This window comes from Stegodyphus dumicola, chromosome 8 (assembly GCF_044657685.1).
Source record: "Stegodyphus dumicola isolate Sdum_Otavi_A_Nest chromosome 8, ASM4465768v1".
Classification (NCBI taxonomy): Eukaryota; Metazoa; Arthropoda; class Arachnida; order Araneae; family Eresidae; genus Stegodyphus; species Stegodyphus dumicola.
This window is the reverse complement of record NC_140775.1, coordinates 134247200-134319288: the sequence shown is the minus strand read 5'-3', so window position 1 is coordinate 134319288 and position 72089 is coordinate 134247200. Positions and strand designations below refer to the sequence as shown.

General features: G+C 33.9%; 1 non-coding gene across 1 annotated transcript; it reads right to left on the bottom strand.

The window, feature by feature from the left end:
* Nucleotides 1-29548: 29548 nt before the first annotated feature.
* Nucleotides 29549-29621, bottom strand: TRNAM-CAU (transfer RNA methionine (anticodon CAU)). The gene has a single exon. It is a non-coding gene; the product is annotated as a tRNA-Met (tRNA).
* Between the last annotated feature and the right edge of the window lie 42468 nt (nt 29622-72089).

The following is a 72089-nucleotide window of genomic DNA, read 5'->3' as shown; positions in this document are numbered from 1 at the left end:
AAATGAGAATATTTGTGTAAGAAACGCCATATTTCTCTTGAAACACAAAAGGGAAGTACATTAATTTAAATTTTAAAACTAAGTAAAACTCGACCTTAAATTGAGACGAATTACTAAATGGTTTGCAGACATTTACAAGAGATGATGATTCGGAAGAATTTCTTTTAGAGTGCATACACTAACCTAATTGTCTTAAATATAAACAGACACATGGCGCTAATTATTGAGCAAATTTGAAAAAAAAGGGGCAAATGATAAGATAAAATACTTGAGGCGTAATAGTCTTTAAAAGATTCTAGAAAACTAAAATTCAAATCTTTAGTTACAGGTAAACTCCGACGAATCTTGAAAACGTACAAAAAATCTAAACAAAAAAAGAGATTCACAATGAAATATTTTAGTAATTTAAGATTTTAAAAAAGACATGCTTAATCCAACTTCAGTTTTACCTCAAATTTAAACTACGGAATTTGTCTTCTAATTACTATATTTCTGTTCAATGAAATCTTAGCTCCGTCTTAATGTTTCTAAAATCATCTTAAAATTACCTGAATTGAAGACTTTAACATTCTACATAATCTGGACCTTAATATTCTACATAACATCTTAACATTTTATATAATTCTAATAATTCTACATGCAGCACTCGGCAAGTTTAGGTGAACTATAAAATATATTATAATGTACTGTAGGTAATATAACGTAACATGAGAATCTATATTTCTGTGCAAGATTCCGTAACATTAAAAATAAGAAACATTTCCGCTTCAGGTATAAAAACATATCGAAGATGATAATATTGGCAATATAAAAAGATATCTACGAGGGTTTTACAAGTTAAGTTACAGAGACTGTAATCCCACTGCTCATTGCATCCCCATGTTCTGTTCACTGCTTAGATTGAATTGACGACTATAACTCAGAATCTTGTTTAGAAGCAGTTCGGTGTTTTGTTTTATATAAATTGAAAATGTCTACTCGCAATAAGAAAGTAAAATATATTCATTAATCATTTAAGAACGATATTCAACTCCTAACACACTAAGTAAAACTGGCTAACTCTATCTTAATCTTCAAGCAAACGTCCGCACATAAATATTCTATCTAAATTTTTCAAATTATAATTTGAGTCAGAAATTTATTGTTTTTCAATTAGATAAATTTCCATTTTTATTATTGCTAATTTACGTTTGCAGACGGTTCTTCAAAGTCCATCGTTCTCCTTTCTTTTATTCTGTTAAGAATAAACATTTCCACCTATGTTATTTCTTAAGAGATGCACTGAGACTAGCTGCTGTGACTGTTATTGATCACCACGTGGCTATAAACCAACTTTTGTCGATAATATACGTATATCTTCTTGAAATTTATAATCATTCACAACAGCGAACTTTGAAATGAAATATTCTCTAGAATTTATCTCATTTCTAGTCATGAACGGAATAACTGTCTTAACGAATAGTATATTTTTCTCGGTTATAGAAAAGGTTTTGAAATCTCCTAGACCTCTCCATCTATTACTGGATGCACAGGATTTAAAACAAATTTTCAGGCTTTAAATCCTGCGAGCCCGCGATGCAAAATATTTAGCTTTAAAGGATCCAGCGGTCTTTACCGTAAGTATACGATGAACTGAATCTCGATACTCTAAAGCTAGTTACGAATTAAATAAATTCCTACGTTAATCAATGTTAACAGCTAAATAATTCTTCGTTTTGCGTTAATTAATTCTAAAAGCTATCTAAACTCCAACTTATCGTATTTAACTACTGGTGTAAATCAGTGACAGACGTCTAAATGAATGTATTATAATAATCGTCTGAACTTCATTGCAAGTTGGAAATATATACATGAAGGTCTCGTATTCAGAAAACGAATTAGTATACTTAGCTATAGGAAGAGTTTATCGTCTTCGCAGTACATAACTTAGGGCTTAAGTTCTGAAATTAAATGCAATAGTGCCCTACCAAAGGCTGTCCTGAGTAGGGCACAAAAATAAATAAATAAAATAACATGAGAAAAAGATAATAAATAATGGAAAGTTTTTAATGAGAAATGGTTACAAGTTTTTTTTTTAATTGAAAATTTTAAATCCTTGTGCACAACATAGTATTATACAAGGCTTACAGAGGTAAGTAAAAAAACAAACAAATACAACAACACAACACAAAATAAATAAACTTAAAAATTCACAGATGATACGTAAGAGATAAATTTACAGAAGAAAGAGAAAGCCATTTTATGTTGAACAAATACGTGAAGGGGGGGAATGTAATATTCACAGAGTTTAACCTAGAAATGAGTTCCTTTCGTCCTTCTTTGAGCTTTGAACAATAGAACAACAAATGTTCGACATTTTGCACTCCCCCGAAACTGCATGAACACAAGCCTGTACTAGATAATCTAAATCTCTTCAGATATGAATTGAATTTACCATGTCCAGTTAGAAATTGAGTAACTTCAAAATTGCAGAAAAAGTGTTTATTATTCAGTCTGTGAGGAATGGAATGAAAATATAGTTTAGTCAAAGAGGCAGTAGTAGAATTCCTGTATAGTTCATTCTACTCGAGTATGCATCATCCCTACTTTTGTTCTTATAAAATGACATGGGAAGTATCACTGGGGTAATTACTTGAATATGTGTAGCTTGTTTTGTCAACCAATCAGCCCTTTCAATTCCTAAATTGCCAGTGTGGCCACGTACATGAAAAAAGATAACATCAACACCTTTATTATTAAGGTCTTTAAGAAGAGCATGGGAAGTGACAATTAATTTATTATATGAGAAGATATTCCTAAGAGAATATAAGGATGAAAGAGAATCAATGCAAATAAGAAATTTAGCACTTAGCGAGCAGTTGTTAGATATCCACTTAATTGACTCACTAATGCACAGTAATTAGGCTTGGAAAACACTGCATTCATTGGGAATTCTAAAGAGTTTGTATTGTAGTTCAGAACCATGATGGAAAACGACATAAGCTAACCCAACTCGATTATTAATTTTACTGCCATCTGTATAACACACAACAGGGAAATTATCATCACCAGAATTGGCATAAACGATAGTTCGAATTGGCAAACGATTGGCAGGATGAGGAAGATCTTCAAACAACACCTTGGTATCGAACATAAATTTGCTGATAGTATCTTTAAACTTTTTGTCATTCAAAACATGAAGGTCAATCGCAGGAAATTCTGAAATTTCGAAAGAGGCTTCATAGCTAATTGTTCTGTAGCCGCGCACAACTCTTAGTAAAATTCTTCTTTGAATTCTGCGAAGTATACGGGAATTAATCTTCTTTTCTAAAGCTGTTCCCCACACTCTAGCAAATAAAGGGGACAATACCCTGCTTATAAATCATATCAATAACATTAGATTTTATACCAAAAGTATTGCAAGAGACACGATTAAGTCCTCTAAGTATATTTTCACACTTATTGGATAAATACATAATATGATTTTTCCAACAAAACTTATGATCAAGAATAACGCCTAAATATTTAATTTCATCCACCGTTTCGAGTAAGGTATTATCCACGTACAGTTGTTGGTTTGTATAGCTGACATGCTTTCTTTTAATTATCATAATTTTAGATTTATTAGGATTGAATTCCAATTTCTGTTCTTTGAACCAATTGTAAATAATATTAAGGGTGTTCTGAGCCGTATTAAAGAGAGTAATGGGACACTTCTCTTGAAAGCAAATTAGTAGATCATCAGCAAAAGCAATTGTTTTACAACTCGAACAATGTGAGAGTCTATTGAGTAGATCATTCATAATTAAATTCCACAATAAAGGTCCGGAAACCGAGCCTTGAACGCAACCTCTTTCCAAAATGCGGGAGGAAGAAACGTGGCCAAGGGAGAGCAATGCAGATCTGTCATGCAGAAAATCTTTAATAAGGTGGTAAATATTACACGGAATACCAGCTTTCCTTAAAAAAACAAGTATCCCAGGCCACCAGGCGGGGTCGAAAGCACCTTTGATAGCAAGAAACACTAAAACTGTGTGTAAATTTCTCTTCCTTTGTCCACCATATCTTTTAAGTACAAAAGAGCATCTTCACAACTCTTATGAGGGGTAAAACCAAACTGTGCTTTATTAGCAGTTTTTTATTATGCAAGAACCAGGTAATTCTATTACCAAACAGCTTTTCTAGGCATTTTCCTAAACTGGGAAGAAGACTAATGCATCTCAAGCTATCTAAATGCGGGATACGAGGACCACTATTCTTAGAGATTAAAACGACATTCGCTGTTTTCCAGCAACGAGGAAATGAACCAAGCCTCAGACAAGTATTGAAGATTTTGAAGAATAAATTTGGAAACATTCTATGAACTTGCTTCAAAATTTCGTTTGAAATAGAATCAAGACCAGGAGCTTTATTGCATTTAAGGTTTTCTATAACACTATTAATTTCTGACATAGTAAATGGAGGATCTGGATTAGCAACATAATTTAACGAAGCTTCAGCCCTAATAATTCTATGAAACGAATTATCTGTGCTAAAATGGTCCGTGGGAAAGCTTCTGTTAAGAACCTCATTAGCAGTTTTTTTCAGGCGACTTTGCACAATTACCAGATGGGAGATAAATTCCACTGACTTCAATTCCTTTCATAAAATTTTTCTTTATGCCATTTGTATATATATTTTTTCCAAACATTCCTTTCATTTATACTCATCAGGAATTATCTCCAAGACTTAAGCTTTGCATCCTGAAGCTTTAAGCTGTAACTATGCCTTAAGTGAAGATATTTTTGTTTATATAACTCTCTAAGCGTAGGGTTACGATTTCGTTGAAACCTACGTCTAGCAGCGTTAACCTGCTTTCTCATAATTCGATTTCAGTAGTCCACCAAGGTAGCTTATGAACCCTTGACTTTTTTAGAGGCATGGAAGCCTTGGATGCGTTATAGAGAATCGAGACAAAATTTTCTAGTCGAGAGTTTAATGCATGCTTATCCGTACAGCACTCAATAAACTGCGAAAACTTATCAATCGACTATTTACATGTATTGTAAAAAATATTCCAGTTAGCTTTCTTTACACTGAAGACAATTTTGCTGTTTTTTCTATCATAGAGAGTGTTATTAGAAGCTACAGATAGTTCAAACTCAATCGTACATGGATCAGAAAGGGATTCATAATCTGGTTGACACCAACACAAAATATCTGCAAGAAGATCAGATCCCACAACTGTAATGTCAATATAGCTTGAACCTTGAGTACTACAGAAAGTAGGACCACAGTCTTCGTTTAGAACGAACAAATTATTCATACTTAAAAATTCACAAAGTTTAACCCCTAGAGAATCTGAAACTGGACTATGCCAAATTTCAGATTTGCTGTTGGCATCCATAGCCCAAATCAATCTATTACAATTTTTTGAAGCTAATGCTACATTAATTTTATGCAAATCCAAGTTGATATTTCTATTAGGTTCAAAATAATAGGAAAAAAAGATAAAATCATGAGTATTAAGAGTAGTATGAAGAAACACCATATTATAATCAAGATTATTAATACCAAGCAGAGTAGACAGCTTTTGATTCCGTACAATAATAGCAGCTTTAATGGTATCACAATTAGCATCAAAGTAAACCCGGTAAGAGGAAGGCAAGTTGGGAAGAGAGCATTTATAAGAGTGAGGCTCCTGAAAAAGAGCGATATCAATGTTAGAATTTTCCATATTTAAAACAAGCTGCTGAGCAGCCATTTTCGAACGATGAAGATTAAGTTGAATAATTTTAAGTTACAAGTTGAATTATAATATTACAAAAATTTTAAAAAGTTACAAAACTACACAAAGTGAGTAAGGTAATAAAAATATTAAAAAATTATTATCAAAACCAAATGAAATAATAAAACAAGTTACTAAGACGTGGTAGTAAAAATAGAGAAATATATTATAAGTTGTTTCTCCCGATTTCCTAGCATGCCTTCGTGGTGTAGTGGTTCTGCACGCTGGGCCGGTATTCCAGAGGTCCGTGGTTCGATTCCCGGCAAAAGTGTTTGCTCATTTTTCATTTCTCTGGCTTTCCCAATTAATCTAATGTCTCTATAATATAAGTTAAGAACAGATAGAAAGCCATCTTATTAAAGGGGCTTGGGCGGTTTGGCTGGAATCATGATTTTAATTTAAAATTCAGAAATACCGGAACCGAATTCCTAATTTTCTTATGCACAGACTTAAAATATTAACATTCAAATTAGAAGAAAATTAGGTGAGAAGCTTGTTTACTCATAACTTATTATGAATCATTCACAACTCAAGTATTTAATTATAAATACTTCATCAAAGTATTTTAGTGTTAAAACTTCTGTTATGCAAGCAATAATTACAATGTATGCATACTTTCATATTTCAACAAGAACACTATCCTAATAGAAATATTTGCTGTCTCAAATCTTACAAATCCTGATTTATTTTTAACATCAAACAAAAATCTCTAATATGAGGGGAAAATAGAATGGCAAATTCCAATTAAGTTTCTAGTAAAATTTAAGCTTTATTTGAATACTAATACATGTGCGAAGGTACCGGTGTACAGACGCGAAGTGGAAAATGCTTACTTAAGTCAACTAAGATCTGAAATTCTCAACAGAGTCACGTTACCTCACAACTCCTGAAATTTATTATTATTTTTACTTAGCAAAGGCTAAACATCCCGCCCTGGTATTCTATGGAATTGTTAAAAACAGATCAACTCATTCATCAGAACCTCAGCAACCAAACGGGGAGCGTCCTCTCGGATGCTAAGAATATTGTACCAGATAGTACTTGTAATAATGCCCTTGCATGTGGCCTCTATATGGGTTTCTCGTATCACAAAAGGTATGCGCCTGCAGCTCGTATTTGCACAATGAGCAACTCTCGAGCATCAGTCGGGAATACAGAACCTCTCCTATCAATGCACTAAACGTCCTAGCTGGTCTTTCCCTATTCATCTCTTTATACAAAGGGAAAATGCCATAGCCCACACATTTAGACAGCAGAATAATACATCTCTGTAGGACAGAGAATTCCTCAGCACTGACTATGAATGCAATAGCACAACAGAGCTCTGCCATCCAACAGAATTCGATCTTGATACAAATCTACAATCTCCATCAACTTTCGACTCGTATGTTGTATATACTAATGGATCAAAAGGGTATTGTACAGGCTGTGACTTCTATGTGACAGTGTATTTGTCTGGGCCGACAGTGTATTTGTCTGGGCACGAAAACTAACTTCTGCTAATACAGTGTTCCAAGCTGAGCTTCAGCACTTAAAGTAGCAGTTCACTACAGCATTCTAGTTTATCACGAACTAACTATATTTTCTTACTCAACGTCAAGTCTCTGTATGTGGTTCGAAAAATAGGAACACCGTAGTCAAGAAGATTCAGAGAATGCTGCTCTCGTTGCCGACAAATATCAGACCAAAGTTCAAATGGTTCTGTGGACACGCTGGATTACAAAGGAAAAGCAGACGAAACTGCGAAATTGGCAGCCAAAGACAAACTTACGCGGATACTATGCACACCATGGCTAAAGTCGGACATGAAACAGACGTCTAGGGCTCTTTTGATGGAGCAGAGGCAAAAGCCCTGTGATAAAGACGACACTGGGAAGAGAGAATATGATTACCCTCCCAAGATCAGAGATAAACTACGCAGTGGTACTTCTGAGTCGACACAATTCCTGACGGAACGTGGCCCATACATGAGTTTTTATTTCACCTCGGGTTTCGAAACAATGTGCATTGCATATGTGGAGGGGTTGGAGACCCTGACCATTATACTTTTGACTATCCAGAAACAAGTGCTTGTCATCTCAGCATTTCATCGACTGAAAACAAATATGTATGGGCAGATAACATCTGCTGCAACACATACGCTGTCAGACGTATCCAAAATTGTACTTAAATAGCTCTTGAAATCACCAATCGACTAAACTAGATGACATCCTGCTGTAGCTTAGGGCAATAACAAGAAATGCCGTACATTTGAAAAATGCATAACATGCATATTTGTTTCAAGATAGTGGAATATCAGAAAAAAAAACTAGAATAATGGCAGAGTTTAAACAGGCTAATAAGCATCATCTCCACGTGGACCAGCTGGTTTGTCGTTGGAGTAAAGTAAAGTGCCCATTTTATTGAGTCGAAAATAGAACAAAAATGCTGTAGGAAGTATTTGACGTTTCCTAAAATCAGACTACTAGATAATATTTCGTCGGTAAAACCGCGAAAACAGTCTAAGTCGGAAAACCCGTAAAACACAAAAACAGACTCGGAGAAAACCGAAGAAATATAGGAAGGAAGCAAAACGCAAGATATAAGCATAATCTTCACAATAAGAGCCCAAGTGACCTAAACGTGAAATGAATTTAGAAAGTGAAATCCAAAGAAACGTAGAACAGCGATTTTGATTTCGAGATTGTGGTAGAAGTAAGCTTCGTAGCGTTCCAGATTTATGGTCAAAAATAGAGAATATTCTCCGAATTAAAGATATAAAATAGATAATTAAAGATATAAAGATTTAAATAAAGTATAATTTCTAATTACTCAGGATGTCATTAATATTAGAAAACAAGAGTATTCTGAATTTCCGCAGATACCTTGATGCATAATTTTTATATTAAGCTGTTCCTAAAAATATTCCAGTGGAACTCAATAGAATTTTAAAAGTACCTGGAAATGCGAAATTCATGAATTTTGATTTTTAAATTATTAAAAGAACTAAAATTTGAGGGCTGAAGGAAAATGTGGGGGCTTACTTAAATGCACAAGATAATTTAAATTCATTGCTCTTTATAATCATGAAGAAATGTAAACAGAATTGCAGATTTTTATGTGCGAAACGGTGAGAGAATTGCACTACGTGAATATTTCTTCAAACAAAACTGGGGATTTGTACTATACAAAAACTCTGATTGTCAAATTAGCTGGTCTCACGCGAACAAAAAGTTCTAAAACATTCTGTCATTGTTTTTTTATCAGGTGGCTTTGAAGGAAAAATATTCACCGTCTTTTTGGATATTTAAGATGAAAACAGAGTCCAAGGAGATATCGTCAGCAGGAGTTTTTTTGTTTATGATTACCTCATAGCTGAATGGATAAAAAGAAATAAAACTGTGCATAGAAAAGTATCACTTATATACTACTCTGTTATTGTCATTGATAAATAAACATTAACATTGACAATGTCATAAATAAACCTTTGCGTTCTGTGGGATCATTTTCTATGTTTTAAAATTATTAAGAAACATTTACTGTACACAGCTAAGGCGGTTTTAGTGCTGTATCCTCTACCTAGCGCAGTTTTCATTAAATAATCTTAAGTTAAAATAACTATGAAATCTTTACTTAATAAGTAAGTTTGTTTGAATAGAGGATTGATAGACTATAGTCAGAAACAAAATAAAATTAATAGTTTTCACAGGCAATTAAAATTTAAGATGTCGAAAATTTCTTACTAAGACTTATTTATCAGTCATAAATATCTTCAGGTTTACCTATTAGGCGATAACTTCCCAAGACGGAACGTAAAATGTCTGAGAGAAAAAAAACTGTGTGACTGAGACTTTGGCTCAAGTACAAGCCATAGGTAAGTTATAAGCCATAGGTGAATTCTCTCTAGTTAATATATAAATTGTCTCGCATTCGATTGCCACTTCATTGTGCAAAAGACAATAAAATTTATTCTGACGCTGTCCCTGTTTTGGTCATGAAAATTCGTACCAACTGTAATTGATTCCTACAAAACTGAAGTTTAGCTTTAGAAATTGATTTTCTCATAAAATCCACAAACTTTTGCTCTGTTGAAAGAAGGAATAGTTTTACAATGCTTTTCTTATGCAAGTCGCATATATAATGAAATTTTGCATCAATGTGTTTTGTAGGCGAAATATACCTTTCAGATTCTAGAAGTTTGATTGTTGAATGATTATCTTCAAAACTTTTTATCCGTGGAGTTTGGAGTAGATTAAAATCTTCTGATAGTTTTGAAAGCTACAGTAATACTTGCGTAGTGTGTGTATGTGCAACATAGTTAGTTTGTGCTGAGAATAAAGAGACACACGTTTTTCGTGAAAACTGCGAAATATAACTGCTGCCTAATAAAATTACACTTTCTGATGCACAGATTTTCTGTCTTCAGTGTTTTGTTCTCAATTAGCCTCAGAGTAAACTGGAAAATTAGGTTCTTCACTCTACGAAATAGGTAGAGATAAATGTTTTGTTGTGTTCAAGTATCTAATGATCCTTTTTGCTACATTCTAGTCCATCCAACGTGGATTATTGCATCTTACGCTAAGTATGCGAGTTGAAGCTGTGAAATCTGGTAATATGATAGACGATACATATAAAAGACTTCCGAAAATGGCGAAATGTATCATTTAAAAATATAATTTTTTTTTCCTTAAACGATTACAATAATTTGTTTCGATTGGTGTATTAGCAGGTTTTGCACCTTCAAGTTGAAATGACTTGACAAATTGGCATATTTTATTTTACTGAGATAACAGATAACTTCCATCAACGTTTCGATTTATTTTAATGCCTAAGTAATATTTATCTTCAACAAGATGTGCTATTTGGTGGCGTTCCTTTAAATCGTTTATAAATTGAAAAATTAGTCCTTCTTCTTTAGAACTTAGAATATTATCAACATGCACAGTACATTAATTCTTTTATAACGATCCTCTTTTATAAAATAGATACGGATGTGCTTTGATTGAATCCAATAATTTTAGTGTATTTTCAGTTTCTGCATTCCAGCATTTAGCTGCTTGTTTAGGATCATAAATCTACTTATCAGATTTACAATCTTTATTTCCATCTTCTGAAATATTTATCTTTCTTCTTGTTTCACGTATAATTTTTCATTTAACTTGCCATGCAGAAATACAGCTTTAACACCTACTTGAACTAAGTCCTGCATTATTATACATTACCCATGCTAAGAAACTCTGCGTTTTTCTACTGGTAAAAATGTTTCATCATAATAATTGCCGTATTATTGCATAAATCTTGTCTACTAATATTGCTTTGTATTTCATCTTCTTATCAGTTCCATCGTATTTGGTTTAATACACCCATTTGCTGCCTACTGCATACTTTTCTGGAGATGAATCTGTAAATTTATAAGGTATTTTCTTCCTCCTTCTAGATTGCTTTCGTGGTGTAACGGTTAGCACACTCGGCGCGTTTTCGAGAGGTCCAGGGCTCGAGTCTCGGCGAGAGCATTGCTAATTTTTCTGTCTCTTGCTTAAAAACAAAATAACCTAATGACTTTACAAATTGACCAGTTTCGTTCCCTTTTAGCTAGTTTATTTTTTTTCACCACTTTGATACAAGCCTTTTGTTCTCGTTTCGGTAAGATGAGAATGTTTTCAAAGATATCTGGATCTTTATTACAAGATAATGTAGATCCGTCGTCTTCTGCTTTATAGCAGAATCTCGTCAGTAGAACACCTTTAGTTGTTCTTCTACAAGCTCTTCTTTCCACATGTTCTTCTTTATATTTGATTAATTCTTCAGATCCATTTGTATCTTCTGTAAAAGTTTCCCCAAGAGATGTTTCTTTATTATTTTCTTTATCACTCTTTGAGATATCAAAATAAATTAATTTTTAATATTAATAATACTCTAGTCTACACGTTTGCAGATGTAGGCCCGTTTTCGTAAAATTTAGCAGTTCTACTTCAATTGGGTTGTCTGAAACGCCATTCAATATTTTTTTGTTCTTAAAAGGTCCTTTATTTATATAAAAAACAATGATTAATCAATAGCATATTGCCCTTTTTGTTCGATAACTTCTTGCTTTTTTAATGTGCTTCGTAGTTCCTCATTTAAAAAAGAACTTTATCAGCGAGACGCTGATCAAGGTGTTGATTTACGGCCTAATTTGAATTGAATGTTATACTACGAAAGAAATTTTGAAGAGAGAGAAACAAGTAAAAGTCTGAGGGTACCTTCGGAAATTAAATTATTTTCATAATGTTCCTCTCTCGATTTTCAGATGACAAAATTAGTAAAAAATAAGAAAAGGAAACACGGTTGCAGTTCGGATCTTATGAATTCTTATTGTGCTGTACATACTTTTTGTATTGTATTGTATTTATTTTTTAAATTTACTGTATTTACTCTAAAAATCTGCCCCCTGTAATAAAACACACTCTTAATTTAAAAAACAAAATTCAGAAATAAAGTTATATTCGAATATCTGATGATAGTATTGTTCTGATTAGAATTTAACTCTGATTTGAATAAAGATACAATGCCTATGAAATGCGATTTTTTACCACAGTACAGAAACAATCAATGATACTTTGTTGCCTATTAGTTTTCAAGCATACCATAGATCAATACAGTAAACGTAATCCAAAGCTGAAAATACACATCTAAACATGGCTAAAATAATCAGATGAAGTTGTGCAGTAAATATGTAACGACAAACGTACACCAAGGAAAGAAGGGCTTTCATTCAAGTAAAGGCGATAGCTTATTTTGCATATCAAATTTATCGTATATTCTTGCTTAAATGCGTTTGTGACTACTAATTGTGTTTTTGATATCCATTTCGTGTATATTGTTGTTAATGTTTTAGTTCTAAATCGATTGACGTTTGCATTGTAAGACTAGCTGAAAAGTAAAAATGTCCTTCTACCAATCTCGATGACAGCATTTGTTTCTAAGTTGGCAACATTAGCGAACCAGAAACATTCTATAAAATTCTGGAAAGCGCATTTTCAAAGCCCTGGGAGCGGTTTTTTCTTGAAAATTCAGAGGTCCTTAACCTTTTAGTTTATCTATTCCTCGAAGTGCTGTGGCTTTCACTGAAATCATGAGTTCAGAGCTTGCAACTGTTTTTCTGACAGAATGATTTCCTAAACGGCGATTGTTTTTCACAATGACTGTTCTGCCAGTGACTTTTGCGATTCTCGATACTCCTCGTGTGTTAAGATGAATTTATCTTACTCTTCATTCTCCTTCTTGGCCTATTTCTTAGCCTACGACATATTTTATTTCAATAAAGTTTCAATTTCTTGATGCCCCTCTAGCATAGTCATTATGAAGATTTCTAGAAACATTTAGAATGCAATAATACATTTTTTTCGCTTGCATGTCACTTGCAGGCAAGAGTGGGTATTATTAAAGTTATTTATTCCATCTAGTGTCAAGTTTCACATGACAAGAATAAAAGTCTGCTCCGGTTTTCATGCGTTTAACTTAGCTGTAATGCGAACGAGTGAATAAAAGTGCTGGTGCTTGGTCCCCTATTCCTATATCCGTAAATAAGAGGGCTACATGGTTGCTTTGGGTGTATAGAGGCTTGATCCTAGGTGAACGCGCTGGCTTGAGAGTTTTCGTGATTTCCTCCATGTGTAAAATAAATAGGAGCCAGTTTTCATTAGAGAATCCTCCACGAACGCACCCCTTCCTATACACAGGTAACCTCTCGTATTCTTTGCCGTAATTAAATAAGCTAACTGGATTATTACTGATTTGTTCACGAACACGTTTCCTTCTTTGTGTTAGCCGTCGAATACTTTTCCTCAATCAATTTTAAAATAAACCAGTTGATGATAAATAGGAATCCGATCACAAATAGATAGACAGTCACAGAAGGTACTGACTTTTACGTTAACTTATTTTACATACAAGTTGACAGATTGACGTGCTCCCGAAAACTGAAAAATTATAGCACAATAATGAGTGAAAAAAGATACTGAATTAATTCATCTCAAAATAAAAACTTTGCATCTGCTTTATCTCGGCTAATTTCATACGTCAATCAAAGGAGACATGAATTCCAGAAAATTCCAGAAGAGGTCTGCCATCACGAAGAGAAAAATTAATTTTCATTTATCTTGCATTTGGGAAAATGCCCCAGGATCTCTTGTAGTTTCTGAATTTATTATTAAATACGTCTGTTTCAACTAAAATATAAGCAAAGAATATATAAAAAAAATCTGAAATGTTTCAGATTTTAAATTACGTCCAAAGGGGCGTTTTTTAACATTTTGTGTGTTACCTTTCTTTATTAAATATCATGTTCCTCGCACTTAAACCATAAGATCCAGTGCAACAGCAATATCGCAAAATAGTTTTAAAACGAGCATATCTTTAGAATTTCCGATACAGAGACTCACGCGCTGGAGATAAAAATGTTTTTTCTGCACAACGTTGCCATTGCTCGCTTTGAAATCCTTGAGTTTGTTAATCAAAAATTCGTCAAAGTTTTAAAAAATAGGAAATCGATCATAAAACAAATTTCAAATTTGGTCTTCCACGTGCGTTGGAGGATTACGTTATTATTATTATTATTATTATTCGTTGGAGATTATTATTATTTGGATTATTATTATTCGTTGGAGGATTACGTTATTCAAAATTCGATGACTCTATGTACCGTTGTTTTATCACAATACGAGAAATATACATACATTTATGCAGATTTTTCATTATTTAATTTCTTCAAATATAATGCAGGACTCTAACATTTTGTGGCAACAGTTTGAAAAGTGAACCGACATTTATCCGTCCGACGCAAAATGCCAAAACGAAACTAATAAGTCCTTCGGGATTCAAATCCCTTTGGACTAAAAATTTTAAAGTTGCGTTAGAGTACAAATGCTTAATCTCAAAATAGTCTTAAATAAAATGTTTCTCTTAAGGAATTATTTTTCAGTTATATACGTAAAATAAAGTAACATGATGTGAAATATTAAATGACTTTTGTAAGTCTGAAATAACGTTATAGTCACTTTTAAAGGATTATTGTGATGCTGCAGCCTTAAGCGACGTTAAAAATTCTTCCGTAGAATTTTAAAAGCTTCTAGTAAGTAAGGAGCAACAATTCTGAATTTAAGATCCGCATACTAAAATGAAGGAGGGCGAAGCCGACATTCATTTTCTATTACATTCTTGACTTTTTGTTTTAAATATTTTATTATTATTTAATAATCTGAGGAAGAACTAAATATATTTTCTTGTTAAACCAGCATTTGCAGTTAGTGGCTAAAAGTAGAAAACTTAATCTCCCACTTTGTAACGTGCAAATTTCGAATGTCATCAAAAGCTTATGCCGTAGTCGCATTAGCGAAGAAGTACTGAACTAAAGAATAAAATAATTATAGTTATTTAAGAGGAGGAATTTGAGACTGAAAAGGAAAACTAGGAAATATGCGCAATAAATTAATATATAAGAAAGAAATTTGGTATTAAAATATGCTTCGTTATATTTTTGAAAAATTAACTTCGTTTTCCTATTCCATGACTCGTTATGAAACCTTTTCACTTTTTAGTAATAGCATCTTATTTAATTTGCTGAGTTTGCTCGTCGTTGTCAACATCAAACTCATTGCTGTCTTCATTAATATAATATTTAAACTAAATGACTGACTTCTCCAGAAGCTCAGAGAATCTATAATATTGCGTTTAGGTGTAGCAGTTTAAAATTTCCTTTCCGGGTCGTTCAATCTTCATTTGAAAGACAGCTATCTTTACTTCATTATGTGTGATTTAGTTATTCCCTTATCTCAGCGTATTTCAGCAGTACAAGTTCGTCAATAACGAGAAACTCTTCATATTTAGGGAATCGTAAATTGTCAGATAAAATGAATGAACACTTGTCAATGAAAAGCGTCATTTTTACCTATTTTGAAACTATTATCATACACATAGTTTAAAAGTGACTTCTAAAATAGTTTAGTTTTCAGAAACCATATGCTAAAAATATTAACATGTATTTCCGAGTATGAATGTTTCAGTGTATTAACCATGAGGTAACGTTTTACTCCAAATATTTAGCCAAAATTAAAACCCATATATAAGATGTATGTAAAATTGGCCTTTAAAGTAAGTTCATCCATCCGCAAATGCATGAACAATTTGTCATCTTAACTGCACCTATCAGACGAGCTAAAAATGAGCGCCAATTCTGCTTCAGCTTCCATTCGAAAAATAGGAGTGACAGAGAAAACAGGAGAAACAAGAACATAAACAGGAGAAACAGGAGTGACAGGAGAAAAGAGCAAGTTTACTACAATAGTTTTCTCGGTTCTTCTAATCTGGAGAAAGCGCATCATTTGACGCTTTTTTGATAGAGCTTAGTGAATCTTACTTTTATTTTTAACTAGAGTAGCCGTTCTCTAGTAATCACAATACTTTTTCTTCCCCTAATGCGCTCTTCCCTGTGGGATTAAAAAAGCGTTTTTTTCATTTCCGTTATTAGTTAAAAATGCTTAGATACAAAACTTTTTTCTGCTACTTTTAAACTAAACGTTATCGTTCAATTGAACAACGCTGTGTACAAAGCTGAACATATTACCTACGATGAGACTGATACTAATGGTAAAGCAGATAACGAAGACTTTCACTCAGACTTACCTGCAGCAGAGACAGATTTTCAAGCATAAGACAATTCCGAAATGATTATTAAACAAACTGATTAATGTATATTAGGGTCAAATAAAATAAAAATACCACTTTTTCTGTTATTTAACTGTGATAATATTTTGGGGATCGAACTATTACCAAATTATTTTGAAGACGTATTTAAGCCAACTCTACGAAAATTAAGTAGTAAAAAATATTTTCTGAAATGTTTTCAGTTTATAGATTAAAAAATGCTGTAGATAGGCAAAAAATTTGAAAAAGTCTTGTAAGGATCTTAAGTTTTACTAACGTTTATTTTATTTTAAATCTTTACTATCACTTCTTATTTTCTACTTCCGGCCAGAATTAAAAGCTTTAATTTATTTATGTAAATTTGTCTTGCGAACGCCAAATACTTAAGTTGTGGCTTTTTGCCAAGCGAGGGAGAGGAAGGAGTTAGTAGAAGCAGGCCGCTTGCCTTAGCAGTTTTAAGTGCCTTAGCAAGTCCGGAAATCTTTGTAAAGAGAGAAAAATAAAGGGTTTCGTATACCCTTCCTGTGCATCTTGTCTACTTCCCACATTTATTGAACATAGCTTCAGTAAGCTCCCTGTTCCGAGTCAGGTCATTGAATGTTCCCCAAGCAAGTAAGGAGAAACACAGAACATGATAGTCTTATCAACTCGTTAAACTAAGACATTTTACGTAATTTTTGACGAGCAAAAATGAAAATTTATTTGATCTAAAAAATCGTTACTTTCAAATACATTCAATCGCTATTCAGCCGTGTTAACACTGTAACAGTTTCTGTCTACGAAATAGAAAATTAAAAACTAAGAAAAAATATGATAATAAAAGATTAAAAGTAATTTTCATATGATTAAAGACAGAAGATTACCGCTTACAGAATTTGATAATAATAACAGAAGAAACTAGATAATAATAATAATAATTATGCAACTCTCAAACAGCGCCCAAGCGATTATTCTATAGTAGAAATTGAAAGTAAATGTTGAAGATGCCTTTTACTATCCTAAATACATTAACAGTGCAAATATTTATAAAATTTATAATTCATTAATGGTTTTTTTATAAATATGTAGAGTATCTTATGTTTATTAACCAGTTATTACGATTTAAGTGTTTACAAGTTATTACGATTTTAAGTCTGTTCGATGTTATGCAAATTGTATTTCTTTCTTTGTACCGAGGAGCGGCGCAGACGCAAATTTGTTAGGTTTTTAAAGCTCGCATTTAGAGCTTTGAGGTTGCTGTGAATTACTGGAGTTTCAACTAAGCAGAGGTTCTTCTGAGTTTGTGTTGGTAAGCCGCTACTGAGTTCGGAGTTGGCAGTGTGGTCTTCGCCGTTCCTCAACTAACTTACTTTGAAAGTCAATAAAGAAGTTTCGGTCAACGTTATGATTCTGAGGTTTTTTGGGTTCAATACTGAAGTAATATCAAGTCAATTTACAGTCCACTATTTTTAAACAACGGAACGTACATGTTTTTTGGTCCGTCAGCTATGGAGTCGCAGTAAATTTGGTGAGTCAGTGTGTTTTTTTATCTTTCTTATTAGATAATGGAATTTACAACGCTTAAGACTAAAAAGCGTGTAGCTAAAGCTAAGTTAAGTAAACTGAAAGAGAAAATTACAGTGACTTACGATTCTGCTGATGTTGATCAGTTAGAACTTTTTAAATCTAGATTAAATAATTTAATGACCGAACTTTCGGATATTTTTAGTAACATATTTGTAGTGTGTGAAGAAAAAGATATTGATGTATTTATAGAAGAACAACAGGTCATACAAGATACTGTTGATGAGTTAATTTTAATGCTAACCAGAGTTAAGAATATTAAAGACATTAGTGTTGAAACTAAACCTTGTGAAATAGCGAGTATACGCTTACCTAAGCTAACTCTTCCTGTATTTAGTGGCAGTACGGAAGAATGGTTATCATTTTCTGATTTATTTAAAACGGCGATAGTGGATAATGACCGTTTATCAGGTGCACAAAAGCTACAATATTTAAAGGGTTCTTTAAAAGGAGATGCTTTGCGGATTGTTCAAGCTTTAACTATATGTGACAGGAATTTCGAAATAGCGTGACATTTATTGTGTCAAAGATTTTCACATTAGAGAGAATTACTTTCATCTTTATTAAAGAAAATCTTGTATTTATCAAATTTACAAGCTGAAATTCCTAGTCAGATATTAGCGTTAGTAGACACTGTAAGAGAATGTGTATGTTCGTTTGAAAATCTAGGATTCAAAGTGGAGCAATTCTCAGATACTATTTTAATGTTAATAGTACAGTTTAAATTGGATTCTTCGACGAGAGGATGGTGGGAAAGAACATTAGAGTGAGGAAATACCAACACTTAATAATCTGCTAGAGTTCTTGAAATCTCATGCCAGAACCTTGCAAGCAGGTAAAACGCAAGGTGTTAAAAAACAAGTTACAAAAGACAAATTAACTTCATTGGCTTCAGAGATTCGCGCGCAGTGTACGTATTGTAAAGCCGGTCATTCAGTTTTTAAATGTAATAAATTTTTAAATCTGAATGTTCAGGAACGCATTAATTTTGTCAAGAGAAATAATGTTTATTTTAATTGTTTGGTTTCAAATCATAAAGCTTTCGAGTGTAGAAGTACACATAAATGTAAAAAGTGCTTTAAAAATCATCACACACTACTGCATTTCGAAAGAGTTCAAAATGAACCAAAGGCACGTAAAGGAGTTACGAACAGTTCGAATGAATTATCAGTGACGGCTAAGCCATTTTTCCCTGAGCCAGAACCTCGCGCTCAGTCGGCTGGGTCAGGGGAGAATATCGCAAGTTCTAGTCCAGTATTAAATCTTGTGTTTCAGACTTTAATTTTCAGAGTAAAGTTTTATTATGTACGGCTGTTATTAAAGTGTTAGATTCATCGGGTGAATACCAATTGTGTAGAGCCCTCCTTGACCCTGGCAGTCAAGCAAGCCTGATTTCAGAAGATTGTTTAAAAAGGCTAGGGTTAGCAAGAAGAAATGCCAAAGTTTTCATTTCATGTTTAGGGTCTTTGGATACGAAAACTAATGGAATTACGGAAATAAACTTCGTTCCCCATTTTCCGGCGAAAGTGTTATTTAAAACACCAGTATTTATCATCAATAGAATTATTGGAACTTTGCCGCATTTTACATTGGATAAGAAGTACGTTGAGGAATATAATGATTTAATGTTAGCAGATCCAACATTTTACAAAAGTGGGCCTGTTGATATACTATTAGGCGTAGATATTGCCTTACCTCATTTAAAGGGAGAAATAATTAAATGCGAAGAAGGTAAACTGGTGGCTTCTCGTTCTGAACTAGGATGGATTATTTCGGGTAGTGTGAATAATTCAACAGAAATTAATCCTACTATCTATGTTAATAATATACAAGTGGAAACTGATCAGATGCTGTCAGACTTTTGGAAATTGGATGCTGTACCTACGTTTGACATGCTTACTAAATCGGAGAGAGCATGTGAAGATTATTTCAAATCTACATATACGAGAGAGGAAAGTGGGGTATATACTGTGAAATTACCGTTTCACTCTCCGCCTTCTCAGCTTGGAGATTCCAGACAATTAGCTATGCATAGATTCCAATCTTTAGAAAATTCACTTCTAAAAAGGCCTCAGATATATGAACAGTATAAGGATTTCATGAGGGAATACCTTGAGCTGAGACATATGGAGGGAGTGCCTGAGGGAGAGATTCTTATTGACTCTACGTATTACATGCCTCATCATGCCGTATTAAAGGAATCAAGTACTACGACTAAACTCAGAGTTGTTTTCGATGCTGCAGCTAAAACGACATCGGGTCTTTCATTGAATGATATTTTGATGGTTGGGCCAAGAGTTCAGGAAGAGCTGTTTCCAATTCTTCTACGGTTTAGAACTCACAAAATTGCAGTATGTGCCGATGTAGAGAAGATGTTCAGACAAATTCGTGTCCACCCAGAAGATACAAATTGGCAACGAATGCTTTGGAGGGATAGTCCTAGTGAGCCCTTGAGTACATTTAGATTAGTGACAGTTACATATGGGACTGCCTGTGCGCCATATTTGTCTACTAGAGTAATGAAACAACTTGCATTAGATGAACAAGTGAGATTTCCTTTAGCATCAAAAATTGCCCTTCGTGATTTTTATGTTGATGATTTGCTTTCAGGGGTACAAAGTGAAGAGGAAGCGAATGTTCTAGTTCAGCAGTTGAATGAAATGATGAAAAGGGGTGGATTTCGCTTAAGGAAGTGGATTTCAAACAGTTCAGCTATTTTAGAGAATATTCCCGAGTGCTTACGAGAATCCAGTATTTCTCTTGAAATAAACAGTGACAAGAAAGTAAAAGTATTGGGAATTAATTGGAACAACTCTAGCGATACGTTTCATTTTTCGGTATGCATGAGTGATAGAGTTTACTAAAAGGACTATTTTATCAGAAGTAGCCAAAATCTTTGATCCAATGGGATGGTTAGCGCCAACAATAATATACGAGAAAATATTATTACAAGAGTTATGGAACTTACAGCTGGGTTGGGATGAACTCGTTGATAAGAGAATAAGTAGAAAATGGAAGCGTTTCTATCTAGAATTGCCCTTACTTTTAAGCTTACAATTTCCGAGGTATGTCTTGAGTCCGAAGGCAGTAGTTATAGAAATCCATGCTTTCTGCGACGCTTCAGTAAAGGCTTATTGTGCAGTTATGTATCTCCGCACAATCAACCTTGATTCGTCAGTCAAAGTCAGCCTTCTGACATCGAAAACCAGAGTAGCGCCCTTAAAAACCCAGTCTCTTCCGAGACTAGAGTTGTGTGCTGCGTTACTTTTAACCAACCTCTTACATGCAGTATCATTATGCATAGAACTGCCTATTAGCAATATTTACGCATGGACCGATTCGCGGGTTACATTAGCATGGGTTTCGTCCGAACCTCGCCGTTGGCTACCTTTTGTGGCAAATCGAGTTGCAAAAATCCAGGAAGCTGTTCCAGGTATTCAATGGAATTATGTTGTTGAGAAAGAAAATCCTGCAGACTGTGGGACCAGAGGTTTTATTCCATCAGAGTTCCTACAATGTGAGTTATGGATGAAGGGACCGCAGTGGTTAAACGAATCCGTAATTCATGTACAGCAAAATTCAAGTGTAGAATTAGAGGGTGAGGTTATGTTGAAGGAATTGAAAAAGAGTTTCAGTTCAAATATTTCCAAATTTGAAGAGCCTAGTGTGTTTTCAAGATTTTCATCATGGTTAAAGTTATGTCGAGTGTTAGCGTGGTGTTTAAGATTTAGAAATAATTGTAGTAAGTTACCTACAGAGCGTATAAACGGGTATTTATCTACTGAAGAATTCTGTGAAGTTACTTCTATGATTGTTAGGATTGTGCAAAGAGCCGAATTTCCAGAAGAATTATTCTGTTTAGAATCTGGTAAACCCTTGAAGACATCAAGTAAATTACTGTCTTTAAGTCCTTTCTTGGATTCCGAGGGAGTAATGCGTGTAGGCGGAAGGCTCAGAAACTCTACAGTTTCAAATAATCAGAAACATCCTATGATTTTACCTAAGAATCACAATATTACGCGTTTAATTATTAAGCATTATCATGACACGTATCTTCACGCAGGTACGCAGCTACTCACTTCTGTCATACGACATAGATTTTGGATTGTGAATGCTAGAGATATTATAAGAAAGTGTATAAACCAATGTGTTATCTGCCGTAGAGTTAGAGCGCAAACTGCAACTCAGCTAATGGCAGATTTACCCGCTTCAAGAGTTACTCAAAGTAGAGCTTTTTCTCGTGTAGGGACTGATTTAGCAGGACCATTTAACGTTAAATATCGTCCTGGTAGAGGAGTCAAAATCTTTAAGTGTTACGTATGTCTATTTATTTGTTTTACTACAAGAGCAATACACTTAGAATTAGTTGGAGATCTTTTAACAAAATCATTCCTCGCGACACTTAAGCGGTTTATAGCTCGTAGAGGCAAACCGTGTGAAATTCACAGTGATTGTGCAACGAATTTTATAGGAGCTAATAAAGAATTAAGGAAAGCCTTTTCTATTGTTCAACGTGATGAACAGCTACAGGGTTATATTTCTTCAGAAAATATTAAATGGTTGTTTAATCCTCCCTCTGCCCCTCATTTTGGAGGGCTTTGGGAAGCGGGTATCAAGTCTATGAAACATCACTTAAAAAGATGTTTAGGAACACTTATTTTAACATACGAGGAATTTTTGACATTAATAACCCAAATTGAATCCTGTCCTTATTCTAGGCCTTTGGTACCAGCTTCAAGTGATTGTAGCGACTTTGAGGCGATAACACCAGGACACTTTTTAACCGGAGCGGCTTTAAGCGCTATTCCGGAATCTAACCAAATTCAAGAAACCATGAGCTGCAGTGACCGTTGGAGGAACGTGCAAAGGTTATTTCAACATTTCTGGAATCGTTGGAGCAGTGAGTATTTATCTAGATTGCAGCAGAGACCCAAGTGGTGCAAGGTACAACAAGACCTGAAGATTGGTGATATGGTTCTTATTAAAAACGAAAATCTACCTCCGCTACGTTGGAAATTAGGTAGAATTATTAAAGTGTATCCTGGTCTGGATGAGAAAGTTCGAGTGGTGAGTTTACTCACGTCTAATGGTGAAATAAAACGACCTATAGCAAAGCTATGCGCTTTGCCATTTAATTCCAGATTTAGAGACTTTAATTTTTATTTTTCAGGTTTATGCAGTTCAACAGTTTAAATTTATTGTTTGAACCTCCTTGGGACTTCAAGGCTGGGGGTATGTTCGATGTTATGCAAATTGTATTTCTTTCTTTGTACCGAGGAGCGGCGCAGACGCAAATTTGTTAGGTTTTTAAAGCTCGCATTTAGAGCTTTGAGGTTGCTGTGAATTACTGGAGTTTCAACTAAGCAGAGGTTCTTCTGAGTTTGTGTTGGTAAGCCGCTACTGAGTTCGGAGTTGGCAGTGTGGTCTTCGCCGTTCCTCAACTAACTTACTTTGAAAGTCAATAAAGAAGTTTCGGTCAACGTTATGATTCTGAGGTTTTTTGGGTTCAATACTGAAGTAATATCAAGTCAATTTACAGTCCACTATTTTTAAACAACGGAACGTACAAAGTCTTTATTATGAATTTGTAAAGTATCTTATGTTTATTAACCAGTTATCACGATAAGTCTTTACCGTAACTTCTTTACGTGTTGCTCACCAGAATGTAAATTAGCTTTGCGTGCTGAGGGTTTTAATTCTTTAGTTCAGAAAGGTCCTGATAATCTCGTTTTTCTGCTAGCATGTCGGCACTGTTTGATACTCCTGTCTTGGCACTGCCGCTAGCCAATGTATCAAAATGTGCTAGTAAAATATCTGAGGCAGCTTTCATTCTATCATAGGCGTGATCTTAGATTACATTACCAGCATATGAATTTAGTAATCTGTTATGTTAAATTGAATTTTCACAAGTGGTGCAAATTTTGCCTATGCCACAAGTCGTGCCTTTATGTTCAAGCTGAAAATTGACTTAAAAGAGAGGGTTATTTCAACTTCTGTATTTTGTCAGTCGTTTAAAGACGTAGAAAAAACTCGTTTTCTGCCTAATAGGGTATGCAGGACTTTAATTCTACTTCTCCGTTATAATAGCAATCCTACAAATTGTTACAAAATTGGTATAAAGTTACAAAATTGGTATATGCTATACACTATCTATAATTTGAGTTCCTGTCCCTTTCATTGAAGAGGAGTGCGGGGACCATACACTATGCAGGGTGTTCATAAACTGTTTCAACAAAAATGCGATGAGTGATAGTATTCATGAAGATGATCAATATTTTAAATGGAACATAGGCCACATTCCACTCGTAATGTCATAAAAGAATAATTCAAGAGATGTTTGACAAGCATGTTTTGAATTCATTTCTGTCCCAACAGGGAACTATCTCTCCAGAACATTACAGTCAAGCATTTGCTGCATGCGAATTTTCAGTGAAACGAAGCAGCATTGACAATTGCAGCTGACAGGCTCATCAGCCCACCAGCGGCCGAGCGGTAAAGTCTCTGAACACTGGTAGTTCGGTCCGAGGTTCGAATCCCGCGAACGGGCTGGCTGCATGGGTGTTTTCGTGGTTTTCCCCATGTGTAACGTGTATACGAGCCAGTTTCCCTTAGAAAGTCCTCCACGAAGGCATCCCTCCCCTTAGGCAGATAGCCCTCGTGCGCTTTGCCATAATTAAATACACACTGACAGGCTCATCAAAACACTCCATTCTAAAGCTTTCTGCTGCAAACGGTTGTTCTTTATAAAGATCATATGTTCAATGCTGTGCCGTGATAACGTCATCCCAAACGACATTGTTAAGCCATAGCGGGATGCACCTACAAGGAGCGGCATCCATTTTCGTTTTCTTTCATTGTTGGAAGTTCAGTTTGGACATCTAACTTTACTCTTATTTGACACTGTGAGTGGAATACTGCTGTAGGTGACATTAATATGTCCTTCACTTGATGACTCCTGCATATCGTTAGTTTGATGGGTATTTTCACCCCTATTATTTTATTGAAACAGTTGTCAAACATCTTTTATATTGTTTAGATAGATTATTAAAAGGTGTGTGTTTGTGTGTGTGTGATTATGGCAAAGCCTCGAGGGCTATCTGCCTAAGAGGAGGGATGCCTTCGTGAAGGACTTTCTAAGGGAAACTGGCTCGTATACACGTTACACATGGGGAAAACCACGAAAACGCCCATGCAGCCAGCCCGTTCGCGGGATTCAAACCTCGGACCGAACTACCAGTGTTCAGCGACTTTACCGCTCGGCCGCTGGTGGGCCCAGATTATTAAAAGAACAGATTAAAATTTTAAAAAGGCATTTTTTCCGCCTTCTTAGCATGCCTTCATAGTGTAGTGGTTTGCACGCTGGGTGCGTACTCCAGAGGCCCGTGGTTCGATTCCCGGCGAAGATGTTTCTCGTTTTTCCCTTTTCCTGCTTCCAAAAAATACCTAATGACTCTACAATTTTAAGAAAAATGTATATAGTTCTGAAATCGCCGTTTGTTAATAAACTGTTATAATTTCAAAAACAAATAAATTAAAAATATTCTTGCCATCACATGTTTTACTACAGATAGATTCTAAAGCTACGGAAAGTTAAGAGAAATATTTTCTGTCTCGAAATTAGCAGCGCCTGAAAAAAATTAACCAGCCTTGAGTGTTTAACAGGCACTTAATGATTAATACTGTGGTAGCGTAAGAAAAGCAATGTGACAACAAAAAGCAGATAGACCAGATTCGGAGCTTTTTACGTCAAAAAATCATTACAGAAACCAGACCTGCTCCATTAATGCAAATCAATCAATATAATCAATTAATGCAAATTTAACTTAAAACCAAGTTCGAAATAAAATAGGATTCCCTGTAAAATGCGTTGAGGATAGTGCTACGGAACCAAGCAAACATTTTAAAGTAATATAAATATCTCTTACCTATCAACTCTTATTTTTACTTATGACGTATATATTTTATTTTCCGTTTATATAAGGGCGAGTCAAATGAAAGTGAGCCAATGCGAATATATGACAAACAGAGTACTTTATTTAAAGGTAGTCTCCATGAACATTGAGACATTTATCCCATTGACAAATGAGCCGCGTGATTCCCGTCTCATAAAACTCCTTGGGCTGTCGATTCAAAAAGTCTAACCGACTCCTTCACGGCGTCGTCCGACACGAATCTGGTACCCTTGAGATGTTTTTTCAGTTTCCCGAAAATGTGAAAGTCGCATGGCGATAAATCTGGGCTGTATGGAGGATGTTGCAGCGTGTCCCACTTGAACTTTGCCAGTTGTGTCTTAACCACATCAGCGAAGTGGGGACGAGCATTGTCGTGTAGCAAGATCACATCATTCGTCAATTTTCCAGGTCGCTTGTTCTTGATTGCGACACGCAGACGATCCAGCGTTGCACAATATCGCGAACTATTGATAGACTCTCCACGTTTAGCAAATTCAATCAGTAATGGCCCCTGACGATCGAAAAAGTCAATAGCACTTTTCCCGAGGAAATGACAGCCTTTGCTTTCTTCGGGGGTGGTGAATTCAAATGTTTCCACTGTAAGCTTTGCCGGCGTGTTTCAGGTTCGTAGTGGTGGCACCTGATTCGTCTCCGGTCACAATTGCAGACAAGAAGTCGTCACCCTCATTGTGATACCGGATGAGATGAGTCAAAGCAGCGCCGAACCTCTCCGTCTTCTGGCGGTCGTTCAAAATCTTGGGCATCCATTGAGCACACAAAAGCCGATAACCGAGAGGATCATGAATTATGGTGTGAACCGAACCGTGACTGATGTTCACACGCTCTGCCAGTTCATCGATGCTTATCCTCCGTTCTTGTCTAATCAGCTCATCAACCTGTGCAATTGTGTCGGGGGTGATTGCAAGGTGGCTTTGGCCCGGTCTTGGATCGTCTTTGCAACTTTCACGTCCTTCTCTGAACCGTTTGCTCCAACGCTTCACAGTGGCCAATGCAATGCAATGTTCACCGTACACAGCAGTCATACGGCGACTAATTTCATGTTGGGAAACACCTTCAGCTGTCAAAAACCTGACCACACCACACTGTTCCTCTTTTGGAGCGTCCATTATGTCACGCTACCGTCTTCAACCCAGTGTAAGAGCGCCCTAAAGAACTTTAACCTCACACTTTCGCGCCACTTTCGTAAATGAAGGCTGTCTCTGTGCTACGCGCATACGCCGCATATGATAGACCGAACCATTCTTGCTGAGGAGGGGTTGGCTCACTTTCATTTGGCTCGCCCTTATATTTAAAACACTTGCATCAAGAATCGGTAGCATTATTTATATTGATCATCTGAGGCTCTTATAGCCTCAAATGATCGATATTGACATTGCTACGACTTTTGAGGTTTCTTGGTTTCTTTGCCGAAGAGATCCAAGACTCAATTTTTTTAAAGGAGACCCAAAACACTTTGCTGGAGCTTGATTTTTATTTGCTCTCTGTAATCCAATTCCTCAATTTGAATCATAATTCTATTTGAATAGGTATCCAAAATGTATTTCTAGTGAAACACTAGCTACGTTTGTGCATTTAGTGCATCATGGGATTACTCCCACCCCCAACTGAGCAGGTAAAAGTCTTGAGATTGAAACACTTACTAATACCTCTATGTTTTATTTTACTAACATGTTTATCATTTTAGTTCTTTTTTGTATTTTATATTTATTTCTGAGATCTCACTGCAATGCCTGTTAGGCTCAATTTGAACAACGAGCAGATTTATAGTTTAGAGAGAGACTTATGGCGATACAGCTTTACCTTGAGATGCCCACTCGTAGCCGAGTGGCAATTTTAATGAACCATTTTTGTATTTGTTAACGCCCACGGATAGATCCTTCGTTAGCTGGAAACAAATTAGTTAATCCTTCAGAATTAACTTCTTTTTTGGTACGGATTTAGTATAATTGAGTACTCATACCGTTCAATACCGTGGCTAATATTTATTAAATTTAATTGTACTATAAGACATAAATTTTAACAGATCTTCCAATTAAGCTTTGCTTCTTGTCCCTTTTTATTTGGGGGGGGGTGAATTAAACTTCCACTAAATGAGCCTAAGCGAGGGAACGTTAAAATGAGAATAGTTAAATAGCTAAATATATTTAACCTTACATATCTCTGAATAAACGTGTAGACTTTAGGGGTTTTGTTGACCAGATGAATGAATTATTAAATTTTGGGCAATCTGGAACGTTTGTTTTCTTCGCGGAATTTGGGCTACATAGAAATATTCTGAAAATATATTGTCCCTCTTGATATTTGAGCCTAGAAATTTTTGAATTATTTTCAAAATTGCTTTATAGTTTGGTTAGAATTTTATACTGAGCAGAGTAGCGGTATGAATTTTGTAATACAGGCTTGCCAGCTCGAAAGTTTGGAACGGGCAACAAATCTTCATCCAGGTGCTCTAAAAGTTACCATTCTACTCGAGACATTATAACAATGATAGCTTAGGTTCCCTGATTCAATGACCGTTAAAACTCACTAATGTCTATATTAAACATTTTCAAGCAAGAATCTTCAGTGACGAGAAGAAAGCAACTTTCAATTATTGGAATCCAAACAGCTACAAGCTACAAGAAATCGAAACGATTACAGGTAATCAAAGAAATCTCTTCGAGGAAACAGAGCATTTCCAGATTAACTGCACCAAAAGAAATGGAAAGAAAGAATTTGTTTAGTAGTTATTTTACTTAAATATAAAATTCTTACAAAGCCATAGCATTTAATTCATGTATTTTATATATTCGTTCCATAATTTCATACGTTTAATACAATCATACATAATCATCCATTCATACATTCATTCCATAATTTCATATATTGCTTTCTTTAATAAAAAAAGGCATACATTTTGTTTTACACAGCATTCATTTTTCTTTGCGTATTTTGAATAAAAGTTTTTTAATGGCAGTATTTCAAAATAAGATTTGCATTTTTGAAAAATGCATTTTTTTAAACAGTAGCCCAATTATGAAAAAAGGTCATGACCTTTTTTCATAATTTGCCTAAAAGGTATTTGTCATTTTATAGAATAGTGTTAATAATATGTGTGACAAGGCCTAGGAAATCAGTTGACAAAGCCTAGGAAAAGGATATAGTAATTCTCATATTTCATACTTTGCCTAGATATTCTGTAAAATGGCTAGGTGTTTTGTAGAATAACGGCGTTTCGTATAATACTGGTAACATATTGAGGTTTTGAAAGATAACTCCAGATGCTTATAACGACCGCTCTGTATATATAATTGGTACAAAATGTTCCCATTTAATTAGAATACTACATTCCTAACAGAGATCTCTAGTCATGATATCCGTTTTCTTTAGGATGCAGTGAGTAGTTATAACAAGAGTTAACTGTAATTTTTTCATCATAATTCCTAAAAAAATTTATGCTTTTCTTTTCTATGGGCTTCTGCTCGTATCTATTAGTGAAATCTGAGATGAGTAATTTGTTTCGAGGAAAAAATTAATTTTGAAATTCTATAAAATATAATTATATATTCTTAAGTACAAGACAAAGCGCGAAACTGTGAAACAGGAGCAATTGAAAAATGAGAAACGCCCTTGTCGGGAATCGAACCACGGACCTCTGGAATATGCATCCAGCGTGCTGACCACTACACTACAAAGGCATGCTAAGATGGCGGGAGAAATACCTTATATATTACTCCTTTTAAAGGGCGACAGTGGTTTTTAGGGAACCCAGTCGCCAAATCTTGTGTGTGAAGAATCATCATCCAGCATCCTTTTAGTTCGGACTCCACTGTAGAGACATTAGGTTATTTTTGAAACAGGAAGAAGGGAAAAATGAATAACGTCTTCTCAGGGAATCGAACCACGGACCTCTCGAATACACGTCGAGCGTGCTGACCACTACACCACGAAGGCATGCTAAGAAGACGGGAGCAATACCTTATATACTTTTTCTTTTAAAGGGCTACTGGGGTTCAGCAGACTCAATCGCCAAATCCTGGGTGTGGAGACCACTATTTGTTTTAGTTCGGGCCGCAGTGTAGAGACATTAAGTATTTTTTGGAAGTAGGTGACTTGAAAAAGAGCAACGCCTTCGCCGGGAATCGAACCACGGACCTCTGGAATACGAGTCGAGCGTGCAGGCCACTGCAGTACGAAGGCATACAAGAAGGCGGGAGAAATACTTTATAAGTTAAATACATGAAACTGATAAGAACTTTTAAAATATTTTCTGCCAGAACACAAGTGCTATATCCTTTCTGATATTTCATTTCACCACATGTATCTTTAGCTCTTTCATATGTCTCTGCCTTATTTTCTTGCAGCTTCTTTTCATCCTTTATAGTTTCATGCACACCTGCCACTTTGTTTTCATTTCCTATTTTTATCCTCCTTCTGTACGTTTTCCGCCTTCTCTCCGCGTTTCCTTTCTTCTTCCGTTTTATCTATATTCCTTTTCAGCGACTTATATACAATTCATTGCTCTTTTTCATTATCTCCCTTTTTTTTCGATGTTTTTTCTTAAAATATTAGACGTCTTTTTGTGCTTTTATTTCCACATCTGGAATATCTGAGCTCAAGTCTTTGCATTTATTTTATAGTATTGCATTATACTACCATAACACCAACCATCGGTACAACTTGGCAAATGGTTGGTTCTAAGAAATTTTACCACTTTTGTAAGAGAAAACTTTTGATTTATTTTTCAAATTATGACACTACATTTGATATCACTGTAACAAACTGTGGGACTTAAAAATGAAGTATGCACTTCTGGAATTTTTCAACTTAAATTTATATTTTGATATACATTGGTTTGCTTTACCGTATATAATTGATAACATTTGAAAACATTAATACCATGAAAGTTATTATTGAAAAATGTTTTCAGTGCAATATATTATACATTTAGCTACTTAAAAGACAAACTGTTTATTTCACATTCTAGTCAGAGCCGTGCCTACATATTTTTTCAACTGAGGCAAAAAGATTAAGAATGTTGATATATTTATCTCTAAATTTGTTCCTTTCTCAGCCCTCGAAATGTTTTTCTCTTTCGTGTGCATTGTTTTTAAACTTATAAAAAAATTTCATTTGCTAACCTACTACAATTTTTATCTCTTTCTCCTGATAAAAGCGGCAAGAATTATGGATTTTACAATAATAGCTACGGATATACACTTTTCTATTAATTTGCCACGACTGTTTGCTATGTAGAACATATGGTATACTATCAAACATCAAAGAAAAAACACTATTAGAAGAGATAAGAATAATGTATTTAATTAGTGGCTAACAGGCAAAGATGTCACATGTATCATTCTTCTGAAATTTGTTAGGCATCTGTACAGCAAAAAATATACTAAATTTTAATATGATTTGTAGCTTTGCTGTATAAAATTATTTTCAATATTTTGTAGTCATAGTTAATTGTAATTACGTACTTGATTTTAGTAAACGTTATTGCCTTCCTCAAAGCCTTAAGAAAATGTGTTATATTTGGCTTTGTGTTTCGAATAACAGAATCGTACGTTTTATGAATTTGAACTTAAATTAAGAGATCTTTCAAAGTATGTAAAGTTTACGCTTCTTTCTTCATATAGTCCGAACGTGTAAAAAGAATTGCTGTAATTCTGAATAATATGAAATTTAACTGATATTTTGGTGCGTCATATCTAAGCTACCTTTCAATGTAGTAAATATCGGAACTTTCTGTTACGGAGTTTAAACGATTATTTTGATAAAAAATTATAAGATTGATAATTTGAAATTGAATGGTTTACAAGGTTAGTTTATTATCATTTCAAAATCCATAACAGTTAATAATTTTACGTTAATCACGTATTTAATACGTTTTAACATACGTCATTATTTCATGTTCAGTTTGCCTGAATATTCTATTATGGTAACATTACGTGTGTAAATGGTAACACTGACGCACGTATATAAATGGTAGCATGACATATCTAAATAGCAATACTGATGCAAACTTTTCACCATGCGTTTCATGTTGAACTTATTTGGCTCTTTTAAGCTTATGTTAATATGTTGCCATCGTTGGTTCGAAATCTATTGATGCAATGAATGTTATAGTTTCTTCGTTTCTTTTCTTCACTTCTAACATAAATTAACAAATAGTTGCTTTCAATATGTTATGTAAAACTTGAAGCTTTCATTTTAAGAACTATTCTGAACTACGAAAATTCTTAGCAACTACTACGTATTAAGATCTACGCTCCTTTTTTTTATGTTAACCTTTTGAATGCTACGGGCGTAAATTATGTGTCCAGCAAAACCCATCGGTGAGGCCTATGGGCGCATATGTGCATCCGGTCCAAGCTATCAGTTTAGACTATGGACGCAAATGCGCACTCGGCGAAGGCTTTGGCTGTTTATTGCTGTCTCATGTGTATCTTCGGTTAGCGATCATGTCAACGGTTTAATGATCCTGTTCACAAGTGTTCTAGTGGATAAGCAATAGTTTCTTACGTGGTCGTTTCATGGCCATCGGGTTGGCTGCGTGCAGTTTTCAGGCGTTTCTAAGAGTAACATGAGTACGAAACTGTTTCCTTAGAATACCTTTCACGAAAGCATTCCTGTTAAACCATGTAGCCTCGCTAGACCTATAATTGATTTATGAACGAAACAGTCTTTAGCATAAAACGTTTTTCAATCAAATGAATTTTCATAACAACAAAGGTTTAATTGAACTTGAGCAAAACTTCATATGCCAACTAACTCTTATTTAAATACTAGCTGAAGTACCCGATGCCAGTTAACTTAGATTCAGAGTAATGTATCTAACAACAGAGAGAACGATACCGGTGTAATTCTTCTCTAATAACAAGGCAAAAAATACGATTCATAGTCATAAATGTTTCAGTGATGGGATATGGAACCCACATAAAAAATGCAGATAGAAAAATAAACTAATTCTCTCTCATTATCAGCAACAATGGCAAGCAGTTTTTAATAATTTTCGTCTTTCTAATCAAATGTTTGTAAAAGCTCAAGAACCATCCAATATTTCACCTATATTCAATTTTAGTCGATTAAATGTGACAAAACATTGATCATAATTGATCAGAAATCAATAATGCGAACAAAACAAACAAATAGACAGTCTTTTTTATGTACACTGTTGACAAAATTAAGAGATGGAACACGTTTTCCCAAATAGCTCGAGAAATAATGGATAGAAATAAATGAAATTAGGTATGGATATAGTTTATTGCATTACAATGATGAGTACAAAACAACAATGAAAATGCAATTCATTAGCATGAGTTATGGGCAAAAGTCCATTGTGGCCGAAATTTGAAGTTGAAAGATGGCAGTGAAAATGTGGTTGGTATGGTGTGTGGTCGTCGCTGATAGACAAACAGCATGCATAATGAGTAGTCATTCTGTTAATAAGAGAGTTCAAGATTGCCTGTGGAAGTCACACCCACTCCTTCTCTACAGCAGTTTTAAACTCCTGAATAGTTCTGTGTGAGCGTTGGCGTATTGCAATTGCCCTCCCAATGGCATCCCAAGCATGTTCGATAGGATTAAGGTCAGGAGATTTGGCTGGCAAACCCATACGGTGAATATTCTTGCTTTCTAGATAGTCATCAACCACGCGGGCCCTTTGTGATCGTGCATTGTATTCCATAAAATGAACTCAGAGGAAACAGCACCCCTGAAATTTCGCTCATAGTATCTCCTGTCTGTACCTCTGGGCATTCACGGAACTAGTGTCAAACACATGAAGTTGTGTGCGGGTATCTTACATGATCCCTAGCCAGACCATCACTCTTCCACCACCATATTTGTCCCTTTCCATGTTATTGCTGGGATGGTATCAGATCTCAGGTTCTCACCATATCAATAATCTCCGAGAATCAGTTTTAGACTGAATCTGTACTCATCCGTAAAGACAGCATTAGCCCATTGAAGCTGTATCTAGTGTATGCACTATTGTAAATGCTCTCTTTTGTGGGAGAAGTGAGTTGGATGCAAATAGCGGGTTTTCTGGCATACTGTCATGTCTCATGGAGCCTTTTTTTAAGTCTTCCTTGAAATGATATCCTTGTGGCAGTAGCGAGGTTACAAGACAGTTGTATGGCTGAAGACGTCTTCTGACGCTTGGATGAAAGTACACAATATCGGTCGTCATTAGTAGTTACGGATCTCGAACGACCTTGTCCTGGTCTTCTTGATACTGTTCCACTGTTTTTAAACTGATTCCACAAATTAGAGATGACACATGTGTTACATCCAGTTCTCTTGCAACACGAGCTTGGGACTGCCCTGCCTCAAGCCTATACACGATCTTCCATCTCATACCTTTGTCTAAGGAATGCTATTGACTCATTTTACCTAATAAACAACAAAGAACAACACGATTATTGAAAAAACCCATAAAAATCACTACTGTGTTGCATAACGTAATGAACCGAGCAGCTGGACGCGGAATTTTATAGCTCCTGCTGGGTTAACGATCCCCACAGGAATATGTAAACTCGTCTCAGAAACACCAGTGCCACAGTAATATTGCATGAAAACCAACTGTCCAGGTTTTGTGTGGTATTTTAGGATAAATGTGGGAAAATGTTTTCCATCTCTTAATTTTTTCCACGAGTATTTATAGATTTTGTAAAACTTAGAAATTTTTTATTAATCAACTCTACGATTTGAAAGAGAGCAGTAGCAACACTTTTTGAAATAAAGCAATTTTATCTCGCGAAAATGTTGCCACTCGGAAAAATGGTGAAAATAAGTGTTTTCAGAGTTTTTGATTAATATCTCGACTGACTAAAGTCGTACGAAGATGGGAATAGTCGAAATGGCTTCCCACGAGTTTTTGGAATAAGGAATAATGTATTTAATGTTTGGCAAGGTTATTTTTACTTCATTGTAAAACTTAGAAATTTTTTATTAACAAGCTCTACGATTTGAAAGTGAGCAGTGGCAACACTTCTCAAAATAAAGCAGATTTGTATCTCCAGCCTGCGAGTCTGTCGCCACTCGAAAAAAATGAAGACGAAAATTAACGTTTTCAGAGCTTTTAATTAATATCTCTGATTTTAGCTTCTTTTTTCCTTGGAAAGAAGTGGATGTCGACCTTTCCTAGAACCCAGAAAAGAATTGTATAAAGTTTGGTGATGATAGCTGTAGTAGTGACTGAGGTAATCTCAAATAGACAAACACACATACATTATTCTTTATATATAGAGATAACCAGTAAATCGACTATCAGATAAAATTTTTGTAGGTTACCCTTTTTTTCATATTCTTCCATCGTAAGTACAAGTTTAAAATTAGCAAGATTTAATCACTAGTCATTCTTCATCTTTACTTTCATCCCTCCTCAACAGTTAGTTGAAGAGATTTCGATGTGTTTAATTTTGCGAATATTAAATGTTTTTGCGAGCTAATTTTTATTCACAGCAATTAATACGTTATCTACGTCCAATCTAATTGCTTATGATGCTTTAATTTCAATTTGTTTTTAATCTTTGAATCAACAGCTTTATCGTTTTCATTTTTTTTTCTTTTCCTTCCCATTTCAATCTTTCCGAAATTGTATATTTTTAAATTCGTTTTTCAAGAACAGAATATTTTTAGTATATTTTTGTTGATTATCTATTAGAATCAACGGAACGATGTTAAACTTTTTTAAAGATGTTCTTTGATTTTAATATTAGTATGTCAAAATTAGCCGCAGCAATTTGTCTTAAATTTTCCACAAAAAATTCGTAATTTTAAACCTTAATTTTCAGTTGTTTTGTGCTGAATTTATTTCACGACTTCATTATAAATAATAGAAAAACTTAAGGCATGCCTGCCTTATATAAGTTTACCTCCTAGTTTTCACAAAGAATGAGACAAACTAATTGTGCGTTTCATTTACTCCGCCCAGCAATATATACGGCTTTTCCAAATATAACCACAAATAAAACCAAGTATGTAGTTTGAGAGCAAATTAAGTACAGTTACCATGCGTCTTGTTCAGCGGCACATTTTTCTCAAAAGATGAAGCAAAAGGCTAGCAATACGATACATTTCATTTTCAGACATCTTAGACACCTTTATTTAGTCTCCGGATGCTATTTCAATAACCTTTATAAGTCTGCTGGAATAGACTGTAGCCAGATGTGTCGTCGTTCGTACTCGGAAAACTTGTTATTCAGCTCATTACAGTTACCGTAAATTAAATTCAATACCTTAGGTCGAACGATATAAAAAGAGTGTATTTATTCCTATGGAAACTCGGCATTCTTGAGAAAAAAATTAATGTTAAAAATTGTGCGTTTAAATCAGCTATATTATTTATAATTCGATTTTTATACCTCTCGATATGTTTCAAAGTTGAAATTTAAGAATTATAATTTGTTTTTACAAAGAATTTCTAACTTTTGGTAGTTAATCTGGCTCCGTTTCTAGTTGTTCACTTGAGGCAACTGCCTTATTTGTCTCACCTTTGTTCCTGCTCTTTTTCCAACAAAGATTTTCTAAATTTTAAAATACCTTCATTTTAATTTTTAGTTAGATTTTTAGCATTTTTTTTTTAATTTTATTTTTGTGACTCTGCTTTTTTGTTATATGTGAGAAAATTTCTTCTACAGTTTCAAATACTTTATTTTATTTCTAATTTGAGTTCACGACTCAAGTTTTCTTCTCTTAATGTGGCTGAACCATTTATTATTTCTTATCTCAATCTTAAATTTAGATTACAAGTTTTGCACTCAATATTGGCATCTCTAAATTCAACCCGAGTCGTCAAGTGGAAATAATGAGAAATTTACCTATTTAGATTGAACAGGAATGCTCGCTTGAAAGGAGTTGGACGGTACGTCTACCAGCATTGCAAATAATGAGGTATTGTCTCGCGTTGCTTGATTATGTAACACATAACCACTAAAAATTAATTAAAAATTTTAATACAAACAGATAAGTCATACTGAAAGTATAAATGATAAAAGGCTGAAGTTTTGCATGCAAATGAGTATACAGTAGTATGTCGTACCTTTTAAAACAAAAGCATCTGTATTCGAGCACCATGCGAAGTTTAGATTTCATGAGAAGCCAAAAGCATAGACGAAACTTTTCCCTGCCTGCGATCTTTCTATCGTATTTAGCGGGAAAAGGTGAATGTTAGTTGTTTAGCACTTAATTGTGTCGCTATTATTATAGTTTAATTGAAGCAAAGGCGAGTTTTCTGCTCCGAAGTTTCATTTACATTAAAGCACTGAACTTGCGTATTATACCTGAATTAATGCTTAACAATGTTTAACAATGTCTTTACCCGAAATGTTGTATGTTTTTATTAATCTTATGATTTGACTTATCTTGTTGATTTTACAGCTCATTGTTGTTCAATATTTGATCTACTTTGTAAAATCTCTACATATAATAAAAGAGTCTGTCTGTGTATGTGTCTTTCGTTCGTGCTGCGCGCAGCGTAAGCGCGTCAGTCCCAGGGTTACGAAATTTGGTACATAGGTGCATCTAGACAAGAGCCAGTGCACCGCGAAGCGACATTTGCAAAATTCGAATCAGATTTTTTTTAATTTTAAATTTTTTGATGAAATCTCATCATTTTTAATAGTTTCATTCTTTTAGAAATGTGGTTTTGTCAACAGTTTTTCATTCAATGCTTTGGATGCTGACTGTTTTCTCTTGAAAATATGAGATAAAATATTTATTGCTTATTTCACTGTTTTTAAGAATGAAATGTTTAGCATGGTTTTTTTTTAATGAGAAATTGTTTAATTTGTTTATTAGGATAATTAATATTTGTATTAAGGGATATTGCTCATTTCACACTGCTTATTTTTTTATTATTGCGCAACACGTACATCGCAATATTCTTATTCTGAAGCGCATGTGTCTAGCGTGGCACAACAGAATTTCCTTCTTTCTCTCTATTTTTATTAGCAAATGCCCAAGAGGTTTGTATATTTTGAGTTATGTCGTCCACAAAGCACATTTTGATTGGTTATTGCTCTCTGATGATAGTTTCATTCTTTTAGAAATGTGGTTTTGGGCAACAGTTTTTCATTCATTGCTTTGGATGCTGACTGTTTTCTCTTGAAAATATGAGATTTATTGCTTGTTTCATTGTAATTTTTTATATTACGTTTTCATTATATATAATTTTAATTATCTAAAACGTTTTGCATGATTTTTTTAGGAAACAAAGTTCTTAAGTTCCTTTATGCCATTTGAATTCTTAAGATTTTGCAACGGGAAGTTGGTTAATTTATTTATTAGAATAATTAATATTTGTATTAAGGGATATTGCTTATTTCATTGTAATTTTTTTAATATGTGATACATTTTTATTGATTTTTTTTTTTTTGATAAAGTTGTCCTGCAGAGTAAGATTCTGTGCAGGTTTTAATTTTAATTTTTGGTTCTCTTTAGGCATTTTTACGGTACATTTAAAAGCCAGACGAAGGCTGGCCGCGTAGCGGCTAGTAAAACTATAAAATAATTGATCCACCTTCATTTAATCTTTATTCAACGTTATTTATTTATTATTTAATTTTGTTTAATTTCATTGACATGTCTAAAAATGTAAATACAACATTACAACATTACAAATACAACAAGTTGGATTTATTCTCTACTTTTTAACTCTCCCATTCTCATTCCCATGCTATTCATACCGTAGTCAGTTTCAAGAGTTCGCTTATTCGATTCGTTAGAGAATCGTGATCTTACTAGCTCTGCACTAGTTGCATAAAACTATATGACATAGAATCATCTTTTTAATTACAATAATCCTTTTAATTTATATATATTAGATATACTAGTAAAATATAGTAAATACTTAAATTATTAAAAAATAAGCTTATTGCTTTTGAATCACTGTGTTTACTAAACTATTTAGACTCTTTTGCTGAAAGGCAATGCTCTGAGAAATGCTTATGCGCTAGATATGTAGAAGATAAATTAAACACTTTGTACTTCGTTCAGTGGTTGTAATTGCAAAGGCAACTCGATGGTACATCCATAATAGCGTGACACAGCATAATGGTACCAAAATTTTAGAAAGAACGCCAAAGGAAAGATTTGAAAGTAATAACAAATCTTTAATAAAAATACCAAAATAAGTATAAAACTTCAAGTTGGCTTGCTGCAGGCAGTAAATAAGAAAGCAATAACAACTGAAGTAAAATAACTGAGTGTATAGAAAAGCAAAAATACAATGCTTTCAAGAAGGAAGTGGGCTTATAAAATTTCGAAGAAAGGGAAGGGAAAATCGTTCTTTTTCATCAAATTTGAGTCGCTGCTCAGTGGGCTGCTCAGTGGGCTCACTGGGCTCATATGGGCCAATACGTTGTATAAGCTCACATGTTCGTGATATATCATTTTAAGTTTTTATTTGCTCTTAAATAAATATTTACTTTAAGGCGGGAGTGTTCGTTTCGAAATAGTAAAAGTAAAGGGAATGTAATCAGCTAACGAAAAATGTTTAATACAAATAACTGTAATAAAAGTGTAGCATACATCTTTTTTCAAATTTATCATAAATAAGCGATGTATATAATGCCAAAAAAGAAATTTCTGGCGGCTGTGAATTTCCGATTTCGAAGTTCTATTAAAGAATTTTTGATTTGATTTAATTTTAATTTTTTGATTTGATTTTTGATTGATCGATGTTAAGAGTAAAGAGTATTAGCTAAAATGATCGTTGTACACTGTATTGACTTTTATTCCTTCGGTCGACTCATATAATGAGATTCTTATTCTTGTGAAACTATAAACAGAGTTAAATTACTGTTTATGAAGCCGTTAAGATTTATTTCCTAAAATTCACAGAAAATTTCATAATGCATCCAAATTTTATTTTCAAAATCTCTCGCAAATATGTTTCAAAATAATGTCAAATAATGCATAATAACTCCTTCATCTTGATATATACTTCTTTTATTCCATTTGCTCTCTGATTTACCATTATTTCTTTGTGTTATCTTTAACAAAAGTAATTAACAAAGTAATATATCTTCGATAAAGGTTATTCTCGAAATTTATTTTATTCTTTAAGTCACATTACCAGCCGCTTTACAGTAAAAATTATATATTTCTGGAAGTCGTTCGCCAAATTTTGATCAAGAAAGTATAACTTTACATGTTTTATGTCTTGTTTTAAATAATGCTGTTTGGATATGTATTTAATATTTGCATTTCTTTTTTTGCCTTATTATTAGTGTTTAATTCTATGTTGTCATTAATCTGCATATAATTATCTTGTTATGGCAACATGTTTTGTTTTACATTTGAATTTTTGTGAATGGCAATAATATATTTTTTATGTTTATCCTTTTTGGCATGGAACAGTTTTCTTAGCCACACTGTGCAGGCATTTTTCTGTTAAATAATATTTTATGTTTTAGAATGTTAATAAAGTTTGTTTACAAAGATCTTTCTTTTGGTCCAAGGCGACTTTCATTCGTTCCGCAGATGAGGCATGTTAAATATGTTGTTAAATGTTTTGTAAATACATGCTTCAGAATTGTCTTTTACGAACGTTTTAAGTAAGTCGTTAGAAAGATAGAATAAGTATTTTTTATTATCTGAATATCTTGTTCAAATTATTTATGCTTACTAATCATTGTTCATCAAAATAATGAATGAATCGAGTAACGCCAATCTTAAACGATTAATAGGATGTGCAAATCAACCCTATTTCGTCTTCACATTAGTTTTAATAATCATTTAAGCCTAACGGAATTAAAAGCGCTACTGGAAAGAATTGAATAAATATTTAAAGAATTTGTTCAATGTGATGCCGTTTTACCCGAACAAGCTTTTGAAATAGCTGAATTCGAAGCTAAATATTTTGAAACAAAATAATGTACCAATTCTTCAATGAAGTACAGTAGAGTCTCGCGAACTAGACTCCCAGTATCTCGACATTCCATGTAAATCGACAACTTTTTAGAAACTTTTTAAAGATATCTCTAGGCCAAACAGAGCAAACATTACACACAGTACATATAATTAGTATTGTTCTGTTTGGAGTGTTCTTTTTCTGTAATTTTTATCATTTTTGCATTGTGCCATTAATTCTTGGAACTGCTTAACAAACTTCAAGATATGTTGCAATACTTAGCAACGCTGTTCTCTCTTCGAGGTTACAAAGAAAGTCAGATAGCAGCTGGCCGCTGACTTATATTTCTTTCTATTGTTGCGAAACGTTATCTTAGATCTGAAGTTTTGTGACTGCATTTTATTGCAAACTAACCATTTTTTTAACCAATGGCGGGCCACTACCAAGGTCAGCCTTTGCCTCCTATTAAGCAAAATATATGTAAGTCTCTAATAAATCAGACTGGATCAAATGTAAAGTAATAAACAGAGGAGCGTTATTTCACACAACATTTATTGACGAACACTAAAGACGAACTGATTACATATACATAATTATGACATCACAGTTTCTTTTTACAAACAAACACTACCGCCATCTATTGGCAATCTAAGGATACATAATCCTAAACTTAACGCCTATGAAGGGATGGACAATTACAACCATACCTTCTCCGGGATTCGAAACCGGGCAATTTGGTATATCACAGTTGGCTCCCCTAACCACTAAGCCGTCCGGGGGACTGCAAACTAAATTCACAGCAGTTCATTGTAGGTATCATTGCTCATTTCACATCCAGACGTATGAATGTTAGCATATTTTGGGGAACTTCTGATATTCTGTGAAGTGAAAATGTCGTTCGAAAAGAAAAGAAAACGAACTAACGAGACAATGGAAATGAAATTACGAGAAGATGCCTTAAAGAGACTGGACAAAATGAAAGTTTAAACAAAATTATCACGGATTTAGGTGTTGGACAGACTATTTTGGTAGGGTGGAAAAAGAAGCAGTTCGAAATCGAGTCTTAGTGTGTGAAAAGAGCATGTACGTATAGTTAAAAGAAATGAAAAGTATGAAAGATTTTAAAGATATGTATTTTAAAGATATGTACGTGGCGACAGTTCCTACCTATCGGTCATTAGCAAAAATTCTTAAATTTCGGTAATTGGTAGAAATTTTAAAGGACAAACCAGCTGTTGTTATTAAGCACATTCCGAATTTCAAAACTACATACAATGAGGCTTGCAAAAAACTGGATGCATCGTTACGATAGATAAAATCAAATTTTCATGTCGCTCGTCAAAGTATTTCTTGAGTAACTCAGAATTACTAGCGATGATTCTGTTAATCTAAGAAAATTATCTGATAAATTTGATGAAGTTGTATGTGGATTAAAGTCTCTTGGCGAAAAAGCTTGATCTAGAGATTTTTGATTAATTTATTTTTATTAGAAAAGATTTAATTCTGCAACGCGCCATTTAAGGTCACAAAAGATTGGCGAAAAAGAATATCCTAACTTAGAATTTTTTTTTAGAATTCCCAAACTCAAGATGTGTTTCATTCGAAATATCAGTCATAATATTAAAAGGCGAGTATTGCATAAAAATCAGTGCGCGATTTCTAAGAATGTTTCACATAACAAAAAAAAAGAACCACTCTGTTCTAAAATATCAGCCCTGCAATTGTTCTCATACTTTATCAAATTGTTATAAGTTTAAAGGTGCAGATACTACAACTAGGAAAAATATCTTCAGGAAGAATTTATTATGCTTCAATTACTATAGGAATTATTAAGTCAAATTTTGTTCATCACAAACTTTATGTTTTATTTTTAAAGGAAAACGCCATACTTTACTGTATAAAGATATTAAAACTAACAACGTAGTGTTAGCATATGCATCTCCGTCTGATGAACAAATTTATACCTCAGACGAACACAATGATATCTCGAGTTTTTCTGTTCAGGGTCAGTGTATTTGATTTCTATCAACAGTGGCAATAATAGTTTACGATTCTGATGGTCACGGTCACGAAAGTATTATCCTTTTTGGCAGTGGAAATGAAGCTTCTTTCATATGTGAATCATTTATTCAACAATTTAAATATTCGAAGGCAAAATGTCCGCATTTGCGTAAAGGCATTTGGTGATTCTAAAGCAACAGTGACTCGTGATTATGTAAATGTTAAATTGTTTTCGAAATCTGAGATGAAAAAAATAGTGTTTTAATACAAGCAAATATTCTTAAAAACGTAACTTCACATTTGCCTTCAGAAAAAATTGGCAGCAAAAACTTCGATTACTTGAATTCAATTAATCTCATTTATTCGAATTTTAGTATGCCCAAACAAATCGGCGTGATTGTTGGAGCTGAGTATTTCTTTTCTCTGCTTCAGCCACTGCAAATTGTTGGCTGTAAAATTTCAACTGTGCAAAATACTATTTCTGGTTGGGTTGCTCCGCACCTCATTAGTATTAATCGCATTAGTGTACATACATACTGAAGATAATGTCCATGGAACACTTAAGCATTTTGGGGAGATGAAAGAATTAAAGCTCAAACCAGAATTCAAAGAAGACTTTTGTGAGAAACATATCTATATAGGAAAACTATCGAGTAAACGAAAACAGCAGATTTGTCATTTTCAGTAAAGCCGAAGAGTTAGGCAGTTCCAAACTCTTTGGCTATTTTCCTTCTTCTATACATGGAAAGGAAATTTTATTTAGATAACGAGCTTGGTAGGCAATACAAGGAGTTTATGCAAAATATGAAACTATAAATCATATGGCTCCAGTTGTTCAGACTTTAACAATCAGGTATTTTATCTACCGCATCATGCTGTTGTTACAATAGCTCCACCGCTAAAATTCGTGTATTATTTGACGTATCATTAAACCTAGAAATACAGTTTCTTTGAAATCTGTTTTAGAGGCAGGTGTAACACTACAACGAGATATATTTTCACTTTTGCTTCATTTTCGTATACATAAATAGCTTTCCTGCTGACTAGGAAAAAATGCACCTCCAAATTTTGTCGCCGTTGTTGTTTATGCTCATTTGTCTGACGTAGCCCATGAAATTCCTCATTGCAAGGAGCGCTAGATTACAGCCTTGAGCACTATCCAGGTGACAATGCGGTTTAGCTCAGTTCCGCCTCTAATTTTGATGGACAGCATCCCAGGGAGACGGATCCGAGGGTCTCCCATCACTCAGCCCTTCGACCAAACCAGACAAGAGGACTTTCGGCTCGTCGCATATTCAGAGTGCTATATATTTACAACACTATATATGCACAAACATCCATGCCTTTTCCGGGATTCAAACCCAGGCCCTCCGGCAGTCAGCAACGCTAATCACTATACCAGTTGTGCAGCACCGCCAAATTTTAGTAGATAACGAGGATCAACATTTTCAAAGAAATTTTTAGAGAAAATCTCATAATTCCAAAACGCAGACATATGAATTTTGTACAGTTACTTGTGGCACTGCATCTGCCCATTCTTAGAGACACGTTGTTTCTGGCAGATTGCTTTGGATTCAGAACAGGATCATTCTCATGCATCTTCCGCTTTTAAAAACGATTTCTATGTAGATGATTGTTTACTGGATCAAACAATTTACAGGAAGCAGTTGACCTATGCTCTAAGCTTTCACAGGTATTAAGAAAACCTGTATTTAGTTTGAGGAAATGAGGATCAAAGTGTCCTAATCTTCTAGAAAATTTATCCACTGATAGTCAGGAAGAAAGTGACCTGGAGATTCACTCAAATGATTGTGCCGAAATCTTATGGTTCTTTTGGCACTCTAAAGAATACATTCTTTTATTTAACATTTCTCTGCATTTCGGAACTGAAATTACTACAAGAGCGTTCATTTCCCAATGTTCTAAGATCTTTGAGACCCGTTGGCTTGCTATCGCAATGTACAGTCAAGTTAAAATATTTTATTGCAGTTGGGTTTCTTAAAACTTGACTGATATGGCTCACTTCCTAAAGGTTCTCAGTAACAACAATATCTAACCACATTTATCTGCATGGTTTTTGTGACCTGTCAAGATCTGATTACGCTGTTGCCATCTGTTCAACCAACATCTTACGACAGAAATGAAGTGAATTTGGATTGGTTGCTAAAACCAAAATCGCATCCATTAAGTCCACGTGTCTATACCTAGGCTGGAATTTTTAAGTGCATTGCCACTTGTTAATCAAAAGTCTTCTCCAGCACTGAAATTTCTTTCCACGCTTGGACTAACTCTAAAGTGGTTCTCTGGTGGTCAACAGCTCACCCTCAAAACTGGAAGCTTTTTGTGACAAACAGAACTATTAGATGATTATTACCAAAAATATTAGACAATATTCCCTATCAACAGTGGAGCTATATTTCGTCAAAACTGCACCCCGCTGATCTTCTTTCTGGAGGGATGGATCCTAAAGTTCCAACGAACGTATACCTTTGGTGGCATGAGTCATCATTCTTAGCGTTAGACAGTTCAAAGTGGCTTCTACAATGTTCTATCAGTAATGATGCAACTGCCTTAGCTGAACAAAGGACAAAATCAATTTTTTGTACAACAGCTTATTTGACTAATGACACTCCGGATAATTTATTTCAAAAACTGTTCTTCTTTATCTAAAATAGTTAATGTAATTTATTTTGTTTAAGATTTATTTTTAGGTGCAAAGAACGGATCTTTGAATCTGAAAGTAATAGGTTAAATAATTCTGCAGTAGTACCTTTGACTAAAGAAAGGCAAAAAGCTATGAAGTTGATAATTAAGCGGATCCCGTTTGTGCACTTCCGTGATATAAAGTCAAAAATAGTTCATTTTTAAATCCTAAAAGTGTTTTAAACTCACTTTCTCCTTTTCTAGATGATGGTGATGTTTTACGGTTCGGAGGTCGCCTGCAAAATTCTGACTTGGCATTCAATGCCAGACATCCTATAATTATCTCGGGTCAACATAAGATTGCCTTGTTAAAAAATACTATGTAACTTATATGCATGCAGAGTCCAGCTTACTAGCTAATATTTTAAAACAAAAATATTGGATTGTAAATGGTAAGAAACGTATTCAGTCTTTTATCCATAAATGCATTGTTTGTTATCTAATAACCAATTAATTGGAAACTTGACAAAACAGAGTGTAACACTTGAGAGAGCATTTTTTAGTTCAGGCATTAATTAAGCTGGTCTTGCAATTCTGAAATGCTAGAAATGTCGTTGCTTTAAGATCACAAGAGGTTATATAGTTTTACTGGTATGTCTAGCTACCAAAGCTTGCCATATTGAGGCAGTTAATGACTTAATTGCAGATTCTTTCATTGTTTCTCTTAGGCGATTTGTATCAAGACGTCGTACACCTCGATACTTATTTTCTGACAAAGGCACGAATTTTGTTGGGGGAAAGAAAATTGTCTGAACTGCACGCTCTAATACTTTCGCTTAACAGGTAGTGAATTGATTTTAAACTATTTGGCTAAAAATACTAAGGAATGGAAAACGATTCCTCCAGCTTCTCCCCACTTTCTTGGTTTGTGGGAGTCGGGGATTAAGTCCATAAAATTTAATTTGAAGAGAATGAAAGGAGAGATAAAGTTAATATTTGACGAATTAACTACTCTGCTAGCTGAAACTGAAGTTGTGTTAAATTCACGACTCTTGTCTAAAACTAATCATTCTGATGTATCTAATTTAGATGTTTGTCTACGGAGCTAATTCTGTTTAGCCCTAGGCGACTATCAAATGCTTTAGTTCGTAATCATCTAAAGAAAATTTTGAGTATCTTTTCCTCTGGAAGCAACTTGCAAATTGTTCATTTCACGAAAGCCTAAGAATAAATTGTTCAAGTTGCGCATCAGTTGTGTAAATATTAACAGGGAGTTCTGTGTGTTTTACTACAGTCAGAGCACCAGTTACTAAGCTGTAAAAGAGTAAAAATGTGTAAAATATTACAAGGTTTTAAATTTATGAAATCTTTACTTTCTGGAACACAGTATATAACATTTTCCATTAGTATACGCCTCACACTATAAGAAAAAATGACATGAACGCCAATCGATGAATATGTTTTCAAAATATTTGCCATTTTTTTAGCGAAAGAAGCAGAAAATTCTGATATAAAGAGAGGAAACTTTTAAAATAATTTCAAGCAACAATAAAAGCATCTATATAACGGTGGCGAAGAATGTTTCCAAAAAACAGTTTTTTACTATTCGACTCATTTCCGTATTTTTTTATAAGATATAATGCATGAAGCATCAACATTTTCTCGATTTAACAAAAAAGAATATTTTAGCCAAAGAATACTGTTTAAGCTATTAACCAACCAGAAAGATCCAGTTGGAAAATTTATATTTACTTGTTTCCCACACTTTCGGAGAATGTTTTTCATGTAATAATTACTTGCATATAATCCATTATCTATCGACAAGAATTATTCATTCTGAATGGTTTTAAAACTAATCTTATTTCGAACGTATCTGTGTATGCTGCTGAGAACGTAGATTCACAAAATAAATTGTCGTTGATCGTGTAAACGGCTGTGTTTAATTGCCTATTTTTCTCTTTCCATTTTTTCTCTTTCCAGCATATGATTTAGAACTTCTGAACTATGGTAGCAACACACTATATAGACAGGGAAAATACATTGTGTATATAATAGGAACAGTACGAAAAGCAATAATTATAATTGGCTTCTTTGAAACACATAATATAGCAATATCATTACATCACTAGCTTTATAATTTGCTAAATTTTTCCTTTGAACATTGTTTTCAAAAAGGTACTCAATACGTAATGTTCGCTTTTCGATACTTAAAAAATGAAGGAAAAAGAGGGCTCAAATACACTCGATTAAGTCGGTTGATTATATAATTAAGCACAATCTCTTTTCGTGCTTATTATTCAGCAGCTTGTATCTGTATTAAATACGTCACACACAACTGTAAATATCAATAAGAATAAACGTTTTTTGCCTATTTAAGTTATGAAATTTATATTTCTTTAATTAAATGAAAAAAATATTTCTTTCAAGTACAATTACATTAATGGTAACTACATAATGCACAGAAACCTTTAGTGAACACTAATAGCATATACACAATGCACAGAAACTTTTAGTGAATATTAATGGCATCTACACAACGCACAGAAATCGTTAGTGAATATTCATGGCATATACATATATTTGGAAACTCTAGCTAATTTTTAAACAGATAAATGCTAGAAAATTAATGTTTTGATCTTTGAAGCTATTAGAAAATTATCTATATATTTATTGGATTAATAGAAATAGTATGCATTATTTATTGTAAACTTAAATGATAAAATTCAACTTTGGATTACAATTACTCTGACTTTACATCTCTGACTATTTTGAAAACGCCAAGCAATCCGAAGCTGATTTTTGCCTAATTTTGCAGCTGTTAATTTTTATACCACCGTCTACCTGTTCACTATACAGTCATTTTATTACATTAGAGTAACAACAATTTAACGGGTTTGGAAGTGAGTATAACCATATATTAATCAGATTATCAGATGAATCTAATACTAGCTAAGTTATTCCGTTACTCGAAATCTACTTTCTATTTTAAGTCTTTTAGATACAACGAGAAATTTCTCAAAACTAAAAGAAAGTCATTAAAAAGTGCATTCTGTGGCAACATCTGCATGGCGAATGATAAGCTCTTCCTCATACTAAAATAATGGCTTAAAAACTTATTCTGCTAAAAACAATTTTCGCAACAGCTTGGAATCTTCTGATACAACAAATTCCTCATATAATAAAAAGTGACGTGCGTTTGCAGAATGCAAATGATCGGTGTTTGCCGCTGTATTATTCAAAGGAATTTGACTCTTTTGCACCGCCACACTAATTGATCAAAAGTAATGTTATATTTATTTTTCTTACATTTTCATGCGTATGAGCTAATTAATTCTGGATTATTTGTCTTTAGCATGGGGTTTTTTATTTTTGCTTTCGTTTCTTCACTGTTTATTTTTACTCCGAAAACTTTATTTTAATTTGTTCCATTTTATTTTTCACTTTTTACTTCCTTGTATGAAGTAAAAAGAAAATATTGTAATCGCGAAAAATTTCGGTTATCATATTTCAACGAAAATATCCATTTTGACCTCTATCGAATGCAATTTAATTATGTTTTTGCGTGACATCTGTACGTAAGGATATAATAATAAAGGACTCTTTGTTCCCAAAATATTATACAACTGATTTAAAATGAATGCTGAAGAGACTTTTTCGTGGCGACTGTGCGTACGTATGTATCTCGCATAACTCAAAAATGAGCAGCTTCAGAACGTTGAAATTTTGTGTATAGAACTGCTATAACATGTAGATGTGCACTACCCATTTTGGTTGCAATCGGCCGCACCAAAAGTATATAAATATATATATATACATCCACTATGTTACTCTGCTCAGTGAGCTCAGTTTCTTATATATTTGTAGATTACGCACTTTTTGATTTAAAAATTAAAATTATGTTGTTCTGGTTAAGATTTGTATGCCTTTAGTTAACCTGCATGCAATAATTGTGCAGTTATCAACAATTTAAATGTTTTTTAAGTACGGCTAAGCCTAATTTTTTATTACTAGGGCAGTCATGTTTGTTTACATTTGAAACTTAGCAGAATAGCTGATTTGTTGCCAATATAGAAAAACTAAGCTTCGCAACAACAAAGTAATGTCTTCTTTTATTATTACGAATTAAATTATGCTTAATTCATTCCGGAATTATCACTTAAGTTTTTAGCTTGTTTTTGCGTACAAACTTTAATTTTAATAGTAAAAATTGTTTTTTTAACTGTTTTAACTGTACTTAGTGTTTTATGTTTTTCTATATATTTCAAATTTTAATGAAGATATTTTGAATTTTTATGTATTTTTGTCTTGCCGCAAAGTGAGAACTGAATTAGTTAGTATCGCATGCGCATTATGTAAGTAGCGCTGATTCGTCTGCGAAAAACTGTTTCTTTTTTATTTGTTTAATTTCTTTTATACATCGTTTTAGATTTATTACAGTTTTTGAATAGAACTTGTGGTAATTCTTCAGATGATATAATTTTTGTGCACTCTGAGTTATAAAATGAATGAGATGTAATGCTGTTAAGTGAACCTAGCGCCGAAGTGTCGCTATGGTAAACACATATAGTGAACTATAATAGTGCATTTATTCTATTCTGGTTTATGCGCCATCGACGAAGTAGATTTAATTCAAAATTCATACACCGTTAATTCAATATGCTTAAATGAAATGCAGGAAAATTGCGTATAATTTAATATTCCGTACAAGGAAGTCATGTGGTGTACACATCAGATTTTTTTAGTTTTCGCAATATAGCTTTGTATTTATAATATGAATACATTGGGAAGTACGGAAAAAAAGTATAATCTGATCTGATCGACTGAAAATCCTTTTTTAGCTGCAGAATATTTCAATACATGAATTACCATAAACAGCTTAAATAAAGGATGAATTTTAATATATTTACTTGCTTTATTTGAATCACTAATTAAGTTTACAGTAAAGAAATGGCATGTTAAATTTTATGTGACCTAATAATTTTCATAAATAAGAGAATTCGAAAAAGATGCAGCTCGGTACGAGAGATAACTGTAATGGAGAAATTATTAAATCACTACTATACCCAATTATTATTTCAACTATTCTTTCAGTTTCAGTTCCTTTTTGCTAACATTATCTAATTATCTTGTTTACTTGTCGAATAAAGTTTATTTATTTAAAAGATATGTGGAAGGAATTTATCCTTCCACATATCTTAAATTAGCAAAATTACTTAATGATTCTAAATGCAATATTCACTATTTAAATATATATGTTTTCACGTTCTACATTACAATTTTTGCTTCTTCTTACTATATGGCATAGTTTGTTCTTTACGTCGTCAAAAGGTGCTCGAATAAAATCAGATTAACATTTGCTCGAATGGATAAGACCTTACTGTATCCATCGAACTTGCTTTACCCAGCGTATTAAAGACTAAGATAACTTATTTTTAAGGGTTTTAAAATATGTAAATACCTTTCTACTTTCATATATCTTATTCTATAGTTTAGCTATAATAATCTAATATTTTAATCGCTCTATTATTTGTAAAGATTTGGGAGACTTTCCGAAATTAGGAAGTGGTCAAACAGCTATTATTGTCCTGAAACGTTATTTGTCAATATTATGAGGTATTTCTCCCACCTTCCTAGCATGCTTTCGTAGTGTGGTTGACTGTACGCTGGGCGCGTATTCTAGAGATCCGTGGTTCGATTACCGGCGAAGGCGTTGCTCATTTTTCAATCTCTCTTTCTTCCAAAAAAAAACAATTCTAATGTCTCTACAATATATGACTCAGAAATTATAATTTTTTCCTTACAAATTAAAACGCCTGAAGCATATTTATCTACTGTATACTCTTATGTACAACATATGTAACACGAAAATATAAATATTTACTCCATAATACTATAATCAATAGGTTACATAAAGAGATGCAATTCCATTGTTTCATTTTCTTAAATAGATCTAAATACGATTCGTTGTACCCAATTAGATTCCACATTGTTGCGCTTTTAAATCGAACAAATTATTTAAAGCAGGAATTCCAAGCTTCCATTCTAGTGATGAAGCTTCTGAGGGATGAGAGGCTTAATTCCAATATCATAATTCTTTTCTTCCGATTTAAGTCTTCAGCAAAATCTATGTTCCTCAACTTTCGTCCTTACCATTCTGTAGCGAATCACTAAGTAAATATAACAATATGAAACAACTAAAGAATTTACTTAAAATTCAACCTGAAATACGAACTAAACAATTAACAGTATTCGCTGTTTTTGGATTGAACTAACAAGTCAAAATTTAAATTTAAAGCCTAATAACTTTACTTCTCTATTTCTGCTTACTTAATTTTCAGTGAAAGACAAACTCATTCTGGTGAAAACAATGTCAAAGCATTCAGTAACAGGAGAATTCCACTAAGACAGGTTGTAAGGCTCTCCCTACTATTTAAACGCGCTTCATTTGATATTCTGATGGATTAGATGAAAGAATAGAAGTTCAAGATAGATTAGAGACATAAATCTCGGAATTCAGAATAATGCTATGTATCACGTATCAGCTGCAGTTGCAGGTCATTTCTTTTCGAGAATTTTCATTAATTCCATCAAGTTAAAACTGAGTTTTATTACTTGTGTTCTAAGTTGGAATAGATCAAATCATATCTATTCCTTCATGACTTGACATTTTTCTTTAACATCTTTCAGGAACTAATTCAGAAGTCAAACAACAAAAATCAGCGTTATATTTTCAAACTTTTCACAGGACTAGTTTCGATGGTTTTACCGAAAAACCATCCTCAGCTGCAAAACCGGAAAAAAAAAAAAAAAAAAGTATTTTTGATTTCAGTAGCTGCATTTTCATGAGTTAACCCTTTGCGGCGCACTATACGTTAACGTCGGAATTTCAACAAAAAAAGTTGTACGCAGTCTATTTAGTCTTAAAGGAGTAAACAAGTAAAATTTTGTAAAAATTGCACTTACCGTTTTAATTCTGTGGGTGTTCCATGAGGTGGAACACTGCGCCGCCAGAGCTTTTAAAAGTGCGACTAAGCGAGCATTGCAGTGAAGCACGAAAATGAGTAGAAGCGTTTGTATAAGAATGAAAAACTCTGTATTATGGCTATATACGTGGTTTCCTGGATGTACACAATATTCTTGAATATATACGGATAAATGAGATAAATATCTATATACCCAAGTCCTATATACAAAAATATTTACAAATTTTCCTATTTCTTAGCTTCGTGAAATTGTTCAAAGCAAGTCGCACCTCCTTGATGGAAGCACAAACCAACTACGATTAATATTAACAATATAGAAAAATAAGCCCATAATATATACATAAACGAAAAATATCTACACAATTATTGAAAATAAACGGGAATGAGACTAAAAAGCGACAGCCAAAAATTCGCGCAGTTCTAAGTAAAGATGAGTCAAGCTACTAATAAAATTCTCGCCACCCCCCAAAAAAAAACTACTCCCAAAAAATTCGAGATGCCCATATTAAGGCTTGCATAACACAAAACACACCTCACCCCTTAATACTGCTTTATTTGAATTCATCCCCCCAAAAAACAACGGAAACAGAAAACGTAAACAACGGATGTTCTCTCCTAAGCACAGATGTTCTGATTCGTAACAGCATGAGATCGCTAAAGGCGCAGTATTCCCGCTAATGGAACACCCGGGTTTATTCAATGATTCTGCGTATGGTTTTTATATGAAAGATTAAAAAAAATATAGAACAAATAATTTGAAGTACAGCCAGCAAAATTATGCCTAATTTTTTTCCAAAATAAAATTTTTTATATGTTTAAAAAAATAGAGAAAATTACTTGGAAAAAAGTGGATTTTAATAACACATAATAAATGAAAATTCTGTGTCTCCTTGTGATATGCAGCTATCTATTGTTTAAAACGAAAAGTTCAAAGTATATTATAAAGATATTTTTATCTATTTACGGTTGAATTTAAAGGTTTCAGAAGCGAATCAATTTGGGTGTTCCATGTAGTGGAACACTGAGCCGCAAAGGGTTAATGTATGTTCGACTTTCTTAGGCTTATTAAGTTTGGAACAACATTGTTTTTTTCTTTCTTTTTCGGTTTTGTAGCTGAGGACGGTGGTTCGGTAAAACCATCGAAACTAGTCCTGTGGAAATTTTGAAAATATAACGCTGATTTTTGTTGTTTGACTTCCAAATTAGTATTTGTTCGGCCGGTTATTGTTGTCTTAATCTTTCAGGAACTTAACTGAAAGATATTATTTCTTTATTTAATTAAATGTGATTTAAAATTACTTCGCATATCGTTTACATTGATAAATTAATCTTGCTTAAAACAAAAATATTTTAAAGTTAACTTTTTCATCTTAATATTTTGGTTACCTACTAAAAGAAACTACTAGCAATAAATATTAAATGAAAGTAACGGTTCTCTTCGCAGAATTGCTAGGTTTTTATTCAAATTTTGGTTTTAGAAGCGTAAAATGAATTATTGGTTGGCGTGAGGCTTCGAAGTTATTTTTTCCCAACAAATAACCTCACAATGTTTTAAAGTATTAATGATATCCTGTTTATAAAATTTTTATTTCTCTTTAGGAAACATTCACTTTTAGCTTTACTTTAGTAGCAAGTTTAAAGCTTAAGTATTATTTTTATGGCAATAAATATTAAATAAATAACTCTTGCGCAATGTTGTTTCAAACTCATTAAGCCTAAGAAAGTCGAACATACATTAATTCATGAAAATGCAGCTACTGAAATCAAAAATACTTTTTAAGAAATAAATAAGCTTAAGGATCTGAAATTTTGTATTATTACTTTGAATTATTTTATTATAACTATGTAACTAAGTAAATCTCCGTAGAAGTGAAGAGTACCCAGACGAAATGATCAAAGATGGAATTCTTTTTCTTGAAGTTGTAGAGACATTAGGATTTTTTGGAAGCAGGAGACATGAAAAATGAGCAATGCTCTCGCCGGGACTCGAATCACGGGCCTCTCGAATACGCGCCACTACACCACGAAGGTATGCTAGAAAGGTGGGAGAAATACCTTATAAAGTATTGGTAAGTTAAAACGGATGTGACATAATAACACGACAGATTATAGCCTTTTAAGCATTTTTTATAAAAGCACTCGTTTAATTGCTACATTTAAAATTGCCAAAAACCTTTTTAAGCACGTATTAAATAGAAAAGAGCTTAAATTAACTTTGAATTCAGCTTGAAAACTTTGATAATAAGGTTGTGTTGACTTCAATGATAAATCAATTTAAGCATATTTATGTATAAAATACTTAACGTTGCCAAACGGATGCATACTTTGTAAGGATCTTAAGTTTTACTAACGTTTATTTTATTTTAAATCTTTACTATCACTTCTTATTTTCTACTTCCGGCCAGAATTATAAGAGTGAAGGTATTTACGCAAAGTTTGTCTGGCGAACGCCAAGTATTTAAGTTGTGGCTTTTTGCCAAGCGAGAGAGAGGAAGCAGTGAGTCGAAGCAGGCCGCTTACCTTAGAAGTTTTACGCAGTTGCTTGTTGTCTTCCAGGCCAGAGGTTTTAATCCTCTTGATAAATGTTAAACGTATTGTAGTGTTCACAGTTCTATGTACTACATACGCTTTCTGTTATTATAAGGCCAATCTTCCACGTTTATTATTTTAAAGTTAAATTAGAGTTTAGTTCTATTTTTATATTTTACGTTAGACCCCAAGTAGCGGGTCCGATGTATTCCGAAGTACGGAAGTTTTTGTAAATAGAGAAAAATAAAGGGTTTTGTATACCCTTCTTGTGTATCCTGTCTACTTCCCACAGTTTTGAACATAGCTTTAGTAAGCTCTCTGTTCCGAGTCAGGTCCTTGCATGTTCCCGAAGAAGGTAAGACGGAACATTGACCCTGATAGTGGCGCCCAACGAAGAAGAATAACCATGGCCGAGTTTCAAGAAGAACCTGTGCTGCCTGCAGAAACGGCTCAGAATCCAGAAATGCCAGCTGCCGCCCTGGAAGGATTTGGTTACATCGTCCAGACCATGCGCGCTTCGATGAAACCAGAAGCAACATTTAATGGAAACTCACCGGTAACCAGTTTTTTGGAAAAATTGGATGACCACTTCATGCTCTACCCCGTGCATGAGTTTCAAAAAGTTACCTTAGCTACCAGCGCTTTGAGGGGCCTAAATAAAGGTTTTCAGAATTTATGAAATAATTTACTTTTATTTTTAAAAATTACTTTAATTTATTTATTTATTTACCTGTCAGATTCTAAAGTTTAATCCTTTATTTTTAGCTATTCCATAATTTTAAGCAATGAAAACATTGGCTTTCTATGACAAACAGAAATTTGAATGAATTGAATGTAAATTTAAACTATCGGATTTAAGCCATCGGCCAGTAGACAACTTTGGAAAGGAGGGAATAACGCTATGCAAATCCCAGTGTTACGCTGATTAGAAGGAAGGATTTCACATTCAGAAAATGTGATTCTCTCTTTATTAATCTTCCCATTCTCTGAAAAATGATGTGCAAAATAATGTAAAATAATTTTTCAAACTAAACGGTATTAGTTAAACGCCTTAAATGAGAAACTGTTTGACAAATTCAATTTAAAATTTGTTATTTGTCGATTTTATTTTTATTCACATAGGATCAAAAATATTACTATAGCTAAAACAATTATTTTTCCCCTTATAAGTGCATTTGATTCTAACTGTGGGGCAATTTAAAAATATTTTTATGAGTTTTGTTTTTATATCTGTTATGGAAACATTTGTGTTCTTTCACAGAATAGCCCCAATCTGCTGCGCTAGGATATTCTTAATTCTTCCTATTTTTAATGTTTCTTGATAAAAGCAAGCACTTCTATTCAGAAGCATTTAATTATTCTATTTCTTTTAGGCTTCCTTATATTTTCTTTATACTTCTGTGGCGTTATGTTTGAGTTTTATTAACAACTTAGCTCCCATCTTTCCTATATGTCTTATTTTGTCATGATGTCGGTCATTCCGGAGAATATACAGATTTGAGTGGCAAGTAATTTAGTATAACGATAGAGAGATAAAGCATAACCTTAAGAGTGTTTAGGACAACATTTGGTTAATGACCAAGACGCTTGCTTTAAGGAGAAAACCGCTGTTCGAAAAGAAATGAGAATCTAAAGGCAATTTAACTGGTTTGGTAAGATAAGATTTTGAGTTAGCTTTTAATTTTAGATCCGTAGCTTCTAGTTTCGCTTAGAAATATCAAAGATTTGGACTTTTTACTTCACTGCGAGTTCAAGGCGACTAGAAATTTTGTTTTGTAATATACTACTTTATCCTCACAAGTATAAGAACAGGATAAACATAAGGTAAAATTAGGTTATTGTGCTTGTGGGATTTCAACATTTAATTGAAATATCACCTAATTCATCCCTCACCTTTTATGTAACAGTTGAGTGATGAAAGTTGAAGTAGTTTAAGTAGAAATAGCCTCACACAAAAATGGTAATAGACTTTAAAAAAGAGCATCCTAAATCCTAGAAATAGAAATAATAAAGAATGTAATCTCCTTCTTCACCTTCCATTCAGAAGACGGAGAGAGTTTTAAATTTTCAAACAAAAACAGAAGATAAAATCAAAATTTTCCACTTCCTAGAAGAAGAGTTACTTATATAGCCCTACGATCACCAAATCTATTCCCTCCTTCCTTCTCTTCCAACGAAAAGTGATCATTTCAAAACTTCATAGCAGCAGCTCTAGAACTCAGAACTCGAATGGTCATAAAGTATGTATAGTCTCATAAGATATGCTTGTTGTATATCCTACGTTGTGGTACTGGGTATTAAACATATCTCGCATAGCCTTTCCTTAAAATATATAGAAACGTGGGGACGAAGGTAAAGAAACAATAAAGGCTATATGGGCTATCATAATAAAACATAAAGATGGGTCAGTTTTGAGGGTTAAGAGTTTTGCAGTTAAAACTTCAGACTATTTGGAGACAATTAACTGGTTCAGTAACTGAATGTCTTTTAGTTATCAACATTTTCATGAAAAATAATCATAACTGAAATATTTCATAACTGAAAAATAAAGTTAAAATCTTATTGTATTCGCTTCAAAAGTCGTAAGAGATTTCATTCTGCAGTAACAGTTTTAATAATGAGATCAGTCTGAAAACTAGGAATAACGTTTTTAATTTTGGAATTCTGAGTTTTCTCCCGGTGGCGAAAAGATATTTCCGTTGTTTTTCATACGAGAAAATTAAATATGAACTATTCGTGCTGCTACGAAGTCAGATTGTTTTCCTTCAGAGAAAAATAGGAACGTATATATTAAATAATTATGTTCCTGGTGCAAAATTTAAAAAATTTGCAAACCATGGCTAAAACGTATTGAACCGAAGATGTTACTTGTGCCGCTGAACTGTTCGAATATTCAGAGTCGAATATGTACGCATACTTCGTGCATCTCTGTGACTGTGATGCGGAAAGCTCTCGAGGGTTTTTCGGAGATTTTCATACTCGTACTCCTTCAGGATATTCACCGTGTTTCTTGCTAGAATTGGGTAAACTTTATAAGATATCGCGTAAAATGAGTGACCATAAACTTATGAATGACGGAATGACATGGAGAATTGTTGATAAATTCGAGGCAATCCAATCACATGCGCAGGTGGCTACAAAGCACAATGTAACTTAAGAGTGTCGTTTGCAATTTCTGAAAACTCTTTTAGGACACTACTACCATATCGAGAAGTCAAGGTTGATCAAGGTCCACAACGACGAATGAGGATCTTTATTTTGGACTTTTCAGCGCGGCCACATAGGACTGCTACAGTTTCACAGCTCCCACGTGAGGTACATGCTGCTGCTTGAATCTGTATTTCATGGTCTACATATGTCAGAAAAATTCATGAGATAGGGCTTTATGCCAGAAAACTCACTATTTGTGTCCCGCTCACTGCAACGAGTTTATAATTACATCAAAGCCATTTTAATTCGTGCTCCAGTTTTATTGGAGCAATGAGCTTGCAATGAGGTATCGCAGGACAGTTTGACTAGTGCTCGAGATCTCTAGGATTTCTGATCTTACATACACTTCAGCAACATAATATGCAGAAATATAGTACCTCACATATTGGCAGAATCGGAGATAAAAGTATACTACAAGTAACTGATAGGTTATTTTAATATGGCAAAGCCACGAGGGCTATTTGCCTAACAGAAGGAATGCTCTCACGGAGAAATTTCTACGGAGAGCTGCATCATATTCACGTTATACATGGAAAAACCATGAACACCAACGATACAGCCAGTCCATTCGCTTGAGATCGAACCCAAACAAGGTACCAGTATTCAGCTGTCTTAACCACTCAGCCACAGGCAATGCCATGAAATAATGTTCAAATCCTATATATTCATTAAGGAAAGAAAGATGAAAAGCTGAAAATAATAGAAATTAGCAACACAAGTAGCTAAAGAAATATTGTCATAATGAGGAGCAAGGGAGGAGAAAGATCTACTTTTACCCTAGCAAAGATCTAATTAAAACTTTTTTGCACTGCTTAATTATACATTTTTATATTAGGATTTATATACATTTTTATTTATTTATGTTTATATTTCTTCTAAAATTTCTGAAAACCATTTTGCTGCTTGTTTCAATAGCAAGCATTAGTTAGAATTGCTAAAAACTAGGAGCTCATCAAGAAAGAAGGAAGTCAATTCTAACACTAATGCTGTTATGAAATTATGGAAAACGATTTCCTAGAAAAGTAAATATTAGCTATTTAATTAAATTAACCACTTGTGGTCTTAGCACTTATAATTTACTGTCAATCGGGAAATATCAAAACGTAAAGCAATGCTGCAAATGATCTCTTTATTCGTAGACTACTGTCTTTAAAGTATAAATTCATTACATTGTATCTCTCACTCACTATAGAAATTTTAAGCTCAAGAAGCTCTACATTTGGTATATGGCACTTGCTATTACTTAGTAAAGTATTGCCTGAACAAATGAAGAGGTATAGCAGCCATTACTAAGAAGACTGGCCATTCCAGTACCATTTTTCGTATTAAAGATTCTCCATGTTTTCACAGAAAAATATTAAATTTTTATAAATACCTATAAAATCTTAAAAGTATTAAAAATTAATGTATTTTCATAGTTAAAATAAAAACTGTGTAAAGATATTATTTAAAACTAAATGGTATTTTCATTTAGATCTGCACTATAACTACTCCTCTCCGTTTCCTCACCAGAAGGCAAATGAGATAACTAAGGTTTTGGGTTTTAAGACAAAGTGTGTTTCTGGTCTACGCATGCAATCTACGTTTAGTTCCTGCCAACTATGATAGTTGTAATTATTCGACTTTACGGCTACCGACGTTTTGATTTGACGCTCACGGTAATATTTCTGAGCCAGCTTAGAATAAAATTTAATCATGTATTCTTTGACTACTATACCAAATTTAATTTGAATTTGACTATTCTGTTACATTACCACGAGATGTGGTTGATACTGTTAGCTCAAAAAAGTGTATTTAGTACGAAAATGTGTATGCTCTAATTTCTATTTGAATAGAAAGGTTACTAAATTTTTTCACGACTTTGTAGATATTACAATAATTCGAATTACGTCTGTTGGAATAACTGGACTAATTACTAGTTCCAGATCAAGTAAAATCCCATATCCGTTTTTAATAAAATTTTACTTTCATAAAATTAGTGGTATACTTTCAAAATTAAATACGAAATTACTCATGATTCCATGCTTTTTAAAACATTTGTAACAACTAAACTGCTAGTCAGTATGAAACTATACTGGGAAAAAAGAAACTTATTTTACAACTTATCTATATGCTACTTTCCAAAATATGGAAGTCATTTCTAGATGCGATACAATCGTTTCATCCACTACTTACCTATAGCTGTCTACTACAACTATAGGCAAGTAGCTATAGTCAACAGCTATCTATAGCAACGGCGACATTTTGTGAAGGTTTTGGATACCTGTGGAAAGTGAAGACACAAAATGTGAATACTCTTGACAAACCTCCCAGAAGAAAAGTCAGACCCGAGCATTAATACATCATCTCCTTTTCTCGATCTTCTTAGACACCTTTGTACGAATTTTGATTTCAATATTTTTTTAATTATATTTACCTCACAGGCAGACATTAGCAGAGATAATTGTCTCTGTGATAGTTATCTGTACAACTTCAAATATAGCATCAACAGACTGTCTAATATACCCAAGTAGATATTCTCAGTTACGCTTCGATCTCAGCCTCATCAGTAAAACTGAACATATTGAGCGTTCGAAAGTATCAGAAGGGCAAGAACCTTAATGAACATACTTTTGCTTCAGTTTAAGATAATGTGGCATCAATTTCCTGGTTTATTTGTTATGGATTTTAAAAATATTTCATTAAATTTTGAAAAATTATCTGAAGTAAGCTTGTAGGATACCAGTTCATAATGGACCGCAGTAGGTTACATTATCGGTCACTATCTTGTTTGAAGAACATTCCCAAGTTTCATTTTATTCCTTTATTTAGCTTCTAAAACATGGACTGTAAATTTAATAACATACATTCCCTAAAATAAGCCTTCTCAAGACACACATTAAACAATAAGGTATCATTTCGTTAAGAATGTTAAGTAGTTAAAAAAGCATCTTTGTAATACATATCTCAGCTTAGGTAAGCATCCTTACAATGCATATTACAGCATAGCTAAGCCTCCTCGTAATGCAGGTAGTAAGTGGATGTTGTAGCCAAATATAACTTCTGCCATTCATTAGCTAAAATCGTGTCAGTTTATTTTTCACTCGGGTAGAATTTATTGCATAAATGCAAATTTTTTTGGTAGCAGGTGCAGTTACTTACTTCGATAATTTCACATTGGAAGTAAATCAAATATAATTTATTAATTTTTGTTCAATAAAATTACTGCAAAGTGTTTATATCTTGTTCATATCCAATTAGACTAAATCTAAAATTAATAAGACAATATCTAAAAAGACCTCCAGATTCACATTTCGAATCTTTCTTTGTTCACTTAGGTTTCAAGCCTGCATATGAGCCAGTGATTTAGATTAAATTGCTGAATATCGTAATTTCGCAAAAATTCTATTCTGGATTTAAGTAAGCTGAAAATGGGGATTAGCTATGGATTTTATACATAAAAAGGCCTACTGCCATCTATGGATATGGGTATGGAGAATTGTGGCCGGCACCCATTGTTTAACCATTGACAATGTGGGTGTTGTCCAGCCACAATAGTTATCCAGATAATTACACCCCACAGGACTTACAGGAGACCCTGCCATGCATTGCTTGCAATGCTTTGTATTTTACCACACCGCGGGCAGTGCCTTTCATTTTTCCTTAAATAAACATTGATGTTTTCACAGTTGGTAAACCTTTCGCACTTAGATGCTATGCTTACATTACACTTTCTAATTTCGAGACTTTTAGATGATGTTCAGTTGTGAGAGGGCATTTGTATAAATAATGTTTGGGGCTGCCTCTTTCTCCATATACACACTGGTCTGATGTAGCTAAGTTCCTTGCATAAAAGTACATGGGAAAAGGGCCATGTCCTGATAAGAAGCCATCAACGAAAACTATTTTCTTCGTTTCGAAATTCTTGTATGGGAAATAAATAAATATAATATAATTTTGGCCGAAATATATTGGCTCATTTTCACTTCAGCAGATACTCTAGGAAATAAATTAAATTCATGTTCTCAGACTTTTAACTTTGCTATTTTTACACCATTTATATACACATACTTCAACGATGTAAACAAGAAAATTTACTATTTAGCTAACAAAGGACACATTCTGTAAATTTTCTACCATATGCTTTGATTGCTTTTGAGATAAAACTTCTACTCGTCTTTGTATTTCGTATTAAAGTATGATTGATAATATTTGCACTTCAGATATCCAATTTACTTTACAGACACTTTTCTTAAACCGAACAGAAATTTCTTGTTAAAAGCTTTTTGTTTTGAACTGAATTTTTAGTTCTGAATTGTAGCATGAAGAGTTTATTTTATGATTCATTCGTTCTTCATTCTTGGAATTTTATGTGAGTCTGAGAAAAATTTTGAATTGAGTGCACTTTGAAAACGTTTCATTCAGCGTTTATAAATATCTCGTCTTTTATAAAATATTAAAAATCTATAAAGTAGCTGCTGTTGCTAAAACGAACTGAGGAAACTGAAAAAATTTATTCGAAAGTCTTGCATTTCTGTCTCTAAATGGAACTTCGTAGAGAAAAGTTTTCCATAAATTGACGCTAAAGTATTTCTACTCCAAATGTTAATTATTAATATAAGAGACAGGAAGGAATATTAGCAAACCTTGTATAAATATAATCCCAAGTCAAGAGACTTGTAAAAAATAATTTAGTGATTTAGTCTTTGTAACTTTTCCAGTTTAAAAAATTATGAAAAATAATACTTATAAAAATTATATACACTTGTAGGGTTTATATTTATTTTATCTAACATTTATTTTAAGTTTAAACTATCTTTCCTGTCAAGCCTTACTTTCCCCTGGAATTGCCAATGCCAGAGTATGTAAATTTTAGTAGAACGCGCAAGGATTCAAATTATCAGCGGAAGTATTCTGAGTTAAATAGAAAGGAAACGAGTTCGAAGGTGTGTTTTCTTGCTTCACGAGTGGGGAAGTGGCTAGTTAGAAATTGAAGAACCGCGCGTTTCGGCCTGTGTGCTTGCCTCGGCAAATTGTTAATCTTTCAACATCATATTTAGAGTTTGCTGAATTATCAGCGGTACTTTAGAACGCGGTGAGGTTAGTTACGTTTAGAGAGCCTCGTAGTTCGTCACTAGTTATTATCTCTTTTCAGTTTCTTATTTTTATTTTACCGCCGGGTCGGCGTAGTTGTGAGCGTCAAGAGCACGCAATTGTAATTTCTAAAGTTGAATAAAAAGGGACTTAAACCCTTCTCAAGACTCTGTCTAATTTCCAGTTTTCAGCAGTCACCACCAGATTCTAGAGATACGATTATCGCTGAACTGAAAGCTGACCCTGAATTTGGAAGTATCTATGAATATTTGAAACACCCCGAAAGCTTTGAGCACACAGATATCGATGCGATAAGAAATAGAGCAGAAAACTATGAAATAATAGATAATTTATTATGTTATACGAGAACAAAAAACGAAAATCTCGAGTACAAACCAGTCATCCCAGACTCGCTTCGATTAAGCATTTTGAAGGAATTACACGACGCGAAAACAGCGGGTCATTTAGGGGTCAGAAAATTTTAAAAAGGGTACGCGAGGCGGTATATTTCCCGCAATTATACAAAATAGTAACTGCGTATGTCAGGTCCTGCAATCAATGTCAGTTAATAAATGATATTAATTACAGCCCGGCCGGGTACTTAAATAGCATTCGCGTTACATTTCCGAATGAAATTTTAGGCATAGATCTTCTTGGTCCTTTACCCCAGAGTGAGTTAAATAAAAATCGTTTTCTTTTAGTAATTGTAGATCATTTTTCAAAATGGACAGAAATTGTTCCACTTAAACGCGCGTCAGCCAAAACAGTCGCAGATGCATTCTTACACAGATACATTTTAAAATACGGTGCACCGATAAAAGTCATTAGCGATAACGGTAAACAATTAGTCAATATTTGAAAACATATGCACTGGACTTGTCATACGCCATATCAAAATAGTTCCGTATAGACCACAGGCAAACATAGCAGAAAGAGTTAATAAAAACATTGTAAAAATAATTCGCAGTTACGTTAGCACACATCACAAGCGCTGGGATGGCTACATAAATGAGTTACCTTATGCTTTAAGAACGGCAAATCACGATACTACGGGAAAAACCCCAGCAGAATTATTTTTAGGACGAAAGTTAATTACGCCTTTAGATAAATTATTCGTTGTGCAACAAAGAGAGCAAGAATTTAAACAGAAAGACGTGCAAACGCTTATTGACCAGGCGATTAAAAGCTTGGATACGGCAAGAAATAGGCAAAAAGTATATTATGATAGAAAACGCCGTGAAGCAGATTTTAAAGTTGGGGATAAAGTGTTGAAGCGGAAATTTTCTTTATCAAGTGCCCCAGACAATTTTATTGCAAAGTTAGCTCCAAAATTTGAAGGCCCCTATATAATTCAGGAAATCAAAGGAGTCGTATTGTACCTTAAGAACGAGAGAGGGGAAATCTAGAAAGCAAGTCCCGACCAGGTGAAAAAATATTATAATCAAAATGATTTTGAAATCCTTAAAATTTCTTGCAGGACTCAAGCGTAAAAGAAGTAGAAGGTCCAGAAGTAACGTCACCCGTTCCACCACCCAAGAAGCAGAGAACTGAAGACAAACCTAGCTCTTCTACAACCCATGCGACGGTACCGAAAAGAAGAAACGAAAACTTTCAGACTCCAGCATTTAAGAAAAACAAGAAAGTAAAGGCGCCGCGTAAAGAAACCTTGGTAAAGAGGAAAACACCACTTACAACGTATCGCAGTGGAAATTATACATCAAGGAGAACGCTCCCAGGGCCAGAGAGTCGGGTGCAAACAAGGCCGCCGTTCCCGAAAATAAAAAGACAGCAGGAGGAACGAAAAGGCCAACACCAACAGAAGAAATTCAAGCATGACTCCAGACCGGAGGACGCCAAGACCAGCCGTACAGGGAAAAAACGGAAAAGACAGCAACCCGACGACTACTACTCCAAGAGGCCAGCATGCAGAGGACGAAAAAGAAAAATTAACGTGGACGACACTCGGAGGTCATTAAGGAGAAGACTGACGTCCATGAAACCTATAACGTGGGAGCAGTTCTGCCAGAAGAGGATGTCGGAGTTTCTATCATCGAAAACTCAAAGATAAGTTAAAATCTTCTATATTTTTTTTTTCTCTTTTGTTATGCGTAAATACGAAGTTCTATGTTTTGACGGAAGTCAATGTGTCTCGTTGAGACTTAGTTTTCTTTTACTTTATTTAGCTAAGGCAAAAGTTTTATTTTCTTTAAGTATAAAATCTAAGAACAAGCAGTTTCTGTTGGTCGAAAGACTAGTTCTGTTATGTTAAAGCCAAAATTTGGCCGAAGATAAAAATAACTTCGTATTCTTGTATTAATAGAACTTTAGTTTCAGTGCCGCCAGCTTGGCGAAGAATGAGTAAAGTAAAAATTTATTTTCTCTTATTCATTTTATGGTAAATTGTAAAAATCATATGTATTAGAATTTTGTAAATATACGTAAATACTTCAAAGTTATGTAAAAGTAGAATTTAGTCTAGAAGCATAAAATTTTAGATGCTAAAAGTAAATGCTCAAAAGCAATGAATTCAAATTTAAGTATTAAACTGTAGATAAAATCATGCTTTAGAGCGAAAGCCTGCATGTCTAAAGATGAATGAGGGGGAAGTTTGAATGAATGTGTTTTGTAGGGTTCTCCACCTACACTTGAATTTTAAGAATGTTAAAGTAGCTCATCGATTTGTAGAATGTCGAGTAAGGTGTGTCTATTTGGTCATTTAATTCTAACAAATCATTGTGGTTAGGGGAAGTGTTGCAGTACTAAAACACGAATATTCGCGTTTGACACCACACATGGTGGAGAGCCAGGGTAAAGTTAAATTCATGTTTGAATACTTGAATGAATGTGAATTAAGCAGTAACTAAGGAAAACGAATCATTTAAAAACAAAAATTTATTCAGCGTCAAGAAAGTGTAAATTATAATGTATTTAGAAAGATACTGATACTTATTCCTTCCAGATGCTGGAAGGAAAAGAACAAGATCGATTACTGAAGTCCAGGAAAAGTTGCTGTAAGAAGAGAGATTGAAATAAGTATACACAGAAATTTACTATATCTTTTGTGAGATAAGATTTTTTTATGTAAACGAGGCTCTTAAAATTTAGTTAAGAATTGTAGAAACTTTTCAACAGGTCGTTTGTAGGACCTGCTTCCAAGTTTTCCAAATTCTGGCAGCGGCAAATGTAGGGTTTATATTTATTTAAACTAACATTTATTTTAAGTTTAAACTGTCTTTCCTGTCAAGCCTTACTTTCCCCTGGAATTGCCAATGCCAGAGTATGTAAATTTTAGTAGAACGCGCAAGGATTCAAATTATCAGCGGAAGTATTCTGAGTTAAATAGAAAGGAAACGAGTTCGAAGGTGTGCTTTCTTGCTTCACGAGTGGGAAAGTGGCTAGTTAGAAATTGAAGAACCGCGCGTTTCGGCCTGTGTGCTTGCCTCGGCAAATTGTTAATCTTTCAACGTAATATTCAGAGTTTGCTGAATTATCAGCGGTACTTTAGAACGCGGTGAGGTTAGTTACGTTTAGAGAGCCTCGTAGTTAGTCACTTGTTATTATCTCTTTTCAGTTTCTTATTTTTATTTTACCGCCGGGTCGGCGTAGTTTGTGAGCGTCAAAAGCACGCAATTGTAATTTCTAAAGTTGAATAAAAAAGGACTGAAACCCTTCTCAAGACTCTGCCTAATTTCCAGTTTCAGCAGTCACCACTTTGTTGCGTGCAAGTTGGAAGCGCGCAACTTTACACACTAATGACTTTTCCTTTCAGAAGCCAACGCTGAAATCAGAATTTCTAAAAGAAGACAGTATTATTTAGAAAATTTAGCAACTCATTACATTTCTTCGTTTTAAAAAGTGAATCATTAAATACTTCTAGAAATTCGAATGCTGTTTATTTTGAGAGTGCTTTAGTTGAGGACTTTCAAAGAAACTTTCATAAAGGACTCTCTAATGAAATGCAGTTAATATCATAACAAAACCTAGTTGGTGTTTATTTTACGTGTAGATCTGGTTTGCTCAATATTAACTTTTATAAAGCACTTGACTACCTGCCCAAACATAGCAATGATTTCATAGAAGGCTTTCTAAGCGAAATTTACTCATTCTTAAGTTACACTTTATGTACAAAAAGTGAAAATCTCTGCAAGTAGTCCGTTTAATCCAGACATCAGATGCTTGGGCAAGATACCAGTATTTTTTTGGCTTTTTAGCCCTTGGAACATTTTTGGTGTTTTATGTACGAGGAATGCTACAAAAACACTTGGGAAATAACCTATTCTGCGAAGAGAATGCAATACAATATATAACTATTATTTTTCAATTGCTTATCCCCTTAACCATTAAAAATGAAATCAATGCTATGTATAAAACTTGAAATTCATGGCATTGCTGTAATCGCTTTAAATTTTTATTGTTGCCCATAAAAATTAAAAAGACCTGAGCTTTCAACAAATGGGGAAATTATTTTAAGATTACACATAAGAAAGGGCCCACTAGTGATCCACCTGGTCCACCTGATCATCTGATGTTAGGGTCTTGCGAACGGGCTGGCTGCATGGGCGCTTTCGTGGTTTTCCCTATGTGTAAAGTACCGGGTGGTTATAATTAAATTTATAACCACCCGGCCTTATAAACGCCATCCTATAGCGCAAACGGGTGAACGGAATGCAATGAAGTTTTGTATGTAGGCTATACACTAGATGCACTCACGGAATTTCGAAAAACAATTTTAGTTCCAAAGTGTCCACCAGTGGGCGCCTTTTCGGAAAAAACATGAAATTTAACACAATAAACTACCAAAACAGAATACAGAAACAATATTAACATTTATTGACTAGTTTCTGCTCACCTTATCATCGAACCACTTTAAGTAAAGGTAAGGAAGAAACAAAAACAATTAAGTTTACAGAAACAAGAACAGATTAGGACGAAATTGTACCAGAGGAGCAGTTATTAATTGTGTCTAAGACGATGTGGGGAGAAGCTCTCCACGTGACCACCCTCATTCATCTGTAAAATTTCAAGTCGATAGCTAGTGTTATTAGATCCGGCGGACGTGATGCCCATGGATTAGGAAAGGAGCGACTAGTAACACCTTCCTCTGTGAAGTATTGGAGCAATAGTGCCTTCAGGTAGCCATGGATATGTGGGAGCGCACCATCCTGCATGAAAATGGTCGATGTAAGGACCCGTCTTTGCTGTAGTTACGGCACAACAAACGTGTAGAGCATGCCATGATGCCGTCGGCCCGTTACGGAACATGTGACAGGCTCATGTTAACCGATTTACTCAAAGACGAATGGTCCAAGGATGAATGTTGCCGTGAATCCACACCAGGGAGTGACCTATGGAGACTGTAGGAGAATTTTAGTGTGGATCTGCGGATTTTCCTTAGCCCAAATGCGGCAATTCTTTGTGATGACTGTCCTATTGAGGTAGAAATGAGCCTCGTCGCTCTACAGAATATTCCAAAGCCATGACAGATCCAAAGTCATCCTGCTAAGAAAACTAACTGCAATGAGAGACATTGTGGCTTGTCCCTATCAAGCAGCTCATGGGTATGGCGGATCTTGTATGGGAAGTAGTGCATTATGTTTCTGAGTACTTTTCGGACGGTGCTGTAAGAATAGCCCGTCTGTCGAGAAAGTGCACGCGCGCTACTGCCCCCAAACTCTAATGTCTGTGACTGTGGGTCAACAGCTGTCTTGACAGCATCAACAAGTACCGGTGTGACACGTTTACGCCATCATCCAGGTTGAACTCCTAATTTCCTTGTCTATTCAAGTGTTTTAATCATGGCCCGGATACCTTTAGTAGACATTGGTCCACGCCGTAAGTTCTTTCTACGATGTTCACGAACTGCAGTAGAAGCATTGCCCTTGTTTTCGTAAAACAGCGTCTCCAATAACGCACGTTCAATTAAAGAGACCGTCATTAGTACAGTCGGAAATATCGACTTAAACGTGACAACGTCTGCAAACGTTTTATACCCTAGCCTGTTTTGCATAAAGCTTCCTCTTCTTCCTAAGCATGCAAATCTCGACATTTTTCTCCTACAACTGACAGCTTTCCCCGATTTTGCATTATATTACTCATTATTCTTAATTCTGTATTCCATTTTGAACGTTTATTGTGTTATATTTCACTTTTTTCCCGAAAAGGCGCCCTGCGGTGGACATTTCGGAACTAATTTTTTTTTTTTTTTTTTTTTTTTTTTTCGAAATTCTGTGAGCGCATCTCGTGTATATCCCATATGCAAAATTTCGTTGCATTCCGTTCAGCCGCTGCGCTGTAGAATGACGTTTATATGAGACTTTTAATTATAACCACTCGGTGTATACGAGTCAGTTTCCCTCAGAAAGTCCTCCGCGAAGTTATCCATGAGCTTAGGCAGATAGCCCTCGAGAGCTTTGCCGTAGTCAAATAAACTAAACCTACAGATAAGAAAATGTAATTGACTATACAAAGGGTAAATCTAATAAATAGGCTCAATTTTAAAATACAGAGCAAGTTAATATGAAATGTTATAAATGGTTAATATACGATATTTTGTTCTGTTATAAGATTCTGTTGAATTATTTTTACAATTCAGTGATTCTTGACATCGGGATAGGAAGAAAACGAATACTTTCATGCAAAACATGGGGCTTCAATTTGAGCTATTTTTACGATTTAAACATTTTGGAGGCTTAGATTTGGAAGATGTGTTTTGTATAAAAAATAAACATATATATATACACAAAACGTGGTCACAAATTCAGTTCATACCAAATAAACCTTAAACCTGTTATTCTAAAAGCAGCAAATAAAATAATAATTAAAAAAATAATACACAATATTACAACAATACACACAAAAAAAATTTGATGTGTACACCACATGACTTCCTTGTACGGAATATTAAATTATACGCATTTTTTCTTGCATTTCATTTAAACTTATTGGATTGAATTAAATCTACGCCGACAGCGCATAAACCACAATAGAATAAATGCATTCTTTAAAATTCCCTCTAGTATTTGTTTACCATACCGACACTCTGGCGCTAGATTCACTTAACAGTATTATATTTCTTTCATTTTATAACTCATAATGCACAAAATTTATATCATTTAAAGAATAGAATTATCTAATCTTTGCCACATGTTCTGTTCAAATACTATAATAAAGCTAGGATAATGTATAAAAGAAATTAAGGAAACAAAACAAAAAAGAAATAGTTTTTCACAGATGATTGAGTATTTCTCATTCAATTAATTTAGTTCTCACTTCGCGAGAAGGCAAAAATACATAAAAACTCAAAATATCTATATTAAAAATTACGAAGTAAATCTTAAACACTTATTTCCTCGAAAAAATTCCAGAAAAAATTAAACATGATTTAATTGGCAATAATAAATGAAGGCGTTATCTTTGTTGTTGCGAAGCTACGTTTCTCTAGATTGGCAACAAATCCACTAGTCTGCTGTTTCAAATGTAAACAATCAATGGCTGCCATAAAAAAAGGCTTAGCGGCACTTAAACAACTTTAAAATTAATTCTAAAAATATTGCATACAGATTTACTAAAGGCATAAAACCTTAACCGGAAGATAAAAACAACATAATTCAATCATTTTAAAGCAAAAAATGCACAATTTACAAACATATAAGAGTAAAGAAACTGAGATTACTGATCCGGGTAACAGAGTGTATTTATATACGTTTGGTGCAGCTGATTGCAACCAAAATACGAGGTGCACATCTACGTGTTATATCAGACCTACATAGAAAATTTCAACGTTCTGAGACTACTCGTTTTTGAGTTATGCGAGATACGTACGTACATACGTTCGTACAGACGCCACGAAAAATTCTCTTCAGAATTAATTTTAAAGCAGTTTTATAATTTTTTTTGGAGGAAACGAGTCTTTTATTCTGTTCTTACTTACAGATATTACGCAAAACCATCGTTAAATTGCACTCGATAGCGGTCAGAATGAATATTTTCGTTGAAATATGCTGCCTGAAACTTTTCGCGATTACAATATCTCCTTTTTACTTCGTACAAGGAAGTAAAAAGTGTAATTAAATGAATTTAATTTTTTACAACAGTATGTTAATGGGCAAAAGTACGATACATTCTTGATTTAAAATATATCGAAATAACGAAATATGCAATTTAAGTTGGAATTCCTTCCAGTATAATAAATTTAACTCTCGGAGATAAAAACATAATAAACAGCTATAAATGTCTTTTGTGCAAGAACTGAACTCATATTATTGATACATGCGTTTATAATATGCATAATTTTGCAAACTGTATTTAATATCTGCAGTTTTGGAGAAAACTTCAGATTTTTTATCTTCCTTGTTCATACTCTACATTTATTAAATTTCAAAAACGCCTCTCTAATCCGTCATTTCTAATCCTGATTTGAGTGTGTATGTAATTTGCCTGTATTGTACATACCATTATGCATAAATATTTCTTGAAACAAGTACTTTCTTTCGAAATTAATGCTTGTAAACTGTTTAATTTTTAATCCGTTCAATTTTAATTCGTATTTGTTGAAAAACATTATACCTTCAACAATTACGAAACTTCTCTCTCGTTCTAAAATTAAATTTAACAAAGCTCTGAAATATTGCTCAAGTTACTCCATTATTTACTGGTTTGCTTAGCAAATTCCTGAACGAAAGGCATAAACTAAACCGGGTAGTACACTGTTCACTAAGTACGACCTTCTTTATTGAAATTTTAGATTGATTAATTGCGACTGAAATTGAATTAGAGGAAAGGTATGGGAACAAGGTAATTAAATATTTAATTCTTTGTTAAAAGAGCGTTGTTCTGTGTTAGAATTGATATCTTGGTGCTTCTAA